At 37.4% G+C, this 66,400-nt stretch overlaps 3 protein-coding genes across 5 annotated transcripts; all 3 read left to right on the forward strand.

Moving 5' to 3' along the window:
• Positions 1 to 675: 675 nt before the first annotated feature.
• Positions 676 to 16,066, forward strand: prr16 (proline rich 16). Its single transcript, XM_053504754.1, has 3 exons — positions 676 to 871; positions 2,181 to 3,076; positions 15,778 to 16,066. The coding sequence occupies exons 1-2, from the start codon at positions 740 to 742 to the stop codon at positions 2,922 to 2,924; spliced, it is 876 nt and encodes a 291-aa protein (XP_053360729.1). The 5' UTR covers positions 676 to 739; the 3' UTR covers positions 2,925 to 3,076; positions 15,778 to 16,066.
• Positions 16,067 to 36,212: 20,146 nt separating this feature from the next.
• On the forward strand, positions 36,213 to 48,465 carry LOC128530326 (protein-lysine 6-oxidase-like). Of its 3 annotated transcripts, none has more exons than XR_008361126.1 (7): positions 36,213 to 36,857; positions 36,942 to 37,050; positions 37,222 to 37,353; positions 37,891 to 38,047; positions 38,323 to 38,418; positions 38,486 to 38,620; positions 48,412 to 48,465. XR_008361126.1 is itself a non-coding variant. In XM_053504208.1 (7 exons), exons 1-7 carry the CDS (start codon positions 36,374 to 36,376, stop codon positions 44,199 to 44,201), a joined length of 1,101 nt encoding a protein of 366 aa, XP_053360183.1. In that variant the 5' UTR covers positions 36,213 to 36,373; the 3' UTR covers positions 44,202 to 44,280. The 3 variants fall into 3 exon arrangements, 1 of the variants encoding a protein (XP_053360183.1); XR_008361125.1 differs by lacking the exon at positions 48,412 to 48,465 and adding an exon at positions 44,195 to 44,280; XM_053504208.1 differs by lacking the exon at positions 48,412 to 48,465 and adding an exon at positions 44,195 to 44,280 and having other exon boundaries at positions 38,505 to 38,620.
• Positions 48,466 to 52,319: 3,854 nt separating this feature from the next.
• On the forward strand, positions 52,320 to 59,973 carry sncaip (synuclein, alpha interacting protein). Its single transcript, XM_053503106.1, has 10 exons — positions 52,320 to 52,434; positions 54,517 to 54,602; positions 55,251 to 55,314; positions 55,800 to 56,623; positions 56,732 to 56,911; positions 57,032 to 57,145; positions 57,238 to 57,363; positions 57,832 to 58,001; positions 58,090 to 58,176; positions 58,272 to 59,973. The coding sequence occupies exons 2-10, from the start codon at positions 54,546 to 54,548 to the stop codon at positions 59,233 to 59,235; spliced, it is 2,586 nt and encodes an 861-aa protein (XP_053359081.1). The 5' UTR covers positions 52,320 to 52,434; positions 54,517 to 54,545; the 3' UTR covers positions 59,236 to 59,973.
• The last annotated feature ends 6,427 nt before the right edge of the window (positions 59,974 to 66,400 follow it).

A 66,400-nucleotide genomic window follows, 5' to 3' on the forward strand; every position in this document is an offset into this window, starting at 1 on the left:
TCCGACAGACTGAATTTATTCCCTTCTCAAAATCAACTTGTGTGCTAAAACCATTACCTTTGCTTTATATTATATTTATGTCTCTCCTAGCTTGAAATGTTTGCCATGATGATATATACTTTTGATCTCTTGTACAGGGGTGAATGAGTGGCAGAATGTGTGTGTGTGTGTGTGTGTGTGTGTGTGTGTGGTGTTCCTGGGAGAGGCCCTGGCACTGGAAGAGAGTCAGCAAAAGAGCAGAAAGGTTATGTTTGATTGCTGAGGTTAAAGGAAGGTAAGTGTCAGGGTTAGGTCTAGGTATAGCATTCATTAGCCTCATCAACAATAGCAACGCATGATCCACACATACTGTAATAAAACGCGCGCGCTGTACAAATGTTTATTCTTTAAGTGAAATGTCAGTCACGAAGGTTCGGTTGCCTACTTTGCTCATTTATATATCGAATTACTGGATAAAATATGAAAAAAGACTCTGCATGAGAAGGTTGCAATGTGTTGCTTCTATTATTTTTAATGAATGAAGCATCATCCTAGGATGCTTGCCCGCTCGGAAATGAAACGGCTTATTGCGCATGCGCGTGTACCGGGACGCGTCCTCCGCGCTTCCCCCTCCAGATTCTTCTGCAATGTATAAAGAGGCAAGAGAAGAAAACATAACATCAAAATGCACGAACAAAGTGCGCCTGTCGCCATGAGACGATATAGCTGCAGTCCTTGATTCGGAGTCGTTTTACAAAGAATGTCAGGGACAACAAATGCGGAATCGGAGGGAGTCTCCAAAGTTCAAATAAAAAGGCAGATCAAGACAATCGTGGAAGATTTGGAGAACATCTTGGGGGACTTGAAGGATGTAGCGAAAGAACTCAAAGAGGTTGGTTGTATCCTAACCTGGATGCTGAATGGAAACCGTGCAATAATGCAATGCTAAAAATGTGTCTCTGAAAGTGGGGAAATGAGACGTCTTTCGGGAAGCTTGTAGTGGGGTTCAGCTGAATCAGAGCACACTGACCGCTTTCAGTCATCTGGGCCTTCGAGCACTGGGTTTAATGCTGTTTGTTTATTTCTTGGTTGAAGATATTTGGGATAACATGTTTTAAAGGCATTGTGTTTGGGGTGACACACTGGTTGCTTAGAAATGAAACATCACATAGCTGTTCAGTGCCTTGTATCAGATGTACGTTAAGTATGGCTCACTTGCACTTTATTTCTGACACTTCTCCTCAATACAGCTTTCTGTTTCATCTGGATATTTAAATGCGTTCCATTTTTGTTGACAAATGTCTGGCTCTTTGGTGTCTCATAATGATATTTGCATTGACGTACAAAGCTCTCCTTGTAGATTAACCCTACATGACTGTTTATTTTCTTTGCATTTTTTTTTTAAATTTCATAGTTATTAAATCCAGTTTATAGCAAAAAGATCTGCAGTCTGTGCAGTCCTGCCACTGGAGCACTTGCACTGCTAACCGATGACACATCTGCTCCATATTGTAACTGACTAGAGCACTATACAGCTAACTTACTTTACCATTGTTTAGCATGGCTATAGTGTGTGTGTGTGTGTGTGTGTGTGTGTGTGTGTGTGTGTCCGATACTGTATCTCTCTACAAAGGATAATGTAGACAATGACCAGCACACTTTAACCCAAAACAATAATATACCAATATTTTGCCATGAACAGTAGAATATGTACAGCACAATTCTGATAACAGATATTATGTATAATCATACATTTAATTTGCAGTCTAATTTGCAATGCAGATGTTGCTTGCCTGCTTCATTCATAGTGAGTGTGGGAAGAGCATGTACAGAACATTGTAGTGGGAGGGGTTGAAAGCACTTGTGACCTTTCATGTGTCTATATATACTTTAAATCTATATGTCTTTATCCTGCTGAAATCCCAACTTTACTGCTATATTTATGGTATATAATCATCTGCACAGTAACAGTATGAAGGACTTCTACGCTTTTAAAACACTTGCTCAATTCAAATATTCAGTCATGGCGTCTTATGAGCCCAGGCTCATTTCTTGTGTCTTTTCAGTATTTATTCCTATCTATCATTACATTTAATGAAACTAGCCACAAAAAACATTATCTCAATGCATGACTAATGGAATATTGTGCACTCTAAATACCTACAGTATTAATGCCTACTTGTATTTCATTATTATTCAAGGTTGTTCATGAGATAGACTCCCTGACTTCAGATCTCCAGTTAGAGGAGATGACAAACAGCTCCAAGACTGACACATTGAACAGCAGCTCAAGCAGTACCACAACCACTACCACTGCCTCCAGCATTGAGAGAATCAAGATCTACCCTGAGGACGCCTTCCTCAGACCGCCGTCCATGGCTTCTGGCATGCTCACAGTACTGAAGAGGACCCATCCTCCTCTCCCACCCCCTCGCCTAATGCCAGCCCAAGTTGAGGACCACAGCAAGAGCCTGTCCTCAGGGAATCAAGCCAAAGAGAACAGAGCACTCATGCGCAATGGCATCTTCTCTACAAGGCCCGTTAATATACCCAGCAGAGATTCTGTGTGTGTACCTAAAAGCTCGACAGAGAAAGGACTAACTCTGATACCCCTTTTGCGGCACAAAAAAAGTCGATGTCCTCAGGTGACAAGGGAACGGGTGAGATTCAGTGAAAAGGTCCAGTACCATGGCTACTGCCCGGACTGTGACCTCCAGTACGACGTTGAAAACACGGATATGCACTTACACAGTGAGCTTTTTGACATGAAATTAAGTCCCATTCATCAGTGCTCCTCCATGGCCCAAGCCCATGTTCTGATGGAAAATGGTGGCCTAAGCCTCAGTCACAGCTTTCCTCCTTCAACTCAGTCTTGTGTGCCTCATCGTCCTAGTCCAAAACCACAGAAAACCATACTACGCAAGTCTACCACAACAACTGTTTGATGTATAAATCCCCTAAGGAGACATTTAATAATCTTTTATATATTTTATTTCATGTCATGAGCACTTTCTCCTGCAATATAAAATGGATTACCTGAAGATTAAAAAGGAAAGAGGCTGTGGTGATGGCTTACTTCATTTGAAATCCAAAGAAAGTAAGTAATTGGTGAGTACTTTTGTGAAATAAGCTTACTACAACCGTTCATTCTCAAAGAAACATCTATTAGCACTTGCTATCTGAGGAAATGTTGGATAGAGAGGGTGAGATATTAGCAAATAGAAGTCTGTAGATAGAAATATAAATTCATAGAACAGTTTTATTCTGCTGAGGTGTGAATTTCCTTTTATTTATTTTTTCTGCAGCCATCAGGTAATGAATATTAATTTTGAATGTGTTAAATAAATTTTGAGGGGAAATTGGGCACATAATCAAATGCTGCCTCAATCAGAGATGGCCTCAATTGTTTGAAATGGGATGAAGAAGTAAATTATAAATTGGAATGGAATTAAATTATGGGTGACAGATATACATTAGGAACATTCCATACATGAAGAATATACTGAGAATCAGGATGAAGGTGTATTTGACTGTGATATCAGGTCAGACACTATGGTCGTTAAATATTTAGGTAAAGTCATAACAGTTCAAGTAGTCTATGAAAATATGACATAATACAGTACTTCTATGGCCTGAGGTCAAATACAAAGAAAAAGCTCGCTCAGGTTTTCCACTGAATGGCAGGTATCCAAAATTGTATTAATTGGGTGCAATGTATTATACACCTTTTTAGACTGTGAATTTATAGGATAGTTCTTTTTAGAAAGATTAAGAATTTATAATGTAAATGAAATGTCAGAGATATTCTGAGGAATGCCTACAATGTACAGTAAATTCCGATGATGTCTGTCTAGTTAAGTACAAAGATGTAACCACGATCCCATATTTAAATTCCAATCTAAGAGAGAACTTGAAGGCTTTGGGAGTGCAAAGGGTTTATGAAAGGAGGCATCCCCTAGAGGGAGCTGAAAATAGCAACATCCACTAATTAGAGAAATTAAGCAAATGCTGATTATGGAATTTCACTCCAGCTTTGTGTCAACCTAAATATCAACTCAACTGTTGGTTCATTCAATGTAGTGGTGTAAAGCAATGTAACATTGTGAATTATCAGCCTAGGAATTGCACTGCAACTCCTTGTTAGGATTAGTAGTAAATAAATCAAGTTACTGACTCCAGTCAAGTGGTCATTGCATTATAAATTCAACAAACCATTTTCCTTTCACCAGTTTAATATATTTTATAAATTAACCAAACCGTAACAATACCAGCGATTATCCCTTATTAATGATCTAAGTCAATAGTCATTATACAAGTTTTGCACTTGCTAAATCCAATAGCAAAACATGTACAAGCCTGGAGTGTTTTTTTAAGGTCTAAGATGGCAGAAACTGGCAATCAATTAAAACTTTACACAAGGGTAAGCCAAAAAAAAAATTGGAACACAGTCCAAAGGTCAATCATGACTAGAAGTACAAAATATATAATAAATTTACTTATATATACTGGTAACATTTACTTTACTATGGAACTGTTGTTAGACCTGACCAGACCAACTTACTGAGAATTTACAGTTTACTCTTCAGAGAGTAGACAGAAGTGATCCCATACCAACCATCCCTGTATTTAGAACAGAATTTATGTTGTATCTCGTTCTGCAAATGTTTAAAATAATCTTTCCCCAGGGTGCTGTAGAAGGATCTAAAATAGAAAAACTGATTTCTAAGTTTACCAATATTCTCTGAAGTTATTAGGTCACCAGCATGTGCAAAAATCCCCAGTACCCTGTGTTGCTGTACTGAACACTCGACATTTTAAATAACACGCTTCTATTTTGGAAGTCATTCAGGTTCCTAGGCTGGGTCAAAAACATGAAAACACATGGAAATGGAAATTTTCCACATGAAGATTTTTTTTTCGAGAATTTTTTTTTCTCCCAATTGCTCCAATATGTGATATTTCTATGGATTACATTAAATAAATCAGCTCAGTGTGACAGTGGGAGTTTAATGTCAGGATACCAAGAGTGAATCAGAAGCACTTCTATTTAACATTACAGAGAATTTGTAGGCAGTGACTTTTACGGCAGGGAGGTCAATGTGCTGTGGTTTGTCTATATAGAGTAGGCGGCTCCTTTTTTCTAATTGTAGAAAGTTTAAATTTAATTTCCTTCACTGCAATGTGGAGTAAGTGTAGGTCTCTGCTGGATTTGTATAACCTAAGGAATATTTGTATAATTTTCTTCTACTTATAAGGTAACATGAGGTTGTTAAGAATGTGTGCTAATGATGAGTGGCATTGTGGCATAGCAGGTTGGGACGATCCCCGGTGTGGAGTTTGTGTGTGTGTGTGTAGAGTGGGTGGGGTCATATACTGTAATGGATCATATAAAATGGGACAAATGAGGTTTTTCATTTACATATTTACATACAATTGGTTATATTCACAGGTCTCTGCTACAAGAGTGTGTAATTATTAAAATTATTTCATTTGAGCCCCTTATATTCCAATATTATATATGCGTTTTTTGCCCCAATAGAAAAGTTGGAATTACTTAGACTAATAGTGTTTTCAAGGGACAGGATATGTTAATGTCAAAATAGTGCCATAAAATTAAGCACATTTTATTTTAGTCCGGAAAATTAGTTTTAGTTAAGGGAGACAGCAAACTTGTTCCTATGGCAAATGATACCAGAAACAGCACGGTATTCTAAATTTAATAAATTCAAAATAAATAAAATTCTAAATCCTGCTTTGTCTGTTGAGCTGTCCCAATTTATCTAAAAAAGACATCTGTCTGACAATCTGTATTTGTAAGAAACCACTTGCATTAAAATATGTACTGTAGTTACAGTATACTAGAGACATCAAGCAGTGTATTAAAACATCACTTACAGTAGGTTTTTGGATGAAGATGGCAAGAAGAAGAGATCTAGTCATCAAACTTAGCTGGCTGTGTTTCAACAGGAACAGTCACTAAAGTGCCATTTACATTTAGGTGTATAGGAAAGACAGCAGTAAATACAGTTACAAATTGTGGTGATGCACATTAAATTACTGGCACTGTCTGACCAAAAAAAAGGTGCATACTCTAATATTTCCCCCTGATCTTCCTGGAAGAGGGTCAATCTGGACTCTGCAGACTAAATAACTTTTTCCATTGCTCCAAAATACAATCTTTATGCTCCCTAGCAAATTGAAGCCTTTTTGTCCTGCAAGTTTCTTATGGCAAACAACTGCTAAGGACATCCTGTGAGTTTGTCACATTACAGTATGTTCTTACTTTCACTATTAAAACACAGCTGTGATTCCTACTGCCTTTTAAATGCAACTTTACAAAGTATTTAAATGATCTCTGCCCAGCTGGAACCCTAATGTTGGATGACCTTTGTAATATAGTTATATACAGTATGTTGCTATAACATTGGGACAACATTGTTTTTGAAAGTAAAGTGACTTTGATAAAATTATGTTGAGATAATGTTGAATAAATGACCCAAACACAATGTTGCAAAAATTACATTTTAACCTTTATTTAGACCACTTATGCTAATTAACATACATTTGCATGACCTCCCACCACATGCACGGTCCCTCCGATCGGAGACTGGGACAGACACAACAGCTTCTTGCACATGGTGTATGTATCTCATGTCACGCATGTCTTAGTGTTGTAATGTTGCCTTTGTTACATTTACTTTTAGAAATATTACTGTGAGGTGCATTTAATACAAATTAATAGTAATATAGTGTTTGCACAGCATCCAACTGCACTATGTCTGGTTTTACAGAACAGACCAACCCAGATGCTTTCCAACTAAATATTCCAGAAAATATCTTTGTCGATTTTTTTCTGTGCTTTTTCTCATTTAGTAGCATCGTTAGGATGTGGTCCAGTGGTAAGCATTCAGGGTTCTTGCAACAGAAATAAGAGTTCAAATCTTTCTCAGGCCATCTGTTTGATCATTCTTCTTCTTCAAAAACATGCTAAAACCAACATTATTCCAACGTGAATAACATGCCAAATTAACGTCACCACAACGTTTTGACAAACAAAAATTTCTCCTTAGAAATCACAGTCATTCATGATTTTTCTCCAATCAAATTTCTTCAGCAATGTTAACACACTACTATCCTTCCAGCTTTAAAAAATGTGCTGGACAGTAATTTTGCTGTGTTCCAGTAATTTCAGCAGTCTCCTTATAGTTATTTTCTTTGCTTGATGTAGGCCAAAATTGACCATTCCGAAACATGATTTTTTTGGGGGGGCCAGGCAGTGTGTAATGGTCATGCATTAAAATAATATGTAGAGAAAAAACAGAGCAACTGTTTTTAAGTTAATAAAAAATGTCAATGCAGAACTTGATCAGACTGTCAATGAGAGCCAGTCAGTTATCAGCTGCATAGGTGGTTATTGTAGTGTTGCAATGCATAAAGGTTTCAGGCCAGTGCAAATCAATACAAAATTATTTTACAGGGTGTCCCAAAAGTCTCCATACTGTACATGGGGAAAATTTTCACTTTTTAGCCAAATGTAGCTTTATTTGCAAAACATTCATGATTGCCGTTTCTTTGTAAATATACACAGAGTCATGTCTTGTGTTGTGGTGGACCCAAACACGTCTGCTCTTATGTATGTAAAAAGCTTTCCTTTAAATGATCTTTGTGCTATATCTTTTCTGACGCACCATGGTCTTTACATGCCCCCTCCCACAATGTTGTCTTTTAGGGTATGTGATGGAGAGAGCAAGAGAGAGAGAACGAGATATTATGAAATAAATATAAAGTGTGGAAAATTTTGGGAGGAATTTCATTGAAAAAAATTATAAATTTTCCTGTGTATGGATCCTGTAACTGAGTTAGAACTAGTGTTTGATAGCTCTCATACCATGATCACAGGACAGTTCCAGAGATATTTACAGTTTTTGCCAATGTGCATTGAAACCGTTCTGGTGGCTTGTGATGGCCAAACACCTTTTTAAGACCAATATCATATGGTATTACCTTTAATTGATTAGCCATCAGGGCGAAATAGTTGCTTCACCATTGCAGCTGCAGGGTCAAGTGCTTCGACTCCCTCTTCGGGTATGTGTATGTGGAGTTTGCATGGTCTTCCTCTGCTTCATGGGTTTTGTCTGAGTATTCTAGTTTTCTCCCAAAGACATACAATACACTAGGCTTGTGTGCCCTGTGATGCACTGGCTTTCCGCCTTGTGCCACAGTCCCATGGGGATAGGCTCCAGGGTTCCCGCAACCCTGTACTGAATAGGTGGTATAGCGAGCGAGTTAATGTACTAAAATTGAAATTGTTGTTTTTTTGACACCCAAATACAGTAAAATAGAGGTCATATTTTCTTCCACTGCTGACAGCATCATTCATATGCTTTTCTTTACTTGCACAATATTAATTTTAATATTCGTGTAAATGCAACACTGATATAATGAAAAGCTACGATTAATATGGCAGTGCTGCAAGTCTGTAAGTGTTTTGATTAACTACAATATTCACATAATGCTACGAATAATACTTTTGTTTCATTAACTGTGTGAGGCACAAAGCAATTTATATGGGAACATAAATGCCTTCAGGGGAAAAGAAAGGAAAGTTAAGATGAAGTTCTTGCATGGTGAGCATTTGCTGCTTTATGGGCCTGTGTGATGACTTCTTAGCATTGAGCTAAAGGGTCTTCTTTTTCAGAGAAGTCTCCTAAGATGAAGAGCAAGGAAAGAGCAAAGCATTAGTGGGGCTTCACGGGCTGTGAATATGACTTCTCAGCATATTCTTTGTCTCTGCTGGCTCCTCAAATAGCTTGTCAGACATGGAGGACTATAATACTGAGTGTCTATGTAACCACTGTAAGTGGATATACATTTGTGTTTTGCTAGGGATTTAGTACGTTTGTGCCAAAGGGTGAATTCTGGAGCCAGAGAGACTTGCCAGTACCACTTCTTTGACCCATCCTTCTCTCCCAGAGCGTTGTGACATTGTTTTCATGGAGATTGCAAGGAAGGGAAAAAAAAGGATTTATAAGATCTCTGGGGAATACTTTTAGGGTCATAAAAAGGGGAAGAAGCTCTTACACTAACAGCTTACACCAGCTATTTCCAAACTTTTTTGCCCCCCAAAAATCATACTGTAATTCCCAAACATTCAATCATAATTCTGATCAATACACAAGACTAAAATAAATTAAGAATACCAAGTATAATATGCGCCAAAATATACAGTACTGAAATGAAAAGACGAAATAAAATTACCTTGTTGTCATCTGTGAGTTTATTTCTCCTGAAAGAAACTAACACACACAGTATGCGTAATGTAAGTGTTATTCAGTGTGCACCGCCTCACTGTAGACATATCCCAGGACAAAGGTTGCTGCAGACTCCTGCAAAAAGGGAAGATCTGCCTATGTAATGTTGACACGGGACAAAATTTTATAACATAACTGTTTTATTTTTTGCCGTCCTATTAAATCTCACTCCATACTGTATGTTTCTGCCACCCTTTTTAAACTCGGTCCCCATTCACAAACACTTCCATATGAGAAATAATACGCAGCTATGAATACTTTTGCCTCTGTCGAGAGAACCAATTCCAACAACAACTGCACAACACAACTTCCTTTGCACTATTGGGAACACGTGCCGCTTGAGATATGCCTTGGCGACAAACACAAATGCACGTTTGAGATATGCGATCTTCAGTATCATATATTTTTATCCTTTTTCTTTTGGCTTACTTTTATGCATTTTTTAACTATAGTTATTGTATGGTCATTTTAAATTAATTACAAAATGTACAAATACATTAAAAATGTATTTATTTTAAACGACTTCTTGGGACTCACCCGAGGTACTTTCACAGCACAAAATTTCTAAAGAACTCGATGCCAAATAGTAAAATCATCATCTTTAGAGATTTGCGCTAACATTAAAGATTATTTATCACTGTTTGGAGACAGTGAGGTGAGACACAAGGTTGTCCCTTTTATTGATGGATAAACTTTCACTCTAGTTGCTGCTGGTTGTTAATCAAGAAGAGGGGCTTCATAGGGAAACTTATATCCTGTTTATTCATTTATGATTGTTGCTATAAGTCAAGTGTCCATGGTGACAATGTATGATGCACATAGAGGTCAATACAAACTACATTAAATATTATTTTTTATAGCTGACTAGATGTTACTTGGCTCCTGTGCAAGAGGAAGAGAAATATGAAGTCTGCTTAAAACGACACCTTCAAAATTTAGAGTAGTGATTTTATTGTCTCCATCGACTAGGTGAAGTTTTTGCCTATGCATTGTCTTTGTCTTCATCTAATCCACTAGTCACACTGAGGCAAGTTCCCAACGCGCCTGCAAAAAATTTGGTGAACACAGTAAGAATGTGTACAACTTGGCAGGAACACAGTAGAAACTTATAAGGATGTACAGTAGTATTGTCTCCCTGGGTGTGGAGTTGGTGCCTGGTGAGGATGATGTTGAACTTACTGTAAGAACGTCCTAATGACAGCATTAACCAGTTGATGGCGTAACTAACACCTCTTGAGGATGTACTACAAGCATGTGATGGGAAATATTAGATGATGTGACTGAGTTGTCATTGGGATGTCACTGTGTTGTTGCTATGTCAATGGAGTTCTTACAACAACCTCTTATTCTTCGACCAAGTTAGGTCATTATCACTTTGTAGAAGCCCACTTAAGCTCATATTACGTTTTTTTCTGGTGCTTACCAGGTTCATAGCATTTATGCATCAGGTTATCAGTTTTTCTATGTTTAATCCAACCCGCAAGATGCAATCACAACACAGTGTTTGTGATAAGTGCCTGATAAGAGCATGTGTGATCTAAAGGGATATAGTAATAACTTGGATCAATCTTTGAAACATTTTTCCATTTTGACTCTGATCCCAATGCGTTCTTTGGGAATTTCAGTCTTCGTTGCAGTGAAAGCCTTAAGTACTGTTTGGTAGTTTTTTCCTTTGTTTAATAGTGCAACTTTTACTAGCATACTAATTAATAGTTCAGTCATTTTCTTGTGTTTTGTAACCGGTCAAATAATGTTAATGGGACACAGTCACCTAAAGTGGTTTTAATAGTCATTTTAACAATGTACAGCATGGACAGGACACAGTGAAATGAACCAAACTTTCCCCAGGATCATGGTGCTATGTGCCATCTGTCAGGGGGAGTCTTACCCGCTCGCGGTAAACTTTGCGGGAGAAAAAAAAAAAACACCTCTGGACAGCTTTCAGGGACTGGAGTTTTTATATCTTGTCAGTACCACATACATGCAGAGAAGGCACATGCAAAAGAACACATACTGTACACCCCTCCGGCAACGCCACAAATACACAAAAAAAAAAGAGACAAACAAGAAAAACTCTGAAGAAAATGAACCTTTAAAAAAAAAACTTAAAAAAACAGTTAACAGTAAAAAGAACGAATCTTCATGAACGACCAATCACTACCTCCCACACACCTGTCGGGAATGGTCGTCTTAAAGGGGCAACACATTAGGTGGCCTTATAGCTACAAAAAGCAACACAGAACTACAAGCGACTAGGCATAACAAATTTAAACTGGAAACGCAGGAAAGTGAGCTTGTGCATACAGTACAAGACAGTGAAATTTTACAAAAAACACAAGAATAGTGGTCACAGTAAGAAACAGTGCAGCACGGACCAGTGCAATGTTCTAAGGTGAATTAAGGGAAAAAGTTGATATTGCATTATAATACTAAAAGTGAAATATAAAGATTGAATAGATCATGTTACTTGGCAGCTATATTTTAGGTCAATACAATACAGTATTGTATTTTCTGATTTTCAGCTAGCTCAAGAGAGAATGTAAATATGCAAAAATTGTCAAACGAATGAAATAGAATAGTGTTTAGTTAAGCATGTGTGTGCATACAGTATGTGCGCTTGTACTGTATGTATGTGTGTGCGTGCATGTGTTGGTGTCCCTTAAGTCCCTTGATATTGATGATCTGATGGCTTGTGGGAGGAAACTGTTACACAGTGTGGGCCTGAAAGGTTCTGTACCAGTTTCCAGAGAACAGGAGGGTGAAGAGTTTGTGTGAGTGGTGTGTGTGGTCACCACTAATGCTGTTGGCTTTACAGATGCAATGTGTGGTGTAAATCTCTGTGATTGAGGGAAGAGAGACCATGATGATCTCCTCAGCTGTCCTGACTATCCACTCCAGGGTTGTGCATTCTGCAGTGGTGCAGTTTTCCAAATCAGGCAGTAATACTGCCCGAAATGCTCTCGACTGCCCTTCTGCAAAATGTAGCAAGTATAGAAGGTGGAAGATAAACTTTTCTCAGCCTCCTCTGAAACAAAAGATGCTGCTGGGCGTTCTTGACTATAGAGCTGTTGTTAAGGGACCAGTTGACATTCTCCTTCACGTGAGCACTAAGGAATACTGTTTTTAGGAATGTTGTCATCACAACATCATAACATTCATGGCAGAGTGCTCAGAGGAACAGACCGGCTAGTAGATGTTCTCATGGATATCTTTAGTATCTCCCTGAGTAGTGCTGTCGTCTTAATATGCTTTAAGGCCACCACTGTCATCCCCATACCCAAGAGATCTCTAGTGTCCTGCGTTAATGAATACTGTCTCATTGCACTCACACCCATCATCATGAAGTGCTTCGAGAGGCTTGTCATGAGGCACATCAATTCCCTGCTGCCTCCCTGAACATTTCCTTCTTCAACTCGATCCTAGACTTCCTGATTGGGAGACTTCAGTTAGTACGGATCAGGAGCACCAGCGCCACCATACTGTGCAATAGGGGCCCACAGTGCCGTCTGTTCAGTCCACTGTTGTTCACTTTATCGAGTGTCCTTATTGCAGAGCAAAGTATTTTAGTTTTGTATTTTGAAATCTGAAGTGAGCCACTATATGACTGTGCCAACCTTTTCAAAATCATAGATCAGTGATTTAATAATGCAATGCAGTTTACTTCAACATCAACCCAGAAGACCTGCATCAACCCAGGACAAGTGATAGAATGTTATTTAAGACGTATGGATTTCTCGTGGGATAGCCAAAGGAAGTCAAGTGGTGACAAGAACTTACTGAAAACTAGAAACTATTATCAGTTTACAGTCCACTAATTTCGTTGATTTAAAATTGCTCTATTCAAATGCTGCCTAAATGATTCTTAGAATAAACTTTTCTATATGGTTAAATTCAATGAATTGATAATGTCACACTTAAACACTTTACCTTCTCTGTGTCAGAGAGATTTGGGGTTCCTGAACGTAAAATTAATGAAAATAAGGAGTGGTTTCTTAAAGAAACTTGTTGCCCCAAATGATTCAAATAAGTGCAAATTAGCAAAATTACATACAGCCTGATCTGTTTTCCAGCCTGAGAATCCCACACAGGCCAGCCATCAGCTGGGACTTAAACAGCCATCATCAAACAGCTTATTCAAATCCTGGGTGGTTTCCAGCCATGCTTAGTAGAAACTCCACCTCAGTGGCACATTCATCCATAGTAAATAATAAAATCGATTTTTTTAAACCATACCATAAATTCTTAAATCATATTGTGGGATGCCATTTGCATATGTACTGGGCCCATATTAGCAAACATGTCAGAAATGTTCTAAAGGTAACACTGACCCTGACTTAAGTTTAAGGTGTTCCCTGGGTTTAACTTGCACTGATTTGACAATGTATTTTTACTTACTTAACAAACATGAATTTTAATTTAATTCAATTCAATTCAATTCAATTTTATTTGTATAGCGCTTTTAGCAATTTTCATTGCCGCAAAGCAGCTTTACACAGTCAAAAGAATTATTTAGGTTTGTATGAAATGTGAATTTGTATGAATCAAAATGGTCAGTTTGTCCCTGGTGAGCAAGCCGAGGGCGACAGTGGCAAGGAAAAACTCCCTGAGATGGTAATAGGAAGAAACCTTGCGAGGAACCAGACTCAACAGGGAACCCATCCTCATTTGGGTGAAACAGAAAGCAGTAAATGATCTGCATTTATACAGTGTGTAGGGTTTAAGGCAGTTCAGCTATAATAGCTGATGTTAATTGAAATAGCTGATGTTAATTAATATTGTAATATTTTACAGACATTCGTTGTGGTTGGAGGCATTAACTTTTGTAGTTAGTTGCAGTATAACATGTACTGTAGCAGCTGTAAATTTGGCCATGAAGATAAAATGCCTTAGCTGTTCTTCCCAAGGTAAACATAGGGACAACACAATATCTTTGCTATAACAGCTGTATTGGTCATGAAGGAAAAAAGCTTAAATTTTTTTTGTCATATCTGTGCCATAACAGAATGATAACTTTCATATACATTTTAGAATTCAGGCTTCATATGTAGAATAGATGAAGTTCGGTTTCTTCATTAATCACCTTTGCAATCTTGGAACAACAAAGTCTTTAAGTTTTATCATACTGGAAAATAAGTCAATGTGTCATTGCTGAGGTGAATGACTCTTACTCTTTTTATGCTCTGGATGCTTCCTTAGAAGCAGCATACATCTCTGGATGCAATTCTCCCCAGAGTGGGAGGAAAAATCGATATCTTTCACCACTCCCAACCCACATACCTTATATTTACTGAGGCAGCCTACTGTGCTCACTAGAAACAGAAATGCAGTGAGATATTATTATTATTATTTAAGGTATGTTCTTACCAACAGTGTAAAAAATTCAATTATATGAATCGGCGTTTGCGTCATGAATTTTTTATGCTTTAGTTTGGGTTGTACAGTATAAGAATTGAATTCCTGTCTGACCCGCACCATTTCTTTGTTTTTATTACTATAAACCTTCTGAAAATACAAAAAGTGGCAGTGGTGGTTAAAAGTTTGAGGTTTGTGTGCCAGTGAGACACGGCTTGTGAGTTAAATTCCTGAGATTGTTAGAGAGCAATTTTTAAGCACTTCACCTTCAGCTGCTTAGGTCTCTGCTTTTGACTGTATTCTGCCTCATTTGTAAGTCACTTTGTCGAAAAGCATCAGTGAAGTGAATAAATCTAAAATGAAACAGCCAATCACATCAACGTCACATTAAATATTTAAGAACCAGAATTACGCGAGCTTGCTTGTGTATGTGATACTGCAACCTCCATCATGCTTAACATGCCAGTTTCAACTCATGCTCAAGGCCGAATCTTGCCGCTGCCTTACCAAGTTTATGACGACAAACTTCTGCTTGATAAAAGATCTTCCATTTTGCCTAATGAAAATACCCTACATCTATTAGCAGATGTGACCAGCTGTGGTCACTGGCATGTTCCTGTACCAGGGTGCAAACCAGGTTCCTCTTTACAAAGTGTGGTGTCAGGCCTGCCAATCATTGTCAAGCTTCCAGAACGGATAGAAGTTCTGGGTCTGTGAGCATCACCTCACCTCTTGGCCTGGGTTTACAAGCATAGTACTCTGATGGAATAGTATTCTGAGGGCATTGGCAAGATCGTAAGTGAGAGGTAAATCCCCAAGCTTGCTAGAGAGCCATTGTTAATCACATAAGCAAGATTCTTAACCCCCAATTGCTTAGCTCTATGCTTGGACTTTATTCCGTCTCACCTTGGATTAAAGCATCTACAAAGTAAATATATATGAATTAGAAGACAGCCATTCACATCAGTGAAGCATATAGCATTTTAGAAACGTGAGCTTGCTTGTGTATGAGAAATTGTAGGTCCATCATGCTTTGCGTATACCCTTTTTCAATTTCTCGACCTTTTTTTTAACTATGCAATTTTGTGTTAGTTGTAATTCCCTTGTTAATATATTTCATGTTTTTACTCTACAGGTCCTTTATGACTGAAGAAGAAACACATTGACTGCCTGATCACCTCAATTTCATGCTCAGTGAAGTCTCACTTCAGAAAGCTCTTAGATCACTTCCAAAGACCCCATCACAGACAGAGAAAAAAGTATGACAAGCAAGACTATTCACCTGAATCATCTACAAATAGTTTATGTCTAATGGCCAAAGGGTATAGATATTGCTTGAATTTTAAATGTTGTGGCAATACATTTGATTCTGGTTCACAGGATTGTTGAGATTGTCACAAAAATGAAGGGAAAGAGGAAGTCACTACACTTTCTTTTTTCATTCCATAGGGCATTCAACTGGCGTACAGTTTTATTTCTGTAGCAGACATCCTACAGTGTCCTGAAAATAAAGTGTAGCTTTTAAAAGTTAATTAAAAGTAACTGTAATTAAGAAAACTATCATATTGTTGCTGCTTAAAATGTGAGCACATTAAATATGATCCACCTTAACCTGATGGCTCCAAAGTACATCCTGTGTAATTAGTATCATATTTAAATAAAAATAGCGAAGCCCTTTCAAAAATCACCCTTGAATGAAATGGGTAACTTCTGGAAAATATAGAGAAATGTACATTTGTGTGTGCAAAAAAAGTATATGTTTTATAAATGAAGATTTTGAAATATAAACATATTTTTGATATTTCTTAAAATGATTTTAAAGATGGATTTCTTTTTTTCTGGACTGTAATATCTGCAGGGCATTTATTTACATAATTTATTTATACATTATTCAAAGATATAAGAAATGTCTTAAAGTTTTTTTGTATATTTTGTGTGTGTACTTGTGTGATTGTGTTTTAAAAAAAAACATTTATTTGTTCCATTTATACACTGAGAAAATTATTGGAATTCTTGAACAGAGTATCATGCATTATGCTGTTTTAATAGGAACATAAAATTGTTTTTTTTAAATAATATTTTAACATGCAGCCCATGTACACTCTGAGATACACATTTGCATCTGATGACTAATATCACTTTTCCATGTCCAGAAATATAGTATTGTTTCTGATCTTGTGCAACAGCTCCAAGCCTTTTACCATAGAAATAAATATTTTTATGCTTTTGATGATGTTAAAAATAGAAGAAGGAAAATAGAACCCTTTCATGTAGTAAACTCTAGTTTCTTGTGTTATCTGGAGACTGAAAATATTGGAAAAAATTGGAAGTCTTCTTCTATTTATTTTTTAAAAAGCATCATCTTATTTTGAACTAAATAACAGTTGGTGTTACGATGGACATGACCAACAATAATGACAAAACTATATATAAAAAAAGAAAAATCTCTGTGGGTTTTTAAGATGTCATTCTTAGCACTTTGCACTGTAAATTAAAAAATTTATATTGTGGGATAAAGGTCTGCTTTAATATGTGAAATACAGAGTGATTTGAAATAGATTTTGCATTTACTGTGTCTGTCTGTGTTTACCTGTCTGTGCACATGAGCATGTAACCATTGGCAGCGATTTAATCTTTGTGCTCCATTTTCTTAAAAAAAATGCAAAGCAAACAAACAGAGACTACATAGCACTTCTGCAAATGTAAATGTAGAAAATATAGAATTATCTTATTGAATCCGACACTGGGGTCGTGCGGTATCATTGACTGACACAAGAGTGTATAACCATAGTAATTAGGGAACATGGTGAAAATAGCAAGATACACATGTGCTGCCAGTGTTCAAGCAGTGTGTCAGCCCCATCAGAGTGAGTCCCCAAACACATAATGCCCTCCCAAGGCTAAGCAAAGTCTTGTAATTGGTAAGATAATTTGAGTAACCTTGTTTTAGTAAAATAAGTCACATATTTACATAAAATTCACATATGTTCTATAATTAAACATATCTATTATACTAGATGTTTGACCAGGTATACAAGTTGCTATTTAATTTGTCATATTATCTAAATTATTGGCCAATTGTTTGACTAATTCAAAAGAAAACATGGTTTAAGGGATTATACTACACTGATTTATCTGCTTAGTGGGTTAATAATTCATACATTTTCCCATGTCTCCAACTTTGAAATTTCCTTCAAGTTCGAGAAAGAAAGAAAGAAAATCTTTTAATTTATCTAGCTACTTTTTTAATTTGAAGGTGGTACAAAACTCTGAAAATAAAATTTGCATCATCTCACTAGAAGCAACTGCAAATTTATGGAAGACGAAAATGAGAATTACATTAAAAGCATGGCTTATACAAACGCTAACTAGATTTAACAGTGTACTCAAAGTATGTTCTATAAAAGGCCCATGTTTCTGTGATGTGCCAGATATTACAAAAAACAGTGATCATCAAGTGCAACAAACAACACAGCAAAAGAGAACACACTCAGAGTGAAGTATTTATAATACAGATTTTACATTCTTTAGTCACACATTAACTTATCTGACTGAGCTACACTGAGCAAAGCTGGGGTTAAAACACCATGCTGGTCGCTTTGCAAGCCTGCAGTATATGAAGCTCAGTAAGATCACGTAGTCTTCTTAATGAATCTGCTATGTGGTTGAAAAAGATTTCTGATTATTTTACCCACTGTAATGAGAGAGCATGGCACAAGATGGCAACCTACACATGTTCTTAGTTCTTCATTTAAAAAGGTTATTATAGTTAAAAACAAGTAGATTTAGTTCCAAAACCTTTGTGATAAGTAGAAAATCAAAAAGCATCATTGGGAGGTCATGAGCGGTCAGTAAGTCTTGTTGCACTCCGTGAGAAATTGTAGCAAAAAAAAAAATGACAAGAGTCCAAGCATTTTAAAAGTGGTGCCTAAACCAAATTAAAATGCCTGAATTCAGCCATGTACACTGCCAAGACAAAACATGGCACCATTTCAACTGATCGGGTTGAATGAAATCTTAGTGTGTGACTTAATTTTTCAGCCAGGCAGTGTGGTATGCTCTTATACAGTAGATATTACACTGTAATGGTAAGTAAATCATGACAGTTCATGGAGAGGTCAGCATGAAGTATGAGTTTGGCATGAATTGTAGCCAAGTACTTTATGATTCATAAGTACATCTTAACATTTCATAGGTTTTTGTGTAGTCAGTTCATAGGTGATTAGGACATGAATTGTACGAAATCAAGAACCATCAAGAATTTCAGTATGGGACTATTTTATACAATAAGTTCATGAATGTTGGAAAGACCCCTTTAAGACTTTTCTTTCAATCATCATTGGTGTCTGATCTGTTCCTGGTTTTCTTATTTACCCACCTTCTGTCATGATCCATTATCACCTGAACTGCAGTTCAGTTTGTTCCATCTGGTACCATGCCTAATCAGCTCCACCTGTCCCTAATTAATATCCCTAAGGGCCCATTCAATAGCCACAGTTCAGTCTTTGTCTCTTTGCAGCGTGTTTGAGCTCTATAGCCTTCATCCTGAACATGCATGTAAATCTGATTCAGGTCTGTATTGGACCTGCTCCCAGTCTGCTCCTATTCAGTGACTCTGTCTGCCTGTTTCTCTCAGCTCAATTTCCTGTCAAGAGAAGGATTGTCTGTGTCTCTGTCCTATCTGCCCTGTAATATATGTCCACTGGATATCAGACTATTTGGCCTGTTTGAAATTGGATTCTGTCTTAGTCTCTTATAAAGCAGTTTACCTGATCTCTGACCTTTGTTTGCCTTGTTGATTTAGATTCTGTTTCTGTCTGCTTGTATATCCTTATGCTCCAATTTGCCATCTATCTCTGCTTCTGCCATACGTGTATTCAACCCCAGCACTGCATCACTGTGAATTTCTACAGCCTCATCAGTTTTCTTAGCCTCACCTGTTTACACCGATGGGGCCTTCAGCCTTGTACCTCTTATCCAGCAACAACTGCCTGCAAAAAAAACTTCGGCTTCACATCCCTCACTTACAGAACTTAAGGATGTGTACACACCTGTAGTCAGGTTCTCTTGGTTTTCACGAAAGCTTAAAATGATGCCTTTATTTTGGTTCACTAGTATAAAGTCCTAGTTTTCTTAGCGCTCCCACTGGCATTTTAAAGATTGGACCAAAGATCACAATCTGATTGGACATGACTAATTTTGGACTCGTTGGATTTCTTCATATATGGTTCACCAGGTGAAAACTCATGAAATGTTTATACATTCTTATGTAATTACACAAGCATAGTTGTCAGTGCACCTAATGTGACAATCATTTGTGACTTTATTCAGAAAGTTGCCAGTGGTGACCATGCCCTGAAAAATATAAATAAAGAATCATTAAATAATTAAATAAATAAATAAAAGGCAAGCAGTCTGCAAAGGCAATCTTTAATCCTTTGATAGATTTTACCTCACTCCTGCATCTGCCTGCCTGGTATAAGAGTACAGGAGAGCATGTGATGGTACAGAAAGCCTGTGTCTCGGCACTGTCACCTTGCACCTCCAGGTCCAGGTTGGATTCCCGGCAAGCTTGAATTCCCACCTTGCACTCAATGTGTGCATGGAGTTCGCATGTTCTCCCTGTTCCTGGTGGTATTCCTCTGGGTTTCCTCCCACAGTCCAAAGACATAGCATTGCCTGCAGACTGAGAGAGGTGGGTGACGCTAACAGGTAACATAGAATTCTTTCCATCTGAGACTTGTTTTTTTGTGTATTTTTTATTCGTGTTGGCAGCGACAGGCCTTGCGAAATTGAAATCCATTCTTGTATGTGGAGGGATGCTTAAAACACTAAATTTAAAATGAGCTAAAAATTTAACCACATCATCTGCCTGTTTCCAACCTTCTTTGGAAAAGTAATCATTTGACAGTGTTGCCAAAACATTGGAATACATGCTCCAGCAAGCCCTTGCCAAATGGAGAATTGATCCAACCCTTCACCCTCACCCGCTGCAGTCAACAACATGCCACAGTCAACACTCCTCCATCTCCGCACTTAGCAGGCTGCTTGCTTCCAGGCACTGCTCCAACTGCAGGTGGAAGATCAGTGGGGGGAAAGTTCTGCGGTACAGAACCAACATGATGCCAATAAGATCATTGACCTCATGGCATTTGAGTAGTTAATCATTTAGCTGTCATGAGAGACAGCAGAATTTAGTGTCATTTACCATTATCGCAGACTGAGGTGACGAGACTGATTGAGTCATTTTTGTAGCATATCAAAAAGCAGACCAGCCTGCATTACAACCTCTCTCTCTCTCTCCTTTCCCCATGTCTCCTCACTTCCCTTTCCCTATTCCCACTGCACAGAAACAAGACCCTCTCCTCCTAAAGCCAGCCCCGTTCCACATTATCTTCCCAGATAAAAAGAGGTTCTGACTCACGGCACAATGCTTATGTCATGAACACTATGCAAACTGTAATTATTGTTCTTTAAATGGATTTGTACAAACATTTACCACCCACAAACAGATGGTCTGATTGAACTACATCAAATTAAACACATGATTTGTAAGTTTGTTCATGATGACACTTGGTGTAATTGCCATAAATTGCTCAAGCCCCTGTTATTTGCAATATGAGAGGTCATGCAAGCATTTATCAGGTTCTTCTACCTTGAATTATTGTTCAGGCACAAGGGACGTGGCATCAAAGATGTCATCAGGGGAAATGTTAAAAAGGAGCTTCATCAAGTAACAATGATATTCAGTACATTCTTGACCTGAGAGAAAACACACTAGATCAATTATTACAGGAGAACGTGCTACAAGCTCAAGAATGACAGTCCCAGATGGACTATAACAGCAAACCCAGCTAAGGGAAATTGCACCTGAAGTGCTCTTATTATTACTCAAATCAATCTATAGTTCACTATGAGATTAGGTTAGTAGATAGAAACACTTTACTCCAGATTTACATCTCAATCTTTTGAAACCATAAAGAGAGGCAGGTCTTTTCTCTCTGGCAATGGTTGCTCTTGAGATGGGCAGAGCTGGGACCAGAAGGAAATCTAAAAAACATACCTGATTCCCTGTATTGAACTGCTTGTTATGAGGTGGACGGGGGTGCGTGATGTAAAAGGGCCTGAATGTTTTGTATTTTATGATGAGCTCCCATGTACAGTAGGGCTTCGGGGAAGAAGCTGTGTGGAGGTGAGCTGCAGCAGTGATTATGCTCACTTATGGGAAGCCTCCTGCCATTTGGAAATAATATGGCTTTGTTAAACACAAAACAAATACAAATAAAACCAATATCCCTCGTCTCTTCGAGACAGGATTCTCTTTCCTTTTTTACTTTCAAACAAAATAAAAACACAACACAAAACTTTCTCATCTCTTTGAGAAAGGATTCTATTTTCCTTCATTTTTTTCTTTTCTTTGTCTTTTTGCATCTCCTTTCCTTTTCAGTTTTTTCTTTGTCAGTTTTCTCTTTTCTTTTCAGTTCTCCCTATGCCAGAGCAACTCGCTCTCAACTCTTTTCTCTGCTGAATCTTGGGGGCCTACTGTACATAGGCATTGACGCCCAAATGTCGCACATTTTTCCTGATTGCCCTTATGGCAGCAGTGCCTAGTGACCGGGTGCGAGGGTAGTCGCGGATCTGCCTGTTCAGAATTTTGCTGTGTAGTTGCCCCTAAATTAGCCTGTCGCAGGACCTACAACAGTAGAACAATATACTAAGTGGGGAAAAAAGGAATGAATCAAACCATCTCCTTTGTTTTGGTGATGTCCAGTTGCCGAAGATTCAACTTGCACCATTCAACAAAAGACACCACCACTCCACAGTTGTTCTGGGTGTTTGAATCAGTAAAATGGGGAAGGACAAAACAGACTCATTAAACCTTAATAAAAGCATTTAATTAATTTATCCCGTACAAATCTCCAAGTTTTTCCTATATTTCTATTTTGCTTTCTAATCTTAAATTCACTGTATACACGTTTTAGCTCCTGGTCTTCACCCCTGACTGCTTTCCTCTTCTGATAAAAAAGTGCCTTTTGTTCACTGGCGACCCAAGGTTTATTATATGGATGGCATCAAACAGTGCTTGATATCATAGTGTCCACACTGTATACGTAGAAATACAGTCATCAGTCCATAAGCAGCAAACTGTCAGTGAAGGAGTGTCTGTCATGGGTCACTTGTTGGTATCTGGCACTTTAGACCATAAAGTTTGGGGTGGTCCTCAGGCCGGGAGCACGGATGGCTCCTTTGCCTGAGTTGAGGGTGTATGGTAGAGAGTTACCTGCAGACACTGAGAGGCAGGTAGTGTAATCCTTTTTTCAACTTTGGCTTGTTATAAAGTTCCTTTAATCTTGTTCTTTTTGTATTGGTGGGTAGAAGCCCTTAGAGAGAGAAATCCACCTGAAGCGCCATGTGAATCTCCCCCAGTGTGCCTGTAGACCACTACAATTAGGGAATGGTTGTGTTAAAACAACAATGTTTAGGTAAGTAACTACATGAATGCCAGGTCCTAAGGTTTCCCAGCAAAACATTTGGCTTTTCCCAAGTGTTCCGGTGCTGCATTTTCCCCAGATAGCCAATGCACGTTATACATCAGACCAGGCCACCTTCTTCTATTACTCTGTGGTCCAGTTCTGATGCTCTCATATTTATTGTAGGTGCTTTTCACAGTGGCCACCCGTCACCATAGTTACACTGATTGGTCTGTGGCCATGCAGCAACACACCCGGCAAACTGTAATGCACTGCATATTCTGACAGCTTTCTGTCATAGCCAGCATTAACTTTTTTGAGCAATTTGTGCCTCAGTGGTGGGATTGGATCAGGCAGGCTAGCTTTTAAACCCCATGCACATCATTGAACCTTGTGAGCCCATGTCCCTTTCACTGATACATTGGTTGTCATACCTGGAACCTTTTTTGTAGGTAATAACCACGGCTTAGTGAGCACAGGTCACAAGACCTGCCATTAGAGATTAGCTCTGACCTGGTCATGTAGCCATCACAATTCGGACCCATTTTTGCTACTTTCAACACATCAAGTTGGAAAACAGAACTGTTTATTTGCTTCCTCCATACAGGTTTTAATGATGACTAATTGATGTATGCTGTGCAACATGCCACAGTGGTCCTAAATTATACATTTTTTATGACAAATTAAGACAAGGGAAAAAAAACCTTTTCATCATCACTAAAAAGGTTTGTCAACCCCTGAACATACAATACAATTAATCATATTTGTATAGCACTTTTAGCAATAGACATTGTCATATAATCAAAGTAAGTTTATCCACCAAAACAATTGATAAATCTTGGGCATAATCACTTTTTATAAAGTGCAAGCATTTGTAATCATCCATAATGCCAGAAAATGAGTGACTAATGCAGAAAGCTCCAACCAGGAGTAAACCATCAGGATGAATTAGGTCAGGAGGGGGCGAGAAGCCACAGCTGTAGAAGTGTAATAGGACTTGACACTGGGATCACATCAGATAACAGGAATACACATGCATCCCAACAGAGAGAACAGATTTTTAGGGTTGCTCTTATCCTGTCTACTGTAAACAAGTCTACATCTACAGTATATATCTATAGTGCAAGTCTAGGATACTTTTATATAACAACCAGTGATTTGACTATGATATAAAGGATTCAATAAATATGGTCATTTTAATTTTTTTTAATTATTTTTTTAACATATTGATATTATATCTATTTCACTACCATAAAGTAAAAATGTAAGTGTATGGAGTCCTGTTTAACATAATCGTTACATTATTTACTATTATTTATTTTTATTCAACTTACATATTTAAAATCCCAGCCTTGATCTAGTGAAAATCCTTACCTTAATTTAAATATGGTGATACCTAAATACTTTTTTCTGTGTATAGTAACAGCTCATGCAAATCATTATGGCAGCTGTGCCACATGTTCTACTCCTATGTAATCTTTATTGATGGAATCCTGGGCATCAGCACTTTGTAATGGTCATGGTGCTTCATAAATTTACCCAGCACATCAAAGTCTCTAGGGCAATGGAGTTTACACCTTCCAGACGTTCCCTGTAAAATGACAAGCTGCATTTTTTTTTTACCTTGTTACATTCAAGAGAGGGAATAGAGGAGAGCCTGCGTAGGGGGAAACTGTTTATAAAATGTAAAAAAACAAAAACTAATGTGAAATGTTCTAATGTAAATGTGCTATAAAAATGTTATGAAACAGTATGCACACAGGAAGACGAGCAAATCAAATTGTAACATTTCTTTGTTGGTCACATATAAAAAGGTCAGTGGTATTACAGCGGAATTTAAAATGTATGGGTTTGAGTGAGGAATTTAACATTTGCTAAATGGCTGATAAAACTGTCCTTTCGGATAAGCTGCCACTGCTCAGGTCTAAAGCTTCATGGGTGTGCTGCATACAGTACAGTACTTTAATATTTGGGGTTTGGGGATCTTTTTAAAAAAAATATTTTTATTTCACTTCTTCTAATCACAATGACAGTCACCTGGATACCTACAGGTATGGTGCATGTGCAAAGCCATAATATTACTGTATGGCTCAATATTTGATATAAACACTGTTGTCTTAAATTTTTTTGTCCCTTCTTACCAGTATATATCTGACCTCATTTGCATCTTGGAGCTATCTTCATAATAGCTTCATGATTCAAAGCTACAGATAACCTGCCTTTCAAAGCTACTGATAATAACCACATTCTCTGTCAAACTGAACTAATACCTGAACAATCAGGCTGCACTAAATGTATATTAGAATGGTTTCTTATATTATATATATATATATATATATATATATATATATATATTCCAGGATACTATATATATATATATATATATATATATATTCTTATATTATATGTTATAATTTCTGCTTTTGAACATGTTATGTCAGCTAACCCCAAGCACTCCCTTATGCCCCCTTGCAATCACACTTCACAATCTAGCTGACCCCTTTTTCTCTCCACTGAAAATCATTAGTCCTTAGATTCCACATCCTCTACCATCTGAAGACTATATTTATAGCATATTATATTGCATATGGTGCACAAAGCCAATTCATTATCCACTGTTTTCATTGTAATAATTGATACATATGCACCTACTGACCTCCTTGTGGTGGAAATATTCATAACCTCACCGGCAGTGGGACACCGATGTCTGTATGGTCTGTAATTTATTTAATTTTTAAATAAAACCTAACCATAGTGGGTCTTAGTTTAAGGCAAATAAAACCCCAGACAAAAAAATCTAACATTTTTTACCATGCAATTTTTTTATTTAATGAAAAATGAAGGCTAAAAGAAAAAAAAAATCACATTTAATTTAATTTAATTTTCTTTGTATAGAGTTTTTAACAATTGTTATTGTCGAAAAGCAGAAAATTATGGAAATTTGTATAAATTCTGAAAAATGTGTATAAATCAAAATGATTAGATTGTCCCTGATCCTCATTTGGGTAAAAATGGATAGCAGGGATTGTTCGGCAGTTATACTGTGTGTTAGGGAGCTGAAAGTTCAATATAACAGTTGATGTCTTTAAGTTAATATGGAGTCCAGTTTGTTATTGGATCCTCAGGTAGACTTTAGGAGACTCCAGTCCTGAACTATTGAGCGACTGCAGTCACAAGTCCTCAGAGAACAGCTGTCAGCATCACCCAAGGCCAGGACTGTTTTTATGGTAAAGTGGAATCGTCCCTAGTCACCACACGCATCCCAAGCAGACCCAGCACAAACAACCAGAAGCGGAGCACTAGGACGAAACAGACAGGTCCAGAGGGCAGAGTGGGTCTGGATCACTGGCAGCTCAGGAGCAACTTGTATAGCTTGACAGAGAGAGATAGGAAGAGAGAGAGAGAGGGGGGCAGGAGAGAGGGAGAGAGATAGAGAGAGAAAAGGGGAGAGAGCAGAAGACAAGGAGAGATAACAGTTAGGTATGGTCAAAATCATGTAATGTATAAGGTGAGTGTACTGTATATTTAGTGCAGAATGCAAGCAGGGACTCCAGCAAAACTATGACAGCATAACTAAAGAAGAGAGCCAAAAGGAAACACACACACACAAGGGCTCCCTGGGATGTAAACCAACTAGTCACTTCACTGTCTAGTGACAATGGGAAAGACAGCATCTACACATACCAGTTCACCATACCAGTTAAGCCTAGACTTAAACACTGAGACTGTGTCCCTGAGTCCCAAACATTAATTTGAAGTCTAATCCATAACTTTGGGGCTTTGTACTGTAAGAATAAGCTCTGCTCTGCTGTAGTTTTCATGAAACGCGGTACTGACAAGCAACCTCCAACCTCCAATACTTCGATTGACATAGGCGTAGGAGTTGACTCAGATACTGCAACGCAAGACCATTTAATGTTTTTAAAGTCAAAAGTAGTATTTTAAAATCTATGCAAAATTTCACTGGCAGCCCATGCAGTGTGAATAAGATAAGGGTGATGTGCTCATAACTGGTTTCAGTGAGGACTCTCGCTGCTACATTCCGAACTGACTGAAACTTGTTTATGCACCCAGTTAAACAACCAGACCGTAAGGCATTAAAATAGACCAACCTAGAGGTAATAAAAGCATGCACTATAATTCTGCATTGTTTAGTGACAATATATTCCTTATCTTGGCAATATTTCTGAGATGAAAGAATGCTATCCTGGTAAAATTATCTACATGTGCTTCAAATGAAAGACTGGAATCTATAATCACACCAAGGTCTTTTACTTCTGCACTTGATGGAAGAAGAAGAAAAAAGCAGTGGGCCCAAAACAGAACCTTGTGGAACCCCAAACTTTCCTTGAGAGCATGCAGAATAGTCAATTTAACAATTCTAAAATAAACAATAATAACCATAACAATAAACACTATTCTGCAAACTGGTAGCTATTAGTCAAATAGAATCTGAGCCAGGAGAGGGCCTTAATTCCTACAATTTCTAACTTGTGAATGAGAATAGTATGATTAATGGTGTCAAAAGCTTCTCTGAGGTTAAGTAAAAGCTGCACACAAGCATAGTGATGCAACCCTGATCAGAGGCCAATACTTAGTAGGTTATTTACTACTAATACAGTTTGTGTACGGTATTGTAGATATGAACAGCTGCTGTGCAACTATCTTTTCCAGTATCTTAGAGATAGGGGAGGTTTGAGATCGGCCTGTAGTTGGACAGTTGACATTAGTCAAGGCTCTTACAGCTTTCACGGAATTTAAGAGGGTAAGTAGCCAGGTTCTGCTAATTATCAGCCCTTGAATAACTGATAACTGGCAGGTCTGCAGACCTCTATACTGGAGCATCAAGGTGTCTGTTTACACACTTCCAAGATGAAAAGACATAAACAATACAGAAGCAGTTGTTGCTGCACATCAATCTGGAAAGGGTTAGAAATCTATTTCCCAAAAATTACAATGTTCAATGCCATAGTACATGTTTTATTCCAAATGTTCTACAGTGAGAAATATTATTCAAAAGACATCTTCCCATGAGTAGATGTTTCAGCACATTCACCCTAATGTCAGACCATGCAATGTTTAGGAAAAAAAAACAATTACAAGCACTATATCTCTGACCCTATAGACCTCACTGAGCATGTTAAAGTCCATGACAGCATAGTTAAAAGAAGACAATTATGATTTGGAAGGGTTGCCAAGAGAAAGTCTCTCTGTCTAAAAAGAACACAAAAGCATGACTAAAGTTCGATAAACAGCATCTGAGCAAACCACAAGACTTCTAGAATAATTTTCTATTGACAGATGAGAACAAAAAAAAACAAAAAAAAAAAAATAAAGCAGCATTTCAACAAAACACCTCATCCATATTGTCAAGCATATGGGGTGATAATTAAGGCTTATTTTGCAGGACATTTCACAGTAAAAGAACACATTTGCATGCCGGACATCAAGCTTTTTGCCATGACCATGCAGCCTTACTACATGCCATAAAATTTCTCACACGCTATTCTATTTGTAGTTTACATTCCACCGTCTGCTGCTCCTGATGCTGTCTGTGACACTATTCATGAGACGGTTGCACGATTTTGGGTACTGTTGTTTGTCTGAGGTTATGTTTGCCTTACAATGATACCCAATAAGATCAGATGATTGTTATCAAGTTTTTATGCAAAAAAGATTTAATTAAAAGATTTAATTAAAACTAATTTTTGAACATGACTGTATCTTATGTTCCAGACTTATTCTTTGCGCCTGTGGTCGAAGAAGCAGGTAGAAAACAAGTTCAAGAAACCAAACATTAACACAGCCAAATGGACCATTTCACAGCCTGGCTTGTCGCCCTACTCATTAAAGGCGTCTATTCATGAAGGACTCGAGCTGCTAGTAAGAAAGATTTCAGCTAAAAACATTGTTTACTAGACAGTGCCTACAGATGATGATGCATGGGCATAAGCATTATTACGACTTCATTTGAACTGGCTCCTAAAAGCTAACAGATGCTACTATTACTGTGCAACCCAAAGTCAGTTCTTGTTTAAGAATCAATGTGATTATATTTTTATGCTCCCAGCCCCAGCTTCACAGCACACAGATGCAGTATATGATAAACACATATAGTTTCTTTGAATACAGAATAATGGAACACTTTTCTAGTGCCCCACACGGGCACCATGACACAATCCTTACGTTACAGAATGTAAAGAAATAGTTGTGGCATGTGACATCCTTAAATGCGAGCGACAGTTGAAGCTTGTGGCTAGCTAGGTCAAAATGTTGTACAGGAAGGAGGTTGGGAGTTATATCCAAAAAAGAAAATTGTGTGCATGCTTCACACGGCCCGCTGAGACCAAAGAAAAAGCAATTATTTTGATTTGTTGTTTATATGCTGTTATTATTAACATTTCTGCAGACAGGTTTTCTTTTGGTAATATGGCGGGGAATTAAACTTTCATGCATCTTGCTTTTATAATCACCATATCTTTATAGTCTTTTGCTTTATAAGTTGCTGTTTGTGTGGATGTAAGTATACCATAGCATATTGCAGCCACAGAAGAATAGGCTAATAAAAAAACAAGTTTCATGTTTTCACATAAAAAGTGTATTGTTATGGCAAGATGTTTAATGTTTTAACAAGATCTTTTCTAAGTTATGATATGTGGCTTCATTATCACGTTGAAAATATGCAATTTGATTTTTTAAATTTTTATTAGCCTACTGTGGCTGCTATGGTATATTCACATTAAATTGTGACGCTAACGTTTCACATCATTTCAAGATATTTTTATGTTTTTACATGAAAAGGTCCACATCATAATGTGAACTTTTCACTTTAAAAAATGTGTAACAGATTTGTTCTTCTTCCCTGGCAGCAATGTATTCCTAAGTGATTAGACTGACATTTATGTTTATGCTCATGTATGCTTTAGTGATTTCGTTATGTGCTAACATAAATATTGTTGTGTCTTTTAAGGTAAAATATGTTAAGATATCAGATCACATTTCCCTAACTCTGATCCTAGCTTATAAACCATGGATCTGCAGAACAAAGCCAACTATGAAAACATTACAAGTGTGATCTGAGGACACCATCTTCATGCTGCAAGACTGCTTTAACAGAAGACTAGGAGCTGTTTGCAATGGGAGCAGACGTGGAGGAATATGCTGAATAAGTACTGGGATATATAAAGTTTTGTAGTGAAAATGTGCCCTAATCAAAAGCCATGGCATAACAGCAATGTAAGGTCATTACTCAAAGAACATGATGCAGCTTTCAGATCAAGGGACAAACAAGACTCCATTAATGCACGGGCGAAAATTAAAATGCATCAGGGATGTAAAAGACAAATATGTGTGAGACATGTGGAAAGCCACTTTGAGAACAATAGCACCAGTAACATGTGGATAGCCGTTCGGGTACTGCCTGATTACGGGAGCACAAATCTGTAAATCTCACTCACTCATCTTCTATACCGCTTTATTCTGTATTCAGAGTCACGGGGACCAGGAGCCTATCCCAGGAGGCTTAGGGCATGAGGCAGGGTACATCCTGGACAGAGTGCCAATTCATCACAGGGCACACACACAATCATTCACACATACGTACAGGCAATTTGGGAACGACAATTAGCCTAATCTGCAGGTCTTTAGACTGTGGGAGGAAACTGGATTACCTGGAGGAAACCCACCAAGCACGGGGAGAACATGCAAATTCCATGCACACAGCGACGGAAATAGAGCCTGGCCAGGAATCGAACCCAGACCCTGAAGGTGCAAGGCGACAGTGCTAACCACTACACCACCGTGTCACCTATCTGTAAATCAGTAATGAAAATAAGCTATCAATGGCCTGATTCAATGCTTTGCCTGCTTTGACATTCAGAGTAGAGAGACCACTCCTAATGCTGAACAGCATACACTGGTATTACAGCAATATCAGGTGAGAAACATCTTTTAAGAGATCAATGCAAGAAAAGCAGCCGGTGCAGATGTGGTGCCTGGTCAAGAACTGAAAGCATGTGTTAACAAGATTACAGAGGTGTTTACCAGTATTGTAAACCCTTTGTCACAACAAGCTGCAGTTCCAATGTGTTTTATCTCCTCCATCATCATCACATTTCCAAAGAGACCAACTATTGTATGCCTAAAGTAGTGCCTAAGAAGTGTTCCTGAAAGACTGACTCGCTCAGTAGAATTGAAAACTATTCTCATTAAGTGCTTTAAGAAACATTTACACATCAGGTCACTTGTTCCTTCTGATGTAGATAACCACCAGTTTGCTTACCAGGCAAACTGCTTCTTGGAGGCAACCATCACTACAGCCCTCCACAATGCCCGGACACAGAAAAAACAGTTATATCAGAAATGCCTAATTTGGCAGTGCATTTAATACTATCTTTTCTTACAAACTGGTCATCAAGCTAGACAACATGGGCTTCGGTTCTTCTCTGCGTAGGACTGTGTGCTGAGCCCCATGCTTTTTACACTCTTTTTTACACGCCATGGTTGCACTTTCATCCACACCTCAAATGTCCATAATTAAAGTTGCTGACAGCACTTCAGTTGTTGGGTAGATTTCTAACAATGATGATACAGCCCACAAACAAGACATGGAACACCTCGCAAAATGGTGTGTGGACAACTTTACACCTCTAAACCAAAGGAGATCATCAGCGACTTCAGGAGAACAAAGGAGACAGAACATAAACAATTCCGTATGAAGGATGAGGCAGTTGAAGCAGTGGACAGGACAGTCTAAAGTTCCTTGGAGTCTTTGTGTCTAAACAGCTGACATAGACATTTCAAACATTTCCCACCTGGTTAAAGAAAAAAACCCAACAAATAGTTTTCTTCCTCAGAAAGCTGAAACAGGCACAACTACTGTATACAATTACTGAGAGCATCCTGACAAACAATTACTGAGAGCATCCTGACAAACTCCATGCCGAAAGCCCTGAATCATGTCTTGAAATTGGCTCAACTCATTGTTGGGAGAGAGCTCCCAAGCTTTGACAGTATCTATGCTAGATGACTGAGAAGGAAGGCTAGCAGCATCATCTGAGACAGAACTCACCCTGGCTAACCCCTGTTCAAATCATTGCAAAGGGTTCTGGTAAGTTAGATCCCACACAAATAGAACAAGAAACAGCTTCTTTCCCAAAACGATGGCTTCCATTACACCTTTCCATACACAAACTACAAATATTACCAAGCTCTGCAATAGGTCAACTTGTCAAATGCAAATATGTATAACATTTATGATAATGATTAAGATTATCATTTTCACAAGCATTTCTATTACTATTTTTTCCTTTGATCTTACAAGAGAGATGCCATACAAAACGGTTTTGTACCCAGTAAAAGGACAATAAAGATTTTTCTATTCTTTTATGCCATGTGTCAGTCAATTTATGTTGTAATGTGCACGTAGTATGTGCTCAGTATTCACTTTTTTTTATGGACTCCACCCACTGTTAAGTGCTGCTGTGACAACAGCAGTCCTGCCTGAAGTGTTGGAAAGGAGGTCAGTGCATGCTGTGTGCCACGTAGCTTTACAAACTGTAAACAGAACCATCTGAAGTAAGGTAATCTGTTAAAGAGCATGAGAGGTTTACTATATATGAAAATATTCAATTCAACAAGTAAAACTTCTCTCAGAAGGTTTTTTTTTTCCGCTTGCTTCAAATATGTGTCAAAAAGAAAATGAAATTGTAAAATGTAAGTATTCCTACTTAATATAGAATATATGTACAATACTGCAATTTTTTCTGTCACCTAAAATCGAGTTTAGCAAAATTCCCATGGCTTATAATACTTCCTTTCCGTTGTGAAAATAATAATTAATAATAATTTTTAAAATAAAAAATAATTCCTGTATTCAAGCAGTAGTGAAGGGCACATTACCCTTGTGTTTTATGGTTGATGCTAATAGCTGGAATGATCTTAGTTTCCATGTATTTTATATGTCCTACAGGGTCCCAGCAGGCTGTATTCCTGTGGAGAGCCGCCTCATTATTACAGAGATTAAAGTGCCAGGGCCTTCTCATATACCTGCAACTAATTGAAACACAATGTGCATGCCTGTATATCCCATAGGAAATACATTCAGTGTGGTAAAGTGCTTTACCTTTGATCTTTGTAGAGCATATAAAATTTGTCTCATTCAATAGAATTCCTTCCTTCTTTTTCCAACGTGGAAAGCTGTTACGGCAATTGAACATGCTGCTATACTGCCCATGACCTAACAGCCTATCCCAAATGGTTTTCATTTTTTTTTTTTTTTTTAAAGAACTGTATCATTAATTGGGATGTTAAGATTGCTTATACTGTATGGATATAAGCCAGTCATTTAATGAAATTTATTAGATTGTCTTCATGCTGCATTGTGCCAAAAGGAATTAAAGACAGGGCAGCTTTGCAAAATGACAAATGACACAGTTTTATAATAAGTGAATATCTGTTGAAAAAACTATGAAATTTGTTACAGCTGTTTATGCTTACCAGAAACTTATTTGAAACATTTAAATGATTTGTCAGGTTTGTATCCTTACTTATGCCACATAACAGTCAGCTACAGTAGATTTCATTTGAGTCCAGTCTGCATTTCATGCCTATTGTCAAAAAGCATTAGCAATTATGAAACACCAAAACGGATCTAAACGGAGTATGGAACTTACCTTTGCGTTTGATACCACTTAAAATCCCCTCAAGTTCCCTAAGATGCCAACTACTGTAAGTAGCAAGGCAGTTGGAGAGCAATGAGGCTTTAACACAACATTTCCTTGTGGTGTTTGCAGGCGGTTTTGTGTTGTGTTTGTCTCTCCTGGATTAGGTGTTTATAAAAGAGCACAAAAGCTTTCTTGTCAAAGTGTGCATATCATTACAAAATAGGTGGCTTGCAACAGACATATTTGTTCAAAAGATTTATGACACCCTAGTTTCCTTAGTAGTAATATTTTTAAATAGAAACTATATAAGCAACTTTATCCGTTGTTACATTAAATAATAACAAGAATAAGTTTTTACAACATTCTCTGTAAATTATCAGGGATGTGGTGGAGGTGAAACATCAATGCAGCCATCTTCATAAAGAAACTATACTGCCTAGCCAGGAAAGTCACTACTTCTTGCATCAAACTAAGGAAACAACAAAAGAGATTGCTGAAATGACTGAAACTGGGTGACGAAACATTTAACACATTATTAAACCTGGAAAAATAATGGTGAACTGTCAAGTTTGTGGAAGACATATGACTAGAGAAATGACCACTTAAATGCTTCATAAAACACTGACAAGAAATCACAGCTATGAGTAATATTAAAAGTGAGAGAATTTCCACACACACAGGAGAATTCACATAATTGAAATGAACCTGCTTCATAGCCACTTGAGTAAAACACTTGTTAGTAAGGCTAATCAGAAAAAAATTGTTTCAGCTTACTATGAAGCATAAAGGTTTTGGTCTGATAAGTCCAGACTGCATCAGGGTAGACAGGGAAAGGCAGCTGACTACTTAAATTTTTTGAATGACCAGGTTATCACATTAATCCATTTTTTTCTTTGCTGATGCAATGGCCCTATTTTAGGACTCAAATTAAGAGTTGTTTAAGTAGTTAGCACTGTCCCCTCGTACCTCCAAGATCCGGGCTCTTGCCTCGGGGTCACAAACCAAAACAAAACATATTCTTCAATCTAGAACCGAGAACTATGACTTTAAATTTGCATGAACATGAGAACAAAAAGAAACCAAGCATCTTGTAACAGTATCACCAATACAAAAAAAAAAAAAAAAAAAAAAACACACACACATGGCAACTGAACTGAGAAACCAATGAGCTTAACTAATCATGATAACAAGACAACAAGATAACAGAAAAAAAGGTGGAGCCCTCCAACACAGAAAAGCTTTACAAAAAAAAGAACACATACATTTCTCACATAATGTATTCCTTATGTTTGTTACTAATGGCTGGACCATATGAAGAAATTAAATGTACGCAAAAAACACACTCTAATTGTTGGCAATCAGCCCAGACATGTTTTGTGTACACATTTAACATCTTTAGATTTGGCCAATAAGGGTAACTCTCAAGGGAGTTACAGTTATGCAAAAATGGGTATTCAGTATATGCTGTTAAAAGGTTAGAAATCACATTATAATTACAAATCTCTTTTGACAGCTTATTGCAATTTATGGCATTTAGTAAATGCTTTGTAACCTCTGCTAGGTACATCTTGACAGTACGTATAGACAGTTATTGACAGTTTGGCATGGTTTGTACTCAAATTGTAGGTGATGCATACTGACATTTTGTACATGATTGTAGTTTTTTTAACCCAGGTAATGTCACATAGTTGGGCAACCAAGAACCATCAAGTATTTAAATTTAGAAAAATTCATTCTACAGCAAAAGGTATGTGAATACAGGAATGCCTTAAATGTGATAAAGTACAGCTTTCGATTAAATGAGTAAAAATACATGGTTTATATGTACTGTATCATCAAGGATGAATTTTTTTATATACTATTTACAATTTTAAATAGGGAGTCGTCTTGCTATTCAATCAATGGACTTACAGACAGGTTATTTTTCTATAAGTATAATGATCTGGTGTGGTAATTGCGGTTATTTCAGTCGAGTTCAAACCTAATCACCAAACCATCAGTAAACCATTACTTTATAACTTTGAATTCCAAACTGAATACCCTGCAATACTGTATACCTATGTTAATAATAATAATAATAATAATAATAATAATAATTTTTAAAAAGTTTCTTTAAGAATTTATTATTTAACGTTCCTTGTGTCCCACAGGAGTGTCCAGCACTGTAGGCTGATTGTTTTAATGTGCATTACTGGAATTCAAAATAATTAAGCGATACGTTTACAGAATAAGACACTTACACATCACCTTTTGATTACAATCTTCTACATGTAGGTGCAGTGTCGTGTTTGGAAAACACGCAACGTATCTCCCCACTATCTCAAAGCGTTTCACTATATTCTGCGCATGACCAGTGTTAATGGTGTGCTTTGAAACCAGCCCAGAAACTAAAAATCCACCCTCTCTACAAAACCTAGACAACACAGGCTCTTAAATCGAAAGGTGTCCTGGTCCCTATGAGACTCTTCTCGAGATGTGATGCTTTAAATTGTTCCAATGCGCCGCCTGAAAGATACGAACTCTTTTGGGATTTACGCGGGCGTTCCTTTAGTCTAAGCAAGGGACATTTTTTGTGAAGAACCGTAAGGCAGAAACTATGAAGAACAGAGTTTTTAAGATTTTTGTGCTTTTGTCCTTTGGCTTATTGGGGTGCTTTTTGCAGGCTGTTCACTGTGAGCCGCGCTCTGAGTCCCGAGAAGCAGCAGGTAGGCACACGGCAGGTTCCTCTCGCCTGGCCATCCGATGGAGCGCTAATGGACGCGTGTATAACCTGCTGAGTCACGGCTCTGAGTATCTACCGTCTCGCCGACGAGGAAACGTGGACTCAAACGGACCTACACTGTTGATTCGAGAATCAAACGAGACCGTGCCGCACGTGAAGTCCGATTCCCGACCGACGCGCACAGAACCCGGGCAAACTGACAGTTCTGACCTGATGATGGCTGATAATCCGTACGAGCCTTACAAGTCTATTCGTAACGAGCTCTATAACCCGTACTACAACTATTACGACTCCTACTACCAGCCGCGCTCCAGGAACAGAGTTCCGCCGGGCTATGGGACGAGATATTTCCAGTATGGTAAGAGAATGGATGAAGTTTATGATCACGAGTAAATGGATTTTTTTTTTAAATAAATGCGCTTACGGTGGCAACTATCAACAGGTCTTCCAGATCTAATTCCAGACGCTTATTATGTGCAAACTTCCACTTATATACAGAGAGTGCCAATGTACAACCTTAGATGCGCTGCTGAAGAACACTGCTTGACAAGGTTGGGACTATTATATTATTATAACAAGGTTGTGTTATAGGCCTTTATATTATTACAGACACGTTATGTAGGTACTTTCAAGCCTTATACAATTCCCAGTGGTTTTAGAGATAATTTACTTCATATATTGCTTTTACCCTTTTTAATTTTCCAATTCATATCTCCCGACAGCTCAGCTGCGCATGCGCGGGACTACGACACGCGCGTCCTGCTCAGGTTTTCCCAGCGCGTGAAGAACCAGGGTACTGCTGACTTTCTCCCCAGCAGATCACGATACGCATGGGAATGGCACAGCTGCCACCAGTGAGTAGCTCCCCTATTAAAGACTTAGGTCACAAAATCAAAAAACAAACAAACAAACAAAAAATACACCGACTATCTACATTATTTATACTTCAGTATTGTATGATCTGTATAGCAGCATTTTCCTCTAAGCATTTTTGAATGTTTACATTGAGATAATGGCTTGTAAAAAAAATGCAAAAAATCAAATAAAAGAAGCTGTGCATTGGTGGCTCAGTGGTAGGTTTCTTACCTGCCATGTAGAAGGCCTGTGTTCAATTCCCATCCAGTGCCCAAACCCCAACCACTGGATCCAGTGCCGGTCCCAAGCCAGGATAAAGGGTCAAGGGTCCTTCTTTCCTGTCAAGAAGGGCATCCGGTGTAAAACCTGTGCCAAGTTGTGTGTGGATCGAATGGTCCACTGTGGCGACCCACCAACAGGATAAGCCGAAAGACAAACAAAAACAATCTAATAAAAGAAAACACTTAACACCTTGGGTACATTAGTCATACTGTATATCTAAAATGCCTTTTTTTTTTTATTTCCCTTCTACACAGACACTACCACAGCATGGATGAGTTTTGCAATTATGATCTCCTAGATGCTTCCACTCAAAGTAAAGTAGCTGAAGGCCACAAAGCCAGTTTCTGTTTGGAAGATACCTCCTGTGACCCTGGCTACCAAAGGCGCTATGCCTGCACATCACACACTCAGGTTCATAATTTTTCTGTTATTCCATCATGATACATTATAATGGTTGCTCTGTGACAATACAGACTGTGTGAGTCTCTGTAATGAATGCCTGACCTTGCCATTTTCTTCCATAAACACACATTCAAAGATGGGAATTTCTCAGCACAAAACATAAGGACGTACTGTATCCTCAGAAGTGTTATACTGTACAAGATATTTTACAAATGTTATATTGCACAATAGATTTGTATTATTAATCTTTTTAACACATTGTTTTGTATTTGTTGACTTAATAGGGTCTAAGCCCAGGATGTTATGACACTTATAATGCAGACATTGACTGCCAGTGGATTGACATCACTGATGTCAAACCTGGAAAGTACATTCTCAAGGTTAGAATTATATGTATTATATAAATTATGGAATAATGTGTTTGCTCTCAGAGTGAGTCTGATGCAGTTGTGCGGTTTTGTTGCAGATATCTGTGAATCCAAAATACAAGGTTCCAGAGTCAGACTATAGTAATAACATAATGCGCTGTGACATTCAATATATGGGCAATTATGTCCATACATCTGGGTGCAGTATATCTCAGTAAGTGAACAGATTATTACTACAACCTATTCTTTACATTTTTAATGGATTTTTATTAAATATCAATAGATTTCTATGGAATGTTATGAAATATCATAAACAAAACCAGATATCCCAGCTTTGTTCTGTACGAGGCACATTCAGGTTAAATTGGGACTTTTGATTGTGTTGAATAAAAGAGCACAGTTATGAAGTTTTAAAACTACTTATATTTCTCTATGAAATCCCATGCTACACTAATACACTTATTCCAGAATTTCACTAATACATGGATACCATCAAGGTAGAAAGCTTTCTCAATACACGACTTCATGTCATTGTCACATTATAAAGCATTACCGCTGGTGTCCCCGAGACTGCTTTAATTGCCCAAACAGATGAAAACTGCTTGTAGTGAGGTCAGAAGTATACAGGGGATGTATCAATAACTTCCAGCTGAGTTCCGGTAATATGCAAGTGGTGCAGAGGGCAATATGAATGTCATGCAAAAACAGAATGACATTGGTGATCAAATTAGGCCGGTTTTCTGTTCCACCCACTGAATGTCCAAGGGAACGATTGCCGTGGGCTCCGAGCCACTTCAGCCGGGATTGCTATTCACGGCCTTCTTTAAAAAAGTTTAAAATGTTTAATTACGACTAAAAGTCTGATCATTATACTGTGCCTTAAGTCCCAGTTTGACTTGAACACTTCAACTAGTCCTAATTGGTTTTCTATAGTCCCCAATCTGCAGTACACATTCTACTGGAATTGTACAAAATGTCAAAAAGTTGATTGTTTCTACACAATGCGTGGCAGCCTGGGGGAAAAAAAACTTCATATAGTGAAATTAGGACAGTTTGTATTACACTTTATATAGTTTGAACACTGCAGGTTTGCCCTAATGTTTCTTTTATGTACATTAAACAGAAGTGAAGCTTTAACATTTAAAAGTCTGCCTACCCCAAAATTGAAAAGGAAGAAAATGGCATTTTAAAGGTTACATTCTAATCCTGCTTCTTTAACATCTATTCATCTTATGAGGAGTGTTGCTTGAGAAAATTTATAGGGACATGTGCCCGAAACAATGTCTTTGGAATTTAAATGTTAAATCAGTTTTTAAAGATTTTTTAAACCTTTTTTTTTCTTTGAAAGGCCAGCATTCTTTTATGGATGAGAATTATCGAGTTAATAAAGTAAATGCAAACACAAATTTAACACCATACTCACTTCAGCCAAATCAACTCTACCCTTTTATACAAAAATGCTGTGTCCTTATTACACTTCTATCTCTTTACATTTAAATTAAACCGTATAAAAAATATTGAATGTTATCTAATCCAAACTAATACTGTATCGTAGTATATCAATGTTTAAAGAAATTTAATCATGCTGGAATTAAGGTAGCTAATATCAGCCAAGTTAAAGCCGTTTCTCATTTTTCTTTTTAAAACAATTTGATAAACTGAATAAAAAAAACTTTAGAGAGTACTTTTCATACTGTATATGCTAGGTAACTTTCAGTCTGATTCAGTTAGCTAGCAAACGTTTCACTAATCTGTCGACTAGTTGATCTTGATTCAACGAGATAACTAGGCTCAACTAAGTAGACTAGGTTAGATTAATCATTTTTAACAAAAAAGCTCAACAAAAATAAAGCCTCAAAACACATTGTGCAAACCTTGCCATAAAACTACTGTACATACATGAAATAGCATTTTGTCTTGCTTTACTTCATGCTACTTTTCTTTGTTATGTTGTTGGCTTGTAAAATCCTTGGCTTTTTTATGATTTGATAGTACTGAACCAGTAACTTCTTTGTGTACTAGTTTGCAGTGGGCAAACTAGTAGTACCTACATTTTCCACACCTGGAGAGCATGTGCAGGGTGTATCAGCAATAGAGAAATTAATCCGTGGATTTCTGTGTACAATTGAAAATGTAAAAAAAAGGATGGTGCAGTTACCTTAAGAGGACATGATATGGCGAGGGATGCGGTGCAACAGCCATGAGACACAAGGAAGTCCAGGGCTTGCCAGTGTGGCAGTGTGAACATACTGTTAGGATTCCTATGTGAGTGGCATAGAGAGAGAATAACTGTAGTTTGTGGCGAGATTATACTTACCTTTCTTTGGGAATGCAACCTTTTGTGCCTCTTGGTATACTACGGTAAGGGAGAGCAGCTGGGACAATAATTTGGGTCAACTGTTGTTGTTTTTTTTTTTTTTTCACTTTCTATGAACTGCCATGTGCACCATGGGTTTATTAACACCATTATTAACATTGGTGTTGTTTGTAGTAGGAGTGGATTGGCATCTTAGCCATGCTAAGTTCCCTCTTAGCATCAAGCCAAAAATAGGGGTGGCCTAGGCCCAGACTCCATAGCATTGACAGCCTGTGATCATTGCCATGGTGGACTAGCTGATCTATGCTGCAACAAAATCAATTAATGGTGTAACCTTAGTACATTCAGCTCATCAGCTTAATTCTATTGGCAAAATGATGTGTACATCACTTTATGTGCTTCCCTTTTTACCCAGATGTGCACATCTCTCTTAAATAGGATAAATCAGGATTCCATAAAGGATGAAGTCCACTGTTCATGGTATCTAGAAAATGTAAGCCTTTCGATTAGCCTCACCACAAAATGGTTTCCTTATGGCTACTAAGTTGTTTAATTTCTATGCTGCATACATGCTATGATCATGTTGTGTGTAGAAATGCAAATACTTTCACTATTAAACATAGTTGAGATTTTTACTGTCTGTTTTTATTATGCAACTTCACCAAGCACTTAATTGGTCTCCATTCATGACCTGATCTAATCTTTTTCTTCAGCGCCGTCCCTCAATGCTTGATTGTGCTCGGAAAGGCTATTAACCTACTATCAGTAATTTCAGCAATTTCCTTAGTTAGTTTCTTTGCATGGTGCAGCCCAATAATTTGATTGCTCGAAAATGCCTGTTTTGTTTTTTTTTGCTCAGGTAATGTATTTGAGTTCACCAGGCCAATAACCCATTTTTAAGGCAAGAGCTTCTTTCTTTCCACTGCAGTGGAGCACCACTCAGAGGGGTCAGTTTTCTGCTCACAGTGTGTTTGGCAAACTTTGTCAAACTTTCCTTTCTTGGTTGAAAGTGGGTAGCCTAAAGAGGAAAAGTTGGGCAGATATATCCAGATATCCTAAGAAGGCATAAACCGGGCATTTATTTGGAGGTGGGCAAGCCATACCCATTGAGTGCTTGTACAGTATTATCTCTGGGGCTTTCAGCAAACCTGTACTGTGCTTTGGTCAGAAATAAGTGACACTTGCCAAGATAGACTAACCCCCGCCTTTCACAGCCCCTTAAGCTAGTGAATTTCTAAACAATTCCATCCTGCAACATTCTAGCCACCTACTCATTAAATAGCCCAACCACCTGAGCCAGGGTATTACTATTATGCTGGATCTGTTGTGATGGGCTGGGTTCCTATGAAAAAAGTATATGAGTATATCAGGTCACTGAGGTCTTGTTGCTGGGTGGGGCACGATCGTTTTTCTTTTTTTCTTTATCCAAGGTACACTCTGGCAAGTCTGTGGGGATGGTAGAAGTGGATAAGACTCAATTAATTTTTATCGAAGTATGACTTCGATTAAATGACACTAGCTAGTGTACTACTGTGCTAAACAAAAGTGTTGGCGATCTTGCTGTTTTCGTTACAATCTGCATACTTGTATTTTACTAGAACACCTAGATAAGGTGAAGCGCCCCGACACCCAATTTGAAAATGTTGCAAATCATTTGGGAAAGATTTTACAATTCACGTGGTTGAACACTCCCTTGCCCTCTTTTGGATTCTGTGTGCAACTGCATGAGACAAATGGCTACAGCTCAAATAGTCTGTTTCCTACAATTTTAAGTATGCATGCAACGTGAGTCATAATCTGAAATAAACACAGCAGATTTTGTCTGGAGTTGTTAGAGCTGTTGTTTAGTCAATGTGGCACAGTCCCACCTACAAAAATATTCCACCCGCCCAGGCCACTGTGTGCAACAGGATGGCGAGTAAATCATCCTTGGCCTTATCAAGAAGGTGTGGGTGTTCTCCTAAAGGGTTAACGAATGGGGAGAATCCTATGAGATCCTTGTGGAATTTCTCAAAGCTTTTCTGAGATTGGCCCACACACTGCTGGGAATCTACAGTGATTGTGCCATGTACTTGCTGCCATTCTTAACTATCTTACTGGAAGTTTTGAAATGCTACTACTTATGCAAAGGTACATAAATGCTACTACTTATAATAAGGTAGGCGCACACCACAATCTTGTAAGACTTACATAGGATTTTTTTTTCTCTTTGAGCTGTGAGGGTCTGAGTCGGAGGTCTGCAAATAACAAAAGATAAAAGTGAAGCCCACAGCAGAAAATGAAATTTAAGCGGTAAATTTTGCATATTAACTATTGAGTGTAGTTGTAGTTTTTACATTTTTGTATTGTACAGTTTTTTTGCAAACACAACTCTGCACTCATGTCGAAGATGAATACCCCACTGTGTTTTTTTCCTGATTAAGCTTATGTTGTCCATTTACCCTCAACAAAAGCCACTTAAACACTACACCACCACCTCCATCTTAGTCATGAACTTCTATGCACAAACCTCTGGGAAGGGCTTGAATGCAGCAAAACAACATGGTATAGTTATGATACAATTCCCTTTATTACCTAGACATGAACATTACAAGAACAGATGGTTGGTAGTTGCTTTCAAATAAAATGAATATGTATTTTAAAGACACATGTAAAAGTTACTGCCTCCTCTTTCAATTCTAAATTTATCTGTAAAAAAAATTTAATAATATAAATCTGATCAGAACAGGTCACAACCCAAAAAGAAAAACATGTGGCCAGTACTAAGTATCCCTATTATTTAACTACTAGTAGATCCACCTTTAGCAGCAATAAGATGAAGCAATCTTTTCCTGTATGACTATGATTCAGTATGATCAATCTCTTGAATTCTTAATTCTATGTTCTAGAATAATTTTGTTCTATCTCTTCATAATAATCATTTCAAAACCTTATTTATTTTATTTTTCCAGCATTCTGATGTATATTTACTGGTGTGCTTTGGATAATTATCCCATGACCCAATTTCGACCAAGCTATAGTGGGTGGACAGATGACCTTACATTAGCCTCAAGAATACTGGATAAATGAGTTTGTAAATAAAATTAACCAATTATATGTAATCATATATATATATATATATATATATATATATATATATATATATATATATATATATTACAAAAACATACAATTAAAGGGCACTAACTTTTACACATGCCTGTAAGTGAAATAATATGATATTTTTGCTGGGTAACCACTATAATATAATTTTACTTGGATTTACAAGGAATTAATGACACCCACGGTCTTATATTCACTAAAAAGAGTCATCAAAGCCTGACATTTACTGCAGTACGTGAGGCAATAAAATTTAGCTAGCAAACTTTTTGACAGCTTGAATGTTGATTTTGTAAAATATAAAGTTGATGCCACATTAATTATTTTTTTAAAATTTTTTTACAACTTGCACATGTTTCTTTTTTATTACAGATACTGATTGCAGAGTGTTCGTCAAACCCAAAATGTTATTCATTAAAAACAAAAACTGCTTACCCACAGGAAATGGAAGACTAATAAAGAGGTCATATCTTGTATCACATTAATTATATATTTTTTTCTAGGTTTAAGCCTGTAAAATCCTCTTATATATTAGATAATGATTCTAAATCATGTGTGTGTGTGTGTGTGTGTGTATATATATATATATATATATATATATATATATATATATATATATATATATGTTTACTCTTAACACAGTTCACACAGTGCCTGAGGGATTGTGTGAACTGAGTTAAGTGGCTGTCTCTTATCTACTTGACGCATAGAAGTTGATGTCCCTTGTAATGTACTTATTTTTTTTAGCAACTTTTCATTAATTTTAGTCTTAATTTAAGTCTTAGAAGCTTACTTCAGCAGTATTTTTTTTATTGTACATGTATACTACTACTTATATTTTTCATACACTGATATTAATTAGGCTCTGTGATATATATTAAGATTAACTTAATTTTCTTTTTTATCTACTTGTGTGCATTTAAGATATCTGCCCTACACTATATCTAGGATGTAAAGTGAAAAATGAAAAAAAAAAAGACTTGCTGTAAAAAAATTATTTTAATTTGTAAACGTTTATGTTACATTAAAACAACGGGAAGTTGATTGAGAGAGAGTATACTTCCAGGTCATCTATACCATTAGTCTGGAATCTTGTTTGGCACACCTCACTGGGGATGATGATATGGTTCCATGAAATTTCCAAATGCACACTGTTGCACCAGTTTTACTAACAGGGATGTTTAATGTTTAAAATATCCCAAAGAACTTCATTTTTACCTTGACTGCTACACTCAGTATTTTCCAGTGTTTTTAACCAAAGGCCATTTTTTACAATGACAGATTTACAATTTGCCTGAGACTATTTTTGCTCCATTTCTCTCTAGAATGCCTTTAACTAGCTTTGTTTTTTAAACACATTTTTTTAATGCTTCTGAATACATATTTTTTATATTCACATTTATAAATATAAAGTCAAAATACATGATGTGTGTAACTTTTAACTGGATGTGTTCGCTGGAAATTTATTAAACAACAACAGCCAAATCCTTCCCCCACACTGTTTATTACACCGGTTTTAACAAATATTTTAGAATATTATATAATATTTGCAATATTTTTGTGTTGTGTACTGCTAAATTTTAAGATATATTTTTACATGTATTATTATTATTATTATTATTATTATTACTATTATTATTATTATTATTATTATTATTATTATTATGTTGAGTTTCAATAAATAAATGACATCAGAAAAGTTGATTCCTTCCAGCTTTCCAGTATGGTCAGCACAAACAATGAAATCACACTTGCAAAAAATTTTCATTTACTTGTAAAACACTAGACCTCAATGGTCATGAAGATGCAATGATCCTTGTAAAGCGAAATGTCTGCAGGCCGATGTGATAATGTCAAAACAGTGGGATAGTCTCTATTTTAAAAGGGGAACAGTTGATCTGATTGAATCATTGATGTTATGTCCAATCAGTACCACAGGGCAAAAACTAGACATAGCAGAGGATGCTCAACAGATTCCAAAAAGGTAACACAAGTGGGCCTATAACCCAGGATTCAAGCAAATATTATAAGGCCACTCTGGACTCATTTGGCAACCAATGTACTGTACAGTTTATAAGCTGGGAAACACAGTTTTCCCACACTTTGCTGAAGTGATTGCAACAAACAGTATTTATGGGTACTAGATACAGTATAGATGTATGTATGTATGTATGTATGTATGTATGGATGGATGGATGGATGGATGGATGAATAGATAGATAGATATATAGATATATGTTATAAGCGGCACAGGCATTTACCTTGACATGTAAGAGCAGTAATTGAAATGGAAGCCTCATTACACACAAGCAGGACTTTGTGGTCTATGGTTGGTGATACTTTAGCACACCTTTAAAGGTCTTTTGGCAACCATGCCTCAACAGGTCAGAGCAGTTTTGGCAGCACCTACATAATATTAAGCAGAGGGTAATTATATTATGGCTGATCAGTATATCATCTCACAGAAGGGTTCCAGTATGTTGGGGCTTAACTGCATTAAAAGATTAAAATAATATTTATACTTTGTTATTATTACTAGGAGGCCACACAAGAGATAAAATACTAGTTAACAGTAGTCAAAACATTCATATGGATGCCTTTACCTTGCTGGAGACAGCTACAGGCACTTTTTGCGTGTGTAGATAGCTGAAGGTATTGGAAGCACAAAATAGTTGTGCCAGGTGCACGTACCCTTAATTAATGTGTTAGTTTACACTGCGTGTGTGGCATGTGGGTTGAAGCAACTGACAAGTGTGCCAAGCATATTTTCTTCTGGCATGTGTTAGTTTAGTGCTGACTTAGTCTGACTAGGTTTCTTAGTGTTTTCTAAACATTTTTTTTCTGATAGATTTAAGATGCCAGCAATTTTTTTTATATTATTTTAAAAATCATTTATCAACAGTTCACTTCAAAAATTGGGATTTTAAACATCCTAATTAAGCAGAACTAAAAATAATGTTCTGTATGAAGCCTAACCTAATATTAACTCAGAATATACTGTAATTATGTATGAACTTAATTAAATAATTACATTTTTCTTACAAAAAGAATACTTTACTTTATTTCTGATGAGAAAAAAGTTGAAGCCTAATTTTTATTTAAAACAAGATTAGACACTACACTCATCTCAGCTGTCAAACTACATTTAAAAAATATGTGTAATCTCCAGTTAATACAGAAATATAATTTTTAAAGGGTATACTTTCATAAAACTCTAACTTAGGTTAAATAAAAATAAAAAAAAGGCCTGGCAGCTGATTTCCTTTTGAGTCTTTGTGAGTACTTTTTCGGATTGTTGCTCTGTCTCAAGAGATGCACTGAAGAAAAGTCCAGAAAAAGAATCTTTCCACAAGATGCCTTCTCCCTTGAGCCAATCACCTACTCCATTTTACTACATGAACTACCTGCTCTGAGATTAAATCCCCACTGAGGCGTGTAGCTTTTCAATGTGCACATTACAATAGCGCCCCCTAGTGGTCAATGTTTGTAAAGTCCTCCTGTGAACTCGCGTGAATTTGCCATATACAGTAAAGTTGAGTTTGAAAGCATATTTACGGTATTGCACTGTTTGGGAGCCATGTTTGATGACGTGTAACAAACAAATGATTTAACAACAACAAAAAAAGATAACGTGGCTTTGTCTATAAAGGTAGTATATGAAACTTGGCACAATTTGGACAAATTTTGTAGAAATGTACACGAAAATACTATTTGAAAAAGACTTTTTAAAGATCAAAATGGAGGAAAGTCCAAATCCCTTACAACAAATAATTCTACATATGCAGGAAACGCAGTGATTTGGACAGGAAATATAATGCAGTCATACTGCAGTACTACAGTTAATATTGAACAGCTACTGGAGTTAACATAAACTTAAAGAATTATTAGGAGTTAAATAAAGCTGAAGAATTACGTACAGTATTTCTATCATCTAAATATGTGATGTAGTATAATACAACCTCATTACAACAAAATTAATGCAATCCAATTAAAAAAATCAATAAAGCAACACACCTAAAACACTAAAAACAACTAAAAAACAGACCTATATTACAAGGCTTGAGGTCTGCAGCTGGAAGCCAGGGCAGGTTTGCCGCCTCCTCATTCTTCAACTTTGTTTGAATAAACACTTTCACCTCCCCGTCCTTAACTTTAAAGGCATTCTTGAAAAGCAAAAAGCAAGACAAATATCCATTAAGAGTTGTGTAAAAAACCTATTTGAATAATTAAAATGGAATCATTCCATATATACTCAATCTTACATGTTTTACTGAGAAACAGTCTGTTTCTGTCATATGTCCTAAACTGCTGCTAAATAATGGCTTGAGTTTGCTGTTTTTGATAGCCACCCTGGTAATTAATTAAGATTTCAGAATGTAATGTGAATTTCATGACTCTGGCATTGGGCATTGGTTTAGAGATTCAGACTAATATTTGTTATGACTAAATAACATTGTGACAAACCCAAAATTAGTTTTTAGTGAAGGAAAATAAAGGGAAGAGAAAAACCATGTTTCCTACCAGGAGTGAAGTCTCCCTATACGGTCTAATGCTGACTTCTTGGCCTTCTCCCTCTTCCCCTTTCCCAGGTGCACTGGAGAGGAACACAGCCCTCTCGATCTTCTCTCTCGTGTAAGGGCTGACGGACAACTACAGAAACAAATACAGGACGTTTACAGCCAAATCATTTTATTCCCTTTTTAATACCTCTCATTGTGGAGTGTTACACATTAAGAAATCAACTTGCACTTATATGGTCTATAGTTAAACTGGGCTAACCATTTACAACTGAATCCAATGCAATGCAGTGGGCTACCTCGGGTTAACCTAGCATGCTAAGGGTATAGTGGTTAACATTAGAAAACACACATTTAGGACAATGCCATTAACACCACATAGCAATACAATACAATGACTACCTAAATAACCTAATATATATATATATATATATATATATATATATATATATAATATTTCATGTTGTAAAATAATAAACGTTACTTAAGGTCCTACTCACCTCTTAACTAAATGATGTGACAGGGCCGTCGCTCAGGTTCGGCTGTGTTCCTCCACCACAACCCGCCCCTCTTCTAGATTCTTCCAACTGGGCAAGATTTCTTGGCTGAACTTTAAAATGTCATCATGATTTTATTCTGATATGTTGCGAATGTGTACTGTTTTATCAATAATAAAGTCTATAAAAGAGTTATAGTACTCCATCTTGACTAAGTATCTTAATAACAACATTCACAAACTGTGTTGTTCCTGTGTTGTTCCTGTGACCGTTTATGAGCTCTCATTTCGGTTTAGGATTAGATGCGATCTTGCAGTCTTATTGGTTGGTGAAGACAAATCGTACAGCTGTGCATATTTAAGCACGTCTCAGTTTTACAATGGGAGAGTATAAAAGGAAGACGTTATTGTTTTTCTTGCACACACGCTATTTGCTTCTACCTGCTTCCAACTGGTTTCTGTTTGCCTGTGCCTGAAAATAAGATGACTAACATTCTTCAATAAACCAAGGATTTAGAATCACAAACTACAATTGAGACACACATCACTTTACTTTGATGAATTTAGGCATTTAGTAGGATCCTATATTTCTTGAACCAAACAATAAACATATTATTATTAATAAAAATAAATAAATAAATAAATAATACAGCAATAATAGAATAACATACAGTAGCTCAACAGCTACTACAGTACAGGACTGTAGTTTTTATCCCAGTGTATGACTGTAGTTTTTATCCCAGAAACTGCAGTTATTAATTTTTTTATGGACAATGTTACAGAATCATAATTCAGTACAACTGCATTGTTCTTCATTCCAGCTGCATTCCTACTGCATTGTACTGCAATCCAACTGCATTTTACTGCATTCCAACTGCATTGTACTGCATTCTACCTTCATTGTACTGCATTCTACCTCCATTGTACTGCATTCTACCTTAATTGTACTGCATTCTACCTTCATTGTACTGCATTCCAACTGCATTGTACTGCATTGTATTTCATAAAAACTGCAGTACAGTTGCAGTTTCCCCCCCCCCCAGAAACTGCAGCTATTTTTTGTAAGGAGTGGCGGAGGTTAAAGGGTAAATGCACCAGGAGTAAATGTGTAGAAAATGGGCTACTGCTATACACATGTCCTTACAATCAATACGGATGAAGATATCGCCTGGTGGTGGCGAAGGGACTTCATGCACTGGATGAACTGGGTGCCAAACGTATGACATGATAATAATAATAATAATAATAATAATAATAATACAACCTAGAACAACAGTAGGGTTCCAATTGATAGCATGATAGCTGTAGTTTAAGTTTGCTAAAATTTGCGAAAAATTAAAATAAATAAATAAATAAATAAATAAATATTTTAAAAATATTTTATATTTCAATATAAAGTCCACTTTGTAAACATCCAATTTGTCCAACACATAAAAAACCCCACTAGGGTGCAGCATTGTAAAACAGTGACAAAACATTTGTAAAACCACTATTCACTTTTAAAATGGATTACCAATTTAGTTTGTATGTGGTGTGTGTGTTTGTGTCATGGAAAAGGTATTTCTTTTAATTGAATTGAGAAAGTGAAAAAGTAAAAGTGTTTTAATTTAGATGATTACAGATTACAATTTATGAAAGTTAAAAAAAAAAAAAAAATCCAGCATCAGCTCAGTTCTTTATTTCCTTAGCCCAGGTACAGTAAGATGCTTCTGATGTTAGCTCTGGGTCACGAATTGTTCGATACTAGGAAGGCAATAGTTGTATCCCATTTCCTGACGTGAATGGGTGTGGTACCATTTGATGCGCCATTCTCACTCCACTCCTTTTGAAGCTCTTCCAAGTTCTTGAATCATCTTTTAGCAAAGACCTTCTGTGGTTTACCGTCCTTGCAGAGGGGGTCAGTAATTATATTCTGAAAAAATGTCAAGTCAGCAGTTTTTCATATGATTGTGGATGAGTGTACTGAACTAGACAAAAAGTTTTTTTAAATATTTACTCAAACTTGAAATGAAATTTAATAATAAAAAAAACCCTTTGATAAATGTTTGATTTTCGTGAGTGGTAAGTTTTAATTATTAAAATTTTAAAAAGGGCTTGAACTGGGATCTGGGGAGTTTGGAGGCTGGGTCATTCTCTTGAGTCTTGGGTGTTCTGGTGTCTTTTTCTTATGGCCACCATTGACTTTTTTTCAGAGATTTGTGTGGAATTGGCTCTTCTGTGGGATCGGACCAGACAGGCTGGCCTCTGGTCCCCAACAGGCATAAATGATTAAACAAAACGAAAAAAAACAATGTTATGTTAAAAGGTAAAACAGTGTAGCACACACACACACACACACACACACACACACACACACACACACTCCGATTAGCCATAATATTTTGACCACCTGCCTTATATTGAGGTAGACCCTCTTTTGCCACTATAACAATGATGCACTATATGTTTTGACACCTTTGTATCCCAACCAGCATCACTTCTATCAAATTGGACCTGAACAGCCTTAACTTCCCATGTCCATCAGTGAGTCTTGGCCACTCATGACCCTGTTGCCGGCACACTGGTTTTCCTTGCTTTTATTACTTTTGGTAGGTCCTGACCACTGAAGACTGGGAACATCACACAAGAGCTGCATTTTTAAGTTACTATGACCCATTTCTCTAGCCATCACAATTGATCCCTTCTTAAAACCACTCTTTACGAAGTATTTTTTTTTTCTTCCTTCCATATTTTTTTCTTCCTTCCTTTTTTTCTTCTCCATATATCAACTTCAGGAAAAAGCTGCCTAATATGTCCCGCCCACTTCCAGCCACCATTGTAACAAGATATTGAAAATGTAGCTACTGTGCGAAGGGCCAAATTGTGGTTGTGAACTCTAAAACTCATTAGTCTATCCGTATAGGCCAGTCTATTATTTTTTTCAGACCTATATATATGGTGGTGGCTATATATGGGGGTGGCACAAGACTTTTGCAGAGTATGGTTTATAAAGACCTATGTTTATTTGTTTGTTTACATTGAATGACTTGGTTCACCGCATCCTTAAACCTGCAGAACAGCAGAAATTAGCCTAGTTTAACACATTACAGTTTTTAATGTAGAACTATCCTTTAGACTACTACGCTTTACTGGAATGTAAATACATTATAGTTGGTAAAAATCAATTTTAACATCCTTTCACAATAAGCTTTTTCCATGGCGATTTGTGAGAAAACACACTTCTTTAAATAAATTAGTTTTCGTACTTAGGCATTGATCTCTGACATGTCTTTAAGAGCAGAGCATTTCTATGAGCATGGTCCTGTGATGTGGCCCAGTAACGGTGTCCTTCGTGTAAATCCGGTTTCCTTGGAATAACCAGGAATAACGGTGCGCCGCCTGTTCTCCAAGGCCGAATTCCAAATTACACCCCACTTCCTGTCTAAGAACACTACGTAGGGCGTGAAATGCTAGCTTATACACACTACCTGGTGCATCACATTTACAACAGGAGACAATTGAGAGTCAACCCATGTCAAATTCTTGTGCGGCTTGTGAAGTGGTTCTGAAGGAACAGCTGTAAGACCACGGGAAAGCAAAGCACAACTTTGGTCTACAAGGTATTTTTGGCGCTTTAATTATTATTTGAGGAATGAAGGCGAATGAAACCGGTGTCCGTGAACGGAATAGACAGATCTAATTCCCGTTTAAAGTCGATTCCAGTGGACCAGCCCTCCGCTAAGCTAACTGGCTAAGCTAATCATTCCCACAAACAATAGGAAAGGCAGCTTCGCACGGGACAGACAGATGTTTTTTTCCCTTATGTTGTTCTGACCTGCTGAAATGTTTATTGGGCGAATGAGACACTGCTCATGAATACTCTCCCCGTTTTGCGAATTAAGTCATATCATGAAAGCGTTTGCGCCTTATAACTTTGTCCGTATATATTTTACTAAATTAGCCTTATAGACCAGGAGCGCTAGCTAGCGTGGCTCACTGGTTACGTCGCTAGTTCTCGCAAAGGGGTTTTAGCCACCGGGATCAGCAGCATCCTGCCCCAGCTGAGTCCTATCCATATGTGGATTTTATAATCAAAGTATGTGTGCAGTTATTATCTGCATTACTATTAATATTATCTATGACTTAAGCACCCTTAAACATTCATCTGAGCCGTACGTGCAACATTTCTAAATAATCATTGTAGGCAACAAATTCCTCTGTAGTCCAGTTAGGGGCCGTGAAGGCCAGTGGTGACCAATGTATTTATTCCCATTTTTACAACTGTGGTAGGACCTCTGGTCAACATTCGCACATTACAGGCAATTTGAGACCACCAGTTATCCTAATCTGCATGTCTCTGTACTGTGGGAGGAAACCAGTGTACCAGGAGGAAACCTACCAAACACAGGGAGAACATGCAAGCTCCACGTACACAGACCTCTATGCGGGAATCGAACCCGGACCCTGGACAGTGCTAACCACTAAGAAATTAGCCACCTACAGTATATAGCAAGCTAAATTATTGCCCCATTGTTTTATGTCCATGTGCATGATTTTATCTCATTATTTCACTTATAGCAATCAGAAAAATGGTTGAGTTCAAGTATGCCATTTGTATTAATACATTTTTTCAGTATAAATTACAGTAAATGTGGCACTTTCGCATTGCACCTCCAGGGTCCGGGTTTGATTCCCACCTCCCACAGACCAAAGACATGTAGATTAGTCTAACTGGCGTTTCCAAATTGCCCATATTGTGTGAATGTAGTGGTGGTTCCAAGCCCAGATAAAAATGTAAAATTTGTGCAACTCCCTTAACAAAAGCAGCCAAAAGAACAACAACAACAACAACAACAGCTATATTATTCAGATTCATAACAGGTCATTGACCCAAAGCATATTTTCAAAGCAACCCAAGACTTTTCACAGGACCTGAATTTCACATAAAGTCATTTCACTTGCTGAATATAAAATGACACAAGAACAAGCAGGAATTGAAGACAGGTGCAGTAAAGGCCTGAAATCACATTACAAGAGAAGAAAGCTGGCATCTGGTGGTGTTTTTTGGGTACAGAATTTAGCCAGTTACTGACTGTAAAAAATTTGCAAACAAGTACTATGACAATTTAATTTATTATAATGTTTTACTTTGGTTTCATAAAAAAATACTGTTATTTCTACTACATTGTTCACTTGTTTTGGATGTACATAACTCTTAAATCAAAATTTTAATTAATTACTTTCAACTTCAATATGCGTTATTTAACAGCTAGGAGCAGTTTCTTGTTTATGATTCAGCCATGTCTAAATATATGACTATATTTAGGATTATTAAACGGTTCTTAGGGGAGAATTTATTTCACAGTTAAAAGGTTTCTGGCTGCAAAATGTTGAATGGATTGTGAAGTAAATAACATGAACTCAGGTCAACAATATTCTGATCAGTTAGTCATTCAGGAAAAAAAAAGGAATGTTGTTCCAGTTCTATGCATGTTATGAGTTGACTAATGTATTTCTCTGACTAATGTATTTCTCTTTAGGAATTAAGTCATTTATTAGTACTGCGGATTGCAAATTGACTTTTTTTCAGAGATTTGTGTGAAAGTGGCTCTTCTGTGGGATCGGACTGTACAGGCTGGCCTTTGGTCCCCAACAGGCATAAATGATAAAAAAAAATTATGTTATCTTTCTCGTTTTACCAGGGCTCCCCAAGACATAATGCTGACAGAAAATGGACGCTCCTGAGTATTTGGACCTAGATGAGATTGACTTCACTGATGATTTAGCTGTGAGTAAATAACTTGGGATACAGTAAGAATATTGTAATGGTTAATGTATTGATGGTGATTATTGTATAACAAGTAGTCACCAATATGAAATGTTTAGGGGAAAAATAATATACACATTTACTCACTGCCCACTTGATAAGGTACACCTTGATATTACTGTGTTTGACCCCTTTTGCATGTACAACTGCCCTAATTCTTCATGGCATAGATTCAACAAGGTGCTGGAAACATTCCTTAGACATTTTGGTCCATGCTGGCATGGCAGCATTACAGTATGCTGTAGCCACAAATTTGTTGGCTGCACATCCATAATATGAATCTTCCATTCCACCTCATCACACAGGTGCTCTGTTGGATTAAAACTTAGTAACTGTGGAGGAAATTTGAGTACAGTGAACTCATTGATTTGTTCAAGAAACGTGATGATTTGAGTTAAGTTGCGCGTACATCTGAGAGCTGTTTTTTTTATGCCAGTGGACGCTAGTTCAATATTAAACTGGTTCACACTTGCACTTGTACTGCATATCAGCAGAGCTATGAGTACCTATGGCCGAACCTCCAGTAGAAGCCCCCCGCTTGTATTACATTGCTTAACTATGTTTAAATTCTTATTTCATAAAGTGCTAATTGCGTTGGTCTTGTCATAGTACACATCGAAGAATATTCCAGAACTTTGCCGGAGAAATGATGGACAACCAGAGGAGAGACAAGGTACGGTACTGTATGTGCATGTCTGAATACATTCTGAATGTTATTGAGGCCAGGTAAAATGTATACAAGAATAAATCTTTTTTTAGTTATAAACTTGTTATAATCTGTGAAAATTTAAAGAGCCTAGCTATGATTGCCCACAAGTGGTTTACAGTTTTCCTTTGAGATTAATACAGTATTTTATCTATCTATCTATCTATCTATCTATCTATCTATCTATCTATCTATCAGCTTTGAAAAGATGTACTAATGTTGATCATTTGTGGTGTCTATATACTTTTTCCCCCAGTCAATTTAAAATATTTTTTTTTCATATTTTTAAGTACTACGTTAAAAATCATCATTTGTGTAAGTTTGAGGGGGATATATTCATGGGAACTGTCTCAATACGTATTTTCTCTCACTGAAAATGCTGATAAAAGATTCATATCATATAACGTTATAATTCTGATAGAATGTAAAAGTAACTCGCTGTACTCTTTTAGCTCCTGGCATCAACTGGAGTCGAAGTGCCTCCTCACACAGTGGAAGTGGAATCAAACCCACTGGAATTGCTGATGTGTACAGCAAATTCAGACCTGTTAAACGGGTCTCGCCACTTAAGCATCAGCCAGAGGTTTTGGACACTGAAGCTGATAGCAAGAGTTCTGGGCAAAACCTAGAGAGAAACAATTCCCCTAAAAGCATACAGCCAAGTGTAAGTCCATGTGATATTCAGGCACTCAAGTGCAAAAATCTTGGTAATGGAGCACTTCTTGGGGAACTGGAGCATTATGACTTGGACATGGATGAGATCCTAGATGTGCCTTATATTAAATCTAGCCAGCAGATGGCCACCCTGCCCAGAGCAGCCTCTGAGAAGCGGACCTCAGGGAGTGGTGCCAGTGATAGGTGTGTAGGCCACAAGGCATCATCTCTTGCTCAGGCTGAGAGTCTGAGTAGTGGTATGCAGTTTTGTGTACTTCCACCTGTTAACTGGTCAGATATGAGAAAGTCAAAGTCTATGGATCCAGACTATCTCAGGGGACAAACAGTAGGGTATGACCACTCACCAGGTTCCCTGCACCGATCGACATCTGATGCAGACAAGCTATTACCAGGCCGACCATTTCCAGATACACCAACCCACAAGGCTGGCTCGGATACCTCCGCCAGTCAGTCTTTGTTCCATATTCAGGGAGGTTCAGTGGGTAGGTTAGACAATAGCAAGGCATGGAGCAGTCCCAAAGCATTTGGAGAATGTGATGAAGAAACCAAAAAGTCTCACAATATAATCAACATTGTGCGGGAGGGACAGATCTCACTCTTGGTAAGCAATGAGACCTCATAACAAGTTTTCTAATATGTTTGAAATGTTGATTTTACAGTATTTGTGCGACAAGATGATAAAGCTAATTTAATCTTTGTCCCCGCTCAGCCCCATTTTGCAACCGAGAACCTGGAACTCATTCGAGATGAAGACGCAAACAATCTTCTTCATATCTCTGCTGCACATGGACATGCAGACTGCCTGCAGCACCTGACTTCCCTCATGGGCGAAGACTGTCTCAATGAGCGCAACAACCAGCAACTTACTCCTGCTGGTTTGGGAGTCAGGGTGAGTTCATGGCTGGTATATGCACATGAATGTCCTGTTGACATTGTAAAAAAAGGTATACTGTATCAATATAATTATTATTTGTGAGTTTGATGGTGTTTATTTAAATCTGGCTCTTAGAATGGTCACCTGGAGTGTGTGCGCTGGATGGTGAGTGAGACCGAGGCCATCGCTGAGCTTAGCTGCACACGGGACCACCCAAGTCTTATCCACTATGCAGCCCAGTATGGTCAGGTAAAGATTAAATAAATAAACAGGGTCAGTCAGGATTTAGTTTTTTAGATTGGTTATGATTTATTATCATTTGACCTGACTTTTTGCTTTAGGAAAGAATTTTGTTGTGGCTACTACAATTTATGCAAGAACAAGCTATCTCACTGGATGAAGTGGATCAGAATGGGAATAGCGCAGTGCATGTTGCTGCTCAGTATGGTCAGCTTGGCTGCCTTCAGGTAAGTCTGGTTTGTTGTTTTTGTATAGTTGTGGATGTTTCAATAAATGCTTTGGAAAATTATGTTTAGCAAGGTATTTTTTCTATGGCATGGTGAAATTGGAAACAGGACACAGGCCTCACTCCTGCTTTCCTGTTTGTGTAGCGGGCCAATAATTTCCTCTTCTTTTCAGTAGTCAGCAGGCAGGGGAAGTGTTAAAAAAAACATCATCACAATATCACAATGACCAGAAGACTCTGTTAGGACTTGCATGCTTGGTCAGCTACAGAGCAGAGTTTAGGTTCCATAGTGCACCTTGGATTACACTAAATTTAAATGTGTATTTATTAAAATTAATTGGGCTACATACCTGTAGTTATGTAATTAACCACCTACAGTAGTTACCTAGTTTAAAAATTTTAGCTTGTATTATATCTTTTTTTGCTATGTCTATTTTAATATGTCTATTTTAATATGTCTTTCTCAAAGACGCTGGTGGAATATGGCTCAAATGTCACCGTTCAGAACCAGCAAGGTGAGAGACCATCTCAGTGTGCTGAGCGACAAGGTCATACCACCTGTGCACGCTACCTGGTGGTGGTGGAGACCTGCATGTCTTTGGCTTCACAGGTGGTCAAGCTTACCAAGCAACTCCATGAGTAAGCAGGCTGCAATACATTTTTTTTACAATTTTGCTCAAAGATTTGTTCACAACAAATTAATTTTTCTTAACATATTCTTTCACAGACAGACTACTGCAAGAATATCACTCCAGAGTCAAATGCAGCTGCTGTTACAGTCCCAAGATCCCAATGAAAGACCACGCTCTCCCAGGTTTGCCCTTTTTTTTCATTGTGTCACAAGACATGTCTTATTGTAATAAACATGTGTAGTTACAAGTAATGCGTTCTTATTCATCTCTCTATTAGTTTGCTTATTCCTCCAGCTGAGACCTGGCCTGAGATGACACTTACTGCGGAAGTTACCCCTAGTGATGGGCAATGGGTGCTGAGGCAGCGGCATGTGGATCCTGAGTCAGTCCTGCGCAAAATCTTGGGAAAAGACATCGCTGAAAGAATGGGGACTAAGGACAAGGCGTTCCAAGAGGAGGCACTAGAGGGCGCCAGCGGCACAGACTCAGGGATGGGACTGGGCGTAGGCCCACTACGGAAATCGGGTATGGTGGAAAGGCGTGAGCTGAAACTAGCTCGTCTTAGGCAGATAATGCAGCGTTCCCTCAGTGAATCAGACACAGACTCATATCCTCCTGATGAGTCTAAGCAGCCCACTGGCACCTCCAGACCAGAAAGACCAAGCCAGCTTCCCATAGCAAAAAGTGAGGAACTGGGACATTTAACAAATAAGAAGCATACCTCAGCTACTGAGCGCAAGTTCTCATTTGCACTCAGGACTTCAAAATCCATGGATGGATATAATCCCTCTCCAACATCAGATAGCAGTGATCTTGATCATGATGCAAAAACTGACTTTCCAGGGGAACTGATTGAATTCAACAATGGGCAAAAAGTCACAAGTCCAAAGAGTGCTCTTAAATCACCATCCTCTCGTAGGAAAACCTCACAAAATCTTAAACTCAGAGTGACTTTTGAAGAAGCACCAGCTGTCCAAAAGGCTGGCCAAGCAGGAGAGGTTAAAGTAGCTTCTGGTAAAGAAAAGACGTCAGAATCAGGGAAACGACCCTTTGGAACATTCCGCTCAATTATGGAAACGTTAAGTGGAAATCAAAATAGCAACAACAATAATGCTCAATGTATGTCTGCTGGCAAGCACTCACCTTCAAGTTCAGCACAGAGTCCATCTGGGAAAAAATCAGATGCTAAAGTCTGTCCAGGAAGTCTGTCAAAAGGCAAAACCAAGACCAGCGCTGTTTAAGTGCCTCTTAAAGGGTGCTTTGAGAGCTTTGCAGTGCCCTATTTTCTTAAAAAAGGTGTGTGTATCTTATGTGTTTTTATTAATTAGTGATGAGTAAGGTTGAAACAACATAAATAACCAAACAAAACACACAACAAAAATTCGTTTATAAATCAAACACTTGAGCAAATGCAATTTTTCACTATCTAACTCAAGTATTTTTTTTATCTTTAATCACTGTATATATGTATAACACATGGCTTCAAATGCGTTCTCCATACTAAACAGATAAGTGGATTTGTTAAAAGTATTATTTAACATCACTGTGATTTTGTATAATCATGATTTCATTTTACAATCAAACGTTACTTAGTGAGAAAAGAGCATTTCCTCTTTTTTAAAACCTCGTGCAATGCAAAGTTTAAGGACTTTTTATTAGCTCTTAGTGTTAGGAAATGACAATGGATATTCATGTCATACACTTCATTCAAAACATACTGAATCACATTACTGTAACTTTTCTAGAGCAGATAGTGTTAGATACACAAGGATACATGTGACATTGCTGAGAAAAGTTTCTTGATTTTTTTAAAATGTTATTAATCACAATTCTTTCTTTAATTAATTATGTTTTGCCTGTAACTTTTCCCATTTTAAAACATATTTATAAGTTATAATTTAAATATTATGTTTGAAAGACAAAACATTATTGCAGCTAATGTAATCTTAAGACGAAAAATAAATGCATTTAACTGTTAACCATGAACCTTCATTAGTTTTAAATATGATGTAAGTTGATGTTTTATACATTTCCTCTTTTTCACACATCTAGGCATTATCTCAATAAAAATCATGTACTGAATAAATAGGAAGTCAACGTCTCAAAAATGTATTTTAGTATAAGGTACTACAGGAATATCAGAAACGCTTTTTTTTATTTACAACCTATACACTACAAAACAGCAGCTTTATATTTCCCTCGTAGTGAGAAAAGCTTCTCATTTTTTATAAAAACCAATACCTGAGGAGATTGTGTTTTTGTAAGTGAAGTTAAGCTGATGAATTAGCCCTCATTCATTGGACAACAGTTTGAGGCAATATCCAAGGGAGTCATTCGGCACCTTTGAGGAGGCAGGCAATTTAATTGGTGATGGTGTGGGGCTGTGAGGGGAACGTTTAGGCACGGGGCCGACAGCCTGTTGTGTAGCATGAAAATGGAAGAGACAACTGCTTGATTTGACAGGAGGAGTCATATATAGATTTTTGTGTCCATTGTTTTGGCTTATTTGTGTGCGCTTTACTCAGTCAATCAAATATAATTGACACCACTGGGCTCTGTTGTTTCTGGGATGACAGCAGTTAATGCCAGTGGAAAAAAAAAAGGCCGGGTGGAAAGTTCTCCCGGTGAAGGATGGGGAAAGGTTTCGGCTAGCCTTGTGACAATTTTTCACACTTCAACAGCATTAATTGATGTAATGACAGCAATGATGGATACTAATATATGCAACCTTTAAAAAGAAACCTAATTATAGCATGCCAATTCTATTTTTCCTCGCGGTTTGAATGAGAATATAAACTAAATAGTACCCAGGTATTTTAATTTTAGTTAAACTATTTTAACAACCATTTATTAATAGTTTAATTACTAAATGCTTAAAATTTGGCGATTATAATGACTAAAGTAGAAAATACTTGCAGTACTTACAGTAGACCATAATTCGTCATACCATTATTCCTTAGTTACCTTGATGCATGTTGATTTGGCATCTGCTGTAACATCACATATGTCTGTTTAATTGATTTCTGCATATCTTGCATAAAGGGCTCCTTAAATTAATGCTGTATTAGACCAGAAGAGGGAAGTGTTGTTGTATAGCACTGCTGCTAATAAACACAGAGGAATAATTTAAATAAATATTCTATACATAACTATAACTATAACTATAACTAGTCAAACAAGTTAAAATTCTGATTGTGCCTTTGTACAAACGCAGTACTGATTTATATACATAGAAATTTAAAAATGTAGGAAACCATTAATAAAGATTTTGTGAATGAATATTAGATTGGTGAGTGGGTAGTTGATAGCTATAATTCATGACTTTATTCAATAATTAGTATATATAAAATTTTATTTAGACTGGAAATACATAATCTCCACAGGCAGGAAGTATTACAATATTTAATCATGAGGGTGGAAAATTAGACATGACACTAGCCGAGAAGAGACCCTACAGGCAGTTACATAATTATTGGCACACTTGAAGAGATGGGGTACAATATAAATATATTATTTAACATAACTTAAATTGCCATAATTAAAAATAAATTAAATGCTTTCAGTTTACAGGTAAAGTTGTATGACAAAACACAACATGAAACAGATGACTAGGTAATGGTTATGAAAAATGCATGAAATAATAAAAATAACTATAGCATTTACAAAAGTCTGTAAAAGTTTTTTTTTTTTTACAGTACATTGGTCTTTCATACCACCGATAGCATGGAAATCGACTTTTCCCTGAAAATTTGCAATGAGTATAAATAAATGAATTATTATGTATATATCTTTCAGCATGTTGTAAGATTAGTCTGCACACAACTGGTTTCTGTGAGTATAGTCCCATGAATGTGTTCCAAAGCTGGTAAGCAGGGAACCTCTGTTAGGGAAAAATTTCCCAACTGAAACCCCCTTCCTTCCTGTACTGTACCTCTCCACAGTAACATTGATGGAGGAAAAAACAAACAGCACAACTAAACCAGGGCCAAGCCAGCGAAACAGTATGATGACCTGTGCAATGTTCTGCCTGGAATCCTTGGTTCCTGGCATTCATTGTGAGTGTTACTTTGACACTTAACACCTACATAAACATTGGTGCAGGCCAAGCACACCCCTTCAAGGCACTGGTATTCCCTAGATGGAGTCGCCTCTTTCATCAGGATAATATACCCTGCCACACTCAAAATTGTTCAGAAATGGTTTAAGGAATGTACGAAAGAGTTCACAGTGTTAACCTGGCCTCCAAACTCCTCAGATTTTAATCTGATTAAGCATCTGTGGATGTGCGGGGCAAACAAGTCCCACCTATGTGTCACCCATCTTACAACTCCTTCACAACAGGAATTAAAGGTGTACCCTGATACCACAGTACAACTTCAACTTTATGGAGACCATGCCTCAATGGGTGAGAGCTGGTTTGGTAGCATAATTGGGACATACACAACATTTGCCATGTGCTTTTAACATTATAACTAAAACTCTAAATACAGTAGGTGCAAGATTTTGGGCAGAAAAGAGCAGTCCAAAGTACCTATACAAGTATACCTATTTTTATATTACAAATATCATTTTACACATTTTAAGATGAGGCAGAGTGGTATTATTTCTTCCCAGGAAAGGCTTTAACTGTCAGGGTGCTGAAATACTGTACTGTATTTCACCGTAGCACAACAACCATTTCCACATTCTAATAAAATATTATGTATAAATACTTGATGGAATATTAAAACTAAACATTTAACAGGTAATGAAGAATATTATTAATAGTATAGACAATATTATTATTATTATTATTATTATTATTGCTGCCACACAACTTTAAACTGGTTTAAAAATAAGCTCAGATTACAGTTTCTACAGCATTTCTGTGCACATTTTTTGTGTAGGTTTCCTTTGGGTTCTCCAGTTAACTCCCACAAACATGACAATATATGGATTGGCTAAGATAAAATGAGACTAGTAAGAATGTGTGTTCATGATGCCCTAAGATGGACCGGCTTCCTATTCAGTGTGCATTTCTGTCTCCTGTCTTCTGAAAGCTTTTTTCTACCAGACAACATCTCTCTCTCTCTCTCTCTCTCTCTCTCTCTCTTTATATATATATATGTATATATATATATATATATATATATATATATATACAGTATATATATATATACACACTATATATATATATATATATATATATATATATATATATATAAAAGCTTTATCTAAAATACTAACATGTTACTTTCTAAAAAGGCATAAACACATTTCTTTGTAAAGAACCAGGACTTTTGATAGTAATGTATTGTGACAGTGCAGGCAGTGCTCCTCCTTCAACTACTGGCAAGGTGCTGAATAGACAGTACCGGAAGCTGTCAGCTTCTAACAGGGCACCACAATCACTGCCAGGAGAAAAATTGTGTGTACTTTGTGAATGCTTTCATGATGCCAATACTGTAGCATGCTGCTGATCCCCAGCACTTTGGGTAAGGAAAGTATCCACAACAGCTGCAACCGCAATTCCACATTTCATCCCTGTGGTTCAGTGTCTGTGTTCTTTATCCCTCTGCTTAAAGCTTTACAATATGTACCGTATGTATCCATTTTTGTGTATACACCCTCCAGCCACTTTGTTAGGCACACTTTGCCAGTACTGGATTTGACCCCATTTGCCTTCAGAATTGTCTTATTTCTTTGTTGCATAGATTTAACAAGGTCTTGGAAACATTTCTTGGAAATTTGTATCTCCATTTATGTGATACTATAACGCAGTTGCCATGGATATCTTGGTTGCTCATCCCATTCCACCACATCCTAATGGTGCAGTGGTTCCCAATCCTGGTCCTGTAGTACCTGCTGCCTAGCATATTTTAGTGTTTTCTCACCCCCCAGCACATCTGGTTTAATTAATCATCTTATTAAGATCCCTCTCTAAATAGAAAATGGTGCGGCAGAGCAGAGGAAACACAAAAATGTGTAGGGCAGGGGTTCTCTAGGAGCAGTGTTGGAAACCACTGCTCTATTAGATTGAGATTTAGTGACTACAGAGGCTGTTTGAGTACAGTTAACTTATTGTCATGTTTAAGAAACCAGTTTAAATTGTCTTTTACTTTTTGACCAGACTTGTTATCCTGTGGTCATTAAAGGATGGACATGGTAGCAACAGGCTGTGGCATTTAACCAATGCTCAGTTGGTATTAAGGTCCCCACACCAGCACACTACAACCACCAGCCTGAACCGCTGATACGAGGCAAGATGGGTCTACTCTTTTCTTGTTTTTTATGCCAAATTCCAACCCTACTGTATGAATGTTGGAGCAGAAATTCAGAAGAATAGGGGCAGAATGTTGAAGAGAAGACTCATCAGACCATTTTCCAATTTTGGTTATCTTATGCAAATTGTAATTGCATTTAGAGATGCTCTTTGGTAGAGTTTGGTTGTAATAAGATTACTTGAGTTACTGTTGCCTTTCTCTCAACTTGAACAAGCCTGGCCATTCCCCTCTGAATTCTGGCATCACCAAGTCATTTTAACCCAGAAAACTCCCAGTCATTCCCTGAAAATCTTTTCTTTTCAGACCATTTTCTGTAAAATCTACAGATGGTTATGCATGAAAATCCCAGTAGTTCTGGAAATGTGCAGAAGAGCCTGTATGGCACTAACAACCATACAATGTTCATTTAAATCACCTTCCTCCTCATTCTGTTTAGCATATTGTCTTGAACATTTCTACATGGCTAAATGTATTGAGTTTCTGCCATATGATTGAATATTTACCTTACCACACTGCTAAGTAAATTCATTATTTACACCCATTAAAAAGCTGTAAATAAAGAAGTGGCTGGTGAGTATATACTGTATTATACTGCTGTTAGCATTCATGTGTTAACCCTTGCGATTGATTAGAAATTCTTTACATGCTAAAATAATTAAAAACAAGGAAATTCCAATTCCTAGCATTTTCTTAATGATTCAATATCTAACTGGACCAATTCTACTGTTCATAAGCACATCTTTGACCTCTGGTTCTAAAATATCTTAAATAAGATGCACCTGCAACTCAATGAGGAATTATAGATGAGGAAGTATGATGTGTGAAGAGGAACACTTCAGGTTTCATTACTGTCAGCCAAGAAAAAGCCTCTGAGGCTGTCATGGGGCTGTCTAGACCAAACTGAACTGATGAACACTAAAAAAAAAATGTTTTGTTTCAGAAGGTGGAGAAAAAGAGGGATGTTGTTGGCACAAGAAGAGCTGATATGAGTACGTCTGTAATTACTGATGTCTGGGGTTTTTATGCACAAAAGTTTTGAAAAAAAAAATGTTAGCAGTTGTTTGTCTGGCACATCCAATTTGTGCTTGATCAGATTGGGATCTGGGTAGTTTGAAGGCTGAGTCGGTGGTCCTGGGCTCTTTGCCGACTGGCCCCTGTGCATAGGGGCGGCGATGCAGAGGGTGTTCAGGTGCCTTTCTATTGTGGCCAGCATTGATTTTTTTCAGCAATTTTTGAAATCAGACAGGCTGGCCTTTGGTCCACACGGACATGGTCAAGACTTGGGTGCCCATGTTCCTATCACCAGTTTGTTCAGTTGTTCAGTTCACCTGGCAGTGGTGTTAATGTTTTGTGTGTGTGTGTGTAGACACTACCAGTCAAAAGTTTGGACACACCTTCTAATTCCATGTTCTTTTCTGATTTTTATTTCTTTCTATATTGTAAAACAACGATGAAGGCATCCAAAATATTCAACAATCTCCTTTGAAATGTTAATATTGAGATCTACTTATGAAGGCTCTGTAAAGTCTTAACTGCTCAAATCTGAGAAGTTGTTAAATGATGATTTTTGAGACTGGTCTAAATGAACTCAAAATTAACTTCTCTTCTGCAGCGGAGGTAAGTTTTCTTTTTGCTTTCCTATCTTTATGAGAGACAGTTTTATTATGGTGCTTAATGGGTTTTGCATAGAACTTGACAATACTGTCTGGCCAGACATGCCCAATTCTGAAGGATTGCTTTAATGCCTTCAAATACACTATATTGTCAAAAATATTTACTCATCCATCCATGTCATTGTATTCAGGTGTTCCATGGTTCCACTTCCAGTGTGGTACTGTGATAGGATGCCACCTGTGCAGTTCCTCGCTACTAAATATTCCACAGTCAACTGTTAGTGGTATTATAACAACATGAAAGGGATTGGGAATGATGGCAACTTAGCTGTCAAGTGGTAGGCCACATAAAATCACAGAGCGGGGTCAGCGGATGCTGAGCTGCATAGTGCACAGAGATCACCACCAGTCAATAGCTACAGACCTCCAAACTTTATTTCGCCTTCAGATTAGTTCAAGAACAGTGTGTAGAGAGCTTCATGTAATGGGTTTCCATGGCCGAGCAGCCACAAACAAGTCTTAAATCACCA

This window comes from Clarias gariepinus, chromosome 9 (genome assembly GCF_024256425.1).
Source record: "Clarias gariepinus isolate MV-2021 ecotype Netherlands chromosome 9, CGAR_prim_01v2, whole genome shotgun sequence".
NCBI classification, from domain to species: Eukaryota; Metazoa; Chordata; class Actinopteri; order Siluriformes; family Clariidae; genus Clarias; species Clarias gariepinus.

Coding starts and splice junctions, on each gene's coding strand:
- LOC128530326 (XM_053504208.1), top strand. CDS start 36,374: ATGAAGAACAGAGTTTTTAAGATTTTTGTGCTTTTGTCCTTTGGCTTA. Junction 37,051..37,221: donor GAAGAACACTGCTTGACAAG/GTTGGGACTATT, acceptor ATCTCCCGACAG/CTCAGCTGCGCATGCGCGGG. Junction 38,419..38,504: donor CTGGAAAGTACATTCTCAAG/GTTAGAATTATA, acceptor GTTTTGTTGCAG/ATATCTGTGAATCCAAAATA.
- prr16 (XM_053504754.1), top strand. CDS start 740: ATGTCAGGGACAACAAATGCGGAATCGGAGGGAGTCTCCAAAGTTCAA. Junction 872..2,180: donor TAGCGAAAGAACTCAAAGAG/GTTGGTTGTATC, acceptor TTATTATTCAAG/GTTGTTCATGAGATAGACTC.
- sncaip (XM_053503106.1), top strand. CDS start 54,546: ATGGACGCTCCTGAGTATTTGGACCTAGATGAGATTGACTTCACTGAT. Junction 56,624..56,731: donor AGGGACAGATCTCACTCTTG/GTAAGCAATGAG, acceptor GTCCCCGCTCAG/CCCCATTTTGCAACCGAGAA. Junction 57,364..57,831: donor GTCAGCTTGGCTGCCTTCAG/GTAAGTCTGGTT, acceptor TCTTTCTCAAAG/ACGCTGGTGGAATATGGCTC.